Here is a 72,089-nt window from a genome sequence, read left to right as displayed (position 1 = left end):
CTGCAGCCCAGGAATTAATCCCCCTTGACCATGATCAGTAATTATTTTAATGTACTGTTGAATTTGATTTGCTAGTTTCTTGTGGAGAACTTTTACATCTGTGTTCATCAGGGATATTGGCCTATAATTCTGCTTTTTCATGGGGTCTTTGTCTAGTTTTGGAATCAAAGTAATGCTGGATCTGTAGAATGAGTTTGGGAGTTTTCCCTCTATTTCTATTTCTTGGAATTTATTTGAGAAGAATAAGTTTTCTTTAAATATCTTGTATAATTCCGCTGGGAGGCCATCTGGCCCTGGACTTTTGTTTGTTAGGAGATTTTTGATTATGAATTCAATCTCTTTGCTGGTTATGGGTCTGTTCAAATTTTCTGTTTCTTCCTGTTTCAGTTTTGATAGTTTGTATGTTTCTAGGAATTTATCCATTTCCTCCAGATTGTCTAATTTGTTCCCATATGATTATTCATAATATTTTCTTATAATTCTTTGTATTTTTGTTGTGCTGGTTGTGACCTCTCCATTTTTATCCATGGTTTTTATTTGGGGCCTTTGTCTTAAAGATAAGTCTGGCTAGGGGGTTATCAATTCTATTAATTCTTTCAGTAAACCAGCACTCAGTTTCATTGATCTATTCTACTGTTTTTTGTTTATTTCAATATTATTTATTTCTGCTTCAATCTTTATTATACCCCTTCTTCTGCTGGCTTTAGGCTTCATTTGCTATTGCTTTTTAGCTCCTTAAAGTATAAGGTTAGGTATGTATTTGAGACTTTTCTTGCTTTTTGAGGTAGGCCTGTATTATAATATACTTCCCTCTTAGGACTGTCTTTGCTACATCCCAAATGCTTTAGACAAATGTGTTTTCATTTTCATTTGCTCCCATGTAATTTTTTATTTCTTCTTTAATTTCCTCATTAACTATTCATTCATTAGTAGGATGTTCTTTGACCTTGATATATTTATGGTCTTTCCAGACTTTTTCTTGTGGTTGGCTTCAAGTTTCATAACATTGTGGTCTGAAAATATACATGATATGATCTCAGTCTTTTTGTACTTCTTGAGGGCTGATTTGTCACCCAGTTTGTGATTTTTTCTAGAAAATATTCTGTGTGCAGTCAAAAAGAATGTGTATGCTGCTGCTTTAGGAGGAAATGATCTGAATATATTTATTAAGTCCATCTGGTCCAGTGTGTCACTCAAAGCCATTGTTTCTTTGTTAATCTTTGGTTTAGATGATATGTCCATTGCTAGAAGCAGGGTGTTAAAGTCCCCTACTATTACTGTATTGTTATAATTGAGTTTCCATATGTTTGTTATTTATTTAATATTTATGTAATTGATTTATATATATTAATTGATTTATATATTTGAATTGTTCTATATTTGAGATTTTTATATTCATGTTTCTCAATTTAGAGGCATAAATATTTAAATTGTTAGATCTTCTTGTTGGATAGACACTTTTGTTATGATAGAGTGCCCATCTCCATTTCTTAATACAAACTTGTTTTAAAATCTAGTTTGTGTGACAGAAGTATGGCTACTCTGGCTTTCTTTTGATGTCCATTAGCATGATAGAAGTTCTCCACCCCCTCACTTTCCATCTGCAGGTGTCTTTAAGTCTAGAATGAGACTCTTGTAGGCAACATATAGATGGAACTTGTCTTTCTTACCCATTCTGATACCCTATGTATTTTGATTAGAGTATTTAGTCCATTTACATTAGACAATTATTGATAGATACAAATTTAATGCCATTGTGTTACCGATAAAGCTGGTGTATCTGGTGATATTCTCTGTTCCTTTCTAGTCTTTGTTGCTTTGGGTCTTTTATTTTCCCCTATTTAAAGAGTCCCCCTTAATATTTCTTGGAGGGCTGGTTTAGTGGCCATGAACTCCTTTAGTTTTTGTGTGTCTGAGAAACTCTTTATCTCTCCTTCTATTCTAAATGACAGCCTTTCTGGAAAATGTATTTTGGGCTGCATATTTTTCCCTTTCAGCTTGTTGAATATATCCTACCACTCTCTTTGGCCTGCCAAGTTTCTGTGGATAGATCTGTTGCAAACCTGATCTGTCTTCCCTTGTAGGTTAAGGACTTTTTTTTCCTTTCCTGAATTCACAATTCTTCCCCTGTGTATTTTTTAAATTTGACTATAATACACCTTGATGATGGCCAGGTTTTGTTGAATTTAATGGGAGTTCTCTCTGCTTCTTGGATTTTGATGTCTGTGTCCTTCCCTAGATTAGGGAAGTTTTCAGCGATAATATGCTCAAAAAAACCTTATGCTGCTTTTTCTCTGTCTTCATCTTCTGGGACTCCTATGAAATGAATGCTATTCCATTTAGTAAGCCACTGAGTTCCCTAAGTCTACCTTCATGATCCAGTACTTTTACTTTTCTCTTTTTTTTTTTTTAGCTTCATTCTTTTCCAATATTTTATCTTCTGTATAACTCATTTGTTCCTTGGCATCATACATCGTAATTGTCATGACATCCATTCAGGATATCATTTTTCATTTTGGCCTGACCAGATTTCAGCTCTTTTCTCTCTACAGTAAGGGATTCTCTAGTGTCTTCTATGTTTTTTTTTTTTTTTCATCCCCAGAGAGTATCCTTATAATTTTTGTTTTAAATTCTAGTTCAAACATTTTACTTATATGTCTGTATTGATTAAATTCCTGGCCATCATGTCTTTTTGCTCTTTCTTTTAGGGTGAATGGAAGACATCTTGTTATTTTGGAAGAAAAAAGAAAAAAGATAAAGTGAAATAAAAATTTATAAATAAATAAATTTATAAATAAATAAATCAAGAAGGAAGCTAGATCCTAGGTGTGTTTTGGTCTGCTTCTTATGAGAAGTTTGATAGAAAAAAAAGATTAAAAATTTAAAAATAATACTAATAATAAATTTTCAAATAAAATTTTAAAAATTGATCTAAATGTATCCAACCCCCACCCCCAAAAAAACCCCAACAAATGAAAGAAAGCTAGATCCTGTTTCCTCTGGAGCTGAAGCTTTGCAGCACTCTATGATGAGTAGACTTAATGCATGAGAGGGGTTTCTGCTGTCCTTCTTGGGGTGGGGCATTCTCCTCAGGTGGACTTGTCCTGGTGGATATGGGCCTGCAGGGTGCAGTGGGGTGGGGCTTGGAGTAGCAACTTTGTTCTCTACTTGGTGGTGCTCTTTGGCTCATTGGTATTGATCACTGCTAGTGGACAAGGGGTGAAAATGGCTGCACCCCATACCTTTGTCTCCAGAGCTGGAAGTTTGCACCTGCCACAGTTCAGGATACACTCATAGACACATAGTTACCCCTCCTGTGTCCCTAGTTTCTATCAGATCCCTTCCTTTACCTTATCTGTGTCCCAGCTGTCTGCCTGCCAAATGATACAACACTCCAATGTTTTATCTCAAGACTGGCTATGTTTCAAAGCCCCACACTTCAGAGGTCCCTGTGTTGTGGACCTGCACTAATCCTCTGGTGGAGTGTCTTCCTGTGTTTGGCCACTACTGGCTTGTTCCAGAAAACAATTGCATGACCATACAGTGGTTCAGAATGTATGGCAAATCACAAAGCAGAGCAGACACCAGGGTTTGCTGTCTTCAGCCAGTGTCTTTGTTCCTAAGTTGGTGAATGGAGCAGTTAAATGGCACTTGCAGAGTATTTTGCCTGTGGAATGCCTGTATGCACTCTACACAACATACTCCAAGCAGGGGAACCACCTCTCCCCTAGTGATCCAGGGGATACTCAGACCCTACCTGCTGCATGTTTCTGGGACTCCACCTTGCTTCCCCACCTGAGAACCACTCAACTTGCCAGGCTTGACCCTGGTGATGTCATAGACCTCCAAAACTTCAGACTGTGCTCTACTGTTAATTAAAAAAAAAAAAAAAAAAAAAAAAAAAACTGGCAGTATTGAAACCCTCTCCTTGTTTCCAGTCAATGGATTTGGGGGATAGTTTTCTTGTGCAGGCTCACGTGCATGTTTTCACTTTTTTTTCACTTTCTCACTCTTGTTCTCTCTTGCTACTGCCCCTGCTGTCAGAGCTTCTTTCTCCTCCACTGTGCCCTCAGCTCTTTTCTTCCACAAATCAACTCTCTGTAGTTCCTACCTTCCATGAGTCATTTTTTTTTTTTTCTGTTTGTGGACATGCAGCTTTGTTCTCTAAGACTTTCGATTGATTTCTTGGGTGTTCTGAATGATCGACATTTATCTAGCTGTATTTGAGGGAGTAGGCAAGCTTAGGGTTGTCCTACTCCTCTGTCATCTTAAACCCCTCTCTCCTAGAAATCACTTTCTATCCTTTTTCTCACAATACTCTGTAGGTATAAGCAATTTATAAATTGCTCCATAGCTGCAGAGGGAGGGCTGCCTTGTCCACATGCTGCCTTTGGATCTGTCCTGCCCACCTTGTCTGGACATTGAGCGTCCTCTCCCAGTGACTAAAGAGTTGTGGCTGCCTTGCTTGCTTTCTCTAGAGTTAAACTGATTCTGGCTGATAGCAATTGTGTTTTGGGTTTGCCATTTGCCTTTACCGGTCAGGTTGTCGTGACCTGGAATATCTTCCTCCCGATCCCAGGCTCCTTCCAGTCCACTCAGGCCTCTTGCACATCCTGTTCCTTTCACTAGCACACAGAGGAGCACAGAAAGGGATCATCCTCTATCAACACAGGTTGAGAGTATCAGGAGAATCGTGTGAGGACCTCTTAGCAGGTGTGGGACTGCTCTTGTACCATACAGAGGATGGCAGAAGAGAACACCACATTGAATAATTTCATATAACTTCTCATCTTCCTGGGGTTTCCATCTGGGATTTTTATCATCTTATCCCTAAAAATAGCAATGGGAAGGCCCAGGGTAATGGGGTGCTGCAGTTCCTCTCAGGGCTCAGGCATTATAGTAACTTAGTCTCTGCTTGAAGATTAGTCTCCTTTCCTATTTTGGAAAATCTGCTCTGATATAATATCCTGTATCTCCCTATGCTATTTCTTTTTTTTAAATTTTTTTTTAATTTTTATTTATTTATGATAGTCACAGAGAGAGAGAGAGAGAGAGAGGCAGAGACACAGGCAGAGGGAGAAGCAGGCTCCATGCACCGGGAGCCCTACGTGGGATTCAATCCCGGGTCTCCAGGATCGCGCCCTGGGCCAAAGGCAGGCGTCAAACCGCTGCGCCACCCAGGGATCCCCTCCCTATGGTATTTCTTAAAGTAAAATTCATCTTTACTGTTCAAGCTTTGCTGTTAAAATTTTGAATTTAGAAAATTCTTTCCAATTAATCTTGGACTGCAAGACTATTGAATTGCCATAGATCTTAAGCTTAAGAATGGGACAATCATTTCCTTAATTCTAGGCTGGCTCTGTCTGCCTCAAAGGTCAAAAGATGCGAAAACACCTGATTAGATACCTACACAGAACTAAAGATGATCAAGAATGCAAACATTTTAAAATTCTGCTAGTATCACCCTGTTTCAAAGGTGTATGCCTTGTATTGGTATATAAACAACACCATTTGGTTCAATTCATTTAACAAATATTTCTTTTTTTTTAAGATATTTATTTATTTATTTATTTATTTATTTATTTATTTATTTATTCATAGAGACAGAGAGAGAGAGAGGCAGAGACACAGGCAGAGGGAGAAGCAGGCATCATACAGAGAGCCTGACGTGGGACTCGATCCAGGGTCTCCAGGATCACGCCCTGGGCTGCAGGCGGCACTAAACCACTGCGCCACTGGGGCTGCCCTAACAAATATTTCTTACAAGACTATTATGTTCCAGGAAATGGGTCATATATACAATGGCAAATGGCCAGGGTTACTATCCTAAAGGCGCTTACATTCTGGTAGAAGATATTGATAGATAAATAAATAAATAAATAAATAAATAAATAAAGTGAGAGATAAGCCAATTTGTTTGCCACATAGCATCAGGAGTTCATTCCTGATAACGTGACAAGGAATTAACTGAGGAAAGATCCCCCCCCCCCAGAAATGAGAGGGACCACTCTCAATCTCCTCTGATAATCCCCATTGGGCCAGAGACACCCAGGCAGCTGGAGTTTTCCAACATTTTCCTAAAGAACTCACAACTCAGTTCAAACTGCCTGGTGCCCAAGCCAAAGGCTTTACCCCACACTGCTGCCTAGCCAGGAAAAGGGAAAATAGAGGAGGGGAGCTCCCACAGGGGCTGAAACAACAAAGGGCTCATGAATCTGCTGGCTTCCATATCTTTGAATGCCAGCTGGCATCAAGTGATATTGCCTACACCACATGAGCCTTTTACACAATAGCTTTGAAATAAAGAAATAGGGTAATATGATAGAGAGTAACTGGAGGCAGAGCCTACATGCCAAGAAAAGAAAAGTCCATGTGGGTTAACTGATAAGCCACATTTAAATGCAGAACTAAAAGATTAGGAGGAGTAAATCATGCAAATAGTAAGAAGAGAGTATATCAGCCCAAAGAAATAGGTAAGGCAAAGCCCAGAGTGGGAACAAACTTGGCTTCTCATAACCTAGAGCTGATACATGATTAGGAGCAAAGTGATAAGAGGTGAAGTTAGAGCCTCAAGTTAGGAACAGACTAAATCAGGCAGGTTATTTTTTAGTTTGTCCCCCCAACCCCTCAAGTACAACCAGAAGCCATAGAAATGAGGTATACAGATGGGCTAATCTGATAAAGTTATTTTAGAAAGCCCCTCAGCACCTCTATAAAGAACAGTGGAGGGATCCCTGGGTGGCGCAGCGGTTTGGTGCCTGCCTTTGGCCCAGGGCGCGATCCTGGAGACCTGGGATCGAATCCCACATCGGGCTCCCGGTGCATGGAGCCTGCTTCTCCCTCTGCCTGTGTCTCTGTCTCTCTCTCTCTCTCTGTGACTATCATAAGTAAATAAAAAAAAAAAATTAAAAAAAAAAAAAAGAACAGTGGAAATACGAGTAGAAAGTGGAAGATCCGATTGGCAGTTTCAGTGCAGGTTTGAGGTGATGTTGATCTGGACTGGGATGGTAGCACTAGGGATGGAAAATAATAGGCTGATTCTAGATCCATCTGGGAGTTGACAGTGTTGGAAATAAGAGACATCAGGAGCCCTCTTGGATTTTGGCTTGGACAACTAGGTAGATGGTGTTATTGCTTAAGGAGCTGAGAAATACTGGGGGAGAGAAAAATTTGAAAGCAGTTGAGTGGTGTAGGATCAAGATGTTTTGGAATGCCATCTTTGAGATGACCTTTGGATATCTGTGTTCTGGGGAGACATTGGTTGAGGGAGCTCTTCTCAGCTGTGACTCTTACAGCTCCTGCCATAAGCCATAGCCTACCCTATTTGGGCATTGATGGTCCCTTCGTACCCCACTGCTCTCTATTACTCGAGAGCATGTCAGCTGGCAGTTTGCACAGGTGGCATATCTTTCCATGACCTCTCCTGAGCTTGGACACCACTTCCAGATTATCTCCAAAATTTTTCCTGCGTCTGCATAAGAGTGATCCATCATCTGGCTGCCAACCTGGCAGGCAGGAAGACCCTGTGTCTTCAGGCCTGCACCTGAAAGCAAAGGCAAATGGCAGCAATACAAATCGAAAGCCGTTCTTCACCACCTGGAAGCTGGTTTCCTGCTGTCCAGGAGAGAAAGGGCCAGGGGTTGCTCACCAGCTGCCCTGTGTTGCCTGGATGATCTGCCAGCAGAGGACTGGGCTTACATTTTAAATTGCGTTTTTTTTTCCTTGTCTCCTTCCAGGACCTGGGAGAGGGAGCAGTTATGTGATAGAAAGTGATAAGGAAAAATTGCTACACACCTCTTATTTATTAGTTTCCTCCTGCCAGGAATTCTGTCAGAAGACTCTTCCCCTCCCTTTATATGACCCCCTTATACACTTATGATCTCAATGACCCAATAGGGCCATTGAGCTGTCTCAGGAAATGTATTACTAATTACTCTTTGATTATTTCCTTGAGGAACACTTTCCTTTTGAAAAAAAAAAATATTTGCTGAGTGTCAGCAGCTTCAAGGCACAAAAGTCCATGCTGATGACATGGCACTACACCTGACAGGTCAGGCCCTACTATCTTGGAATTCACTGTCTAGTAGGAGTCATGCAATAGAGAAATGAGCAAACAAACAGGCAAATAAAGGTAACTCAGATAGGGATGACTGTTACTAAGAAAATAAGGCAGCAAAAAGCAATGGAGATGTGTGTCAGGCTTTTCTCTGAACTGAGGAGTTAGTGAGCACAACTCTGGACAAAGTGTGTTCCAAGTCATGGATCAGCAAGGACAAAATCCATCGATGAGGTTAGATTCAGAACAATGGAGCCAGTGTGGCTGCACCCTGCTGATGGTAGAGATTGCGGTTTGAGGTCTGGTCAGAGCCTGGAGTAGGCATCACATCTTGACTCCCCACAAGGTGCTCAGGGCACCTTAATTAGCAGGAGATTAGGCCAATAGCATAAAAGACGTGGTTGGAATGAAATCGAACCAGATTTAAATGGAATTGGTGAGGACCTAGTTAGGTTCAAATAGCAAGTTATAAAGTCACTCCTCCTTGCTTCGTGTTACACTTCAGCTTCATCAGTCCGCTTGTGGCCACCTGCATACACCTGCAGTGCTCTTAGTGCCCCTTGTTTGGGAAGTCTTCCTTCTCCACCTCTCTGGCTAACTCCTCCTCACCCTTGAACACCATCTCTAAAAGCATTTCTCCTTGAGTTGTAACAACCAAAAATGTCTCCAGACATTACCAAAAGTCTTGGTGGGTCATGTAGTGATTTCCCCCAGTTGAGAATACCCCTACCCAATATGCCTTTCTCTCTTATTAGGGAGAGAAGAAGGGCAAGGAGAAGCAAAATGTTGGGAAATATAGCAGCCTACATCAAACTTTGTTCCATTGTCACAAAGCAGTCCTGGCTTAAACCCACCCTAAATTAGTGCAGCCTGCAATATTTCAAGTGCACAAAAGGCACAACTAATGAAAAATCAAGGAGAGGGAACAGGAGACACATTGGGAAATTAAGGCTCTATTTTTTGTTCCCATTATTCTAAGGGCTAAAAAAATGTTATTACTTTTTAATTACTATTAATTACTATCTACTATTATTTGCACATTGGTTCAATGACCTCAAAAATAATTGGACTTTGCTGCCTGGACTTAAATTTTTTGGTTTATAACTCTTACCAACCCATGTTCTGGACAGATACTTTTCACCCTCATTCAGAGAAATGGAACATTACCCCAGAAGCAACTGTAACTGTGTATCTAGAGAACACAGAGGCTGAGAGGCAGGAATCAAACTCAAGTATGCATAACAGCTCCAGGGTTCTTCCCATAATGGTTGAGTTGGATAAGGCAAAGGATTTAATTCAAGCCTGGCAGGTATTCATAGGAGTGGGGCTGTGTTTAGACGAAACTGTTCACTTCCTCCTTCAGATTCCCTAGAAAATACATTTGTGTACGGCAAAGGTACCTGGTCTTTGGGGTCTTCAGGGAAATGCCTCCTTTAGGCCTCTGAACAAAATATGACAGGCTTGAAAACATTGGAATGTTGACAGGCTTTTCTCTGGGACCCCAGTCTTTCTTTTTGTGTTCATTCCACATCTAGGCTTTCCTATTCTCCAAGATTTTAAAATTATTTGCCTTTCCCTCACCATTCTGGCCCTCAAAACCCAATTGCAGGAAGAGCTTCCAGGTGCTCATTCTATAAGGAATTTAGGTCTGCTAATGGCTTAATATACTGTCCCTTTCAAATGAACCTACAAATTATTCTCCCATAATAGAATTTATCAACTGGTGTAGGAGGGAAAATTTTATTTCCTTTTCTTTCTTTTCTGTTTGTTTGTTTTTAATCTATATGATATTGGCAATGTTTCATCTCTTTGTAAGGTCCTGCTATATTTTTTTTTAAAAAAAGGACAATTCATAATTATATGGAGCCCTGCTGGTCCCCACTGTAACCACTAATCAATTGTGCCTAATGACTAACTGAAATGTGGCTAGTCTGAATGAAGATGTTCTGTAAGTAAAAATAAAAACTCGGATTTGGGGGCACTTGGGTACTCAGTGGTTGAGCATCTGCCTTTGGCTCAGATCATGATCCCAAGGTCCTGGGATCGAGTCCCACAGCAGGCTCCCTATGGGAGCCTATGTCTCCTGCCTTTCTCCCTATATCTCTCATGAATAGATAAAATCTTAAAGAAAAAAACCCTGAGATTTGAAGAATTAGTGTGAAAAACTGCAAAATAACTCATTAACAATTTTTATATTGATTACATGTTGAAACAATATTTTCATCAGCACATTAATATTATATATTAATAATAATGTATTAAGTTAAATAAAATATATAACAAAATTAATTTTACCTGTTTCCTTTTATTTTTTATGTAGTTACTAGAAAATTTGAAGTTACATATGTGGTTTGCTTCTTATTTCTATTAGACAATGATGATACAGAGATTTGTATCCCACTAAAGTACTCTTTAGTCATTTAATTTAATCCATTAGGGGATTAATAATTATTCCATTTTACAAAAAACAAAAATTAAACTGAGGTTAGTGATTTGTTCTTGATCCCAGCTAGCAGTAGAAATAGATACTGAGTCGGCTAACTACAAAAATTACCCTCTATGTTAAAATCCAAGGATAGCATCATCCTTTTTTAATAAAAGACTGGACTTGGGGGTTCAGACAAACAAACTTCAATACAAAGCTCTCTTTTCTAAAAGTTTATATTTCCCTTTAAGCAGTTTTTCATTTTTTAAGTTGAAACAGCAAAGGCAGATAGAAGGGTCAGGAAATCTCATTGCTCTGAGTGTTCAGACTTCTTCATGCCTGGTAAATGGTACTGTAGGACAATAAAAAACTGTTGGTAAAGAAGACTCCATTGTAATGAACAAAAAAAAAAGGGGGGGGGACTTTAAGTCCCCTTTTCAGGAAAAAAAAAATTAACTGAACTGACCACCTGGTTATTTTGCCTCAAAACTTCTTTCCCAAGCTTTGCAGAGAAATTAATTGCACCTTGTACTTTGCTATTACAGACTCTGAATGGAGACATGCTCTACTTTTCTTCCCCAGGACACCTGCTGCATCCTTCCTACATCAACAGAGATGAAAATAAGATAAGGTTATTGCCATCCCATCTCTAAAATTGTCTGCATGCCATCCTATGTTCTTATTAGAATCCTGTCCCCTTGTAATGAGTGAGTCCAGAGTGTGGGGCAGCAAAAAGACTGCACTTGGCTCAGTAGAGTAAATTCCCTGTTATCAAAGATACTTAGACTTTAGATAGAATTGCTTTCGATTAAATTTTGTGTATCTTCCAAGAGTCACTAATTTTATGGCAAAGAAATTCTGCAGAGGACAGAAACCCTTTAGAAACTCTTTCCAGTTAGTGGCCCAATCCATTCCCCATTCCCTCTGCCTTTAGCCACTGCTGTTGAGATGACCACCTTTACTTCTATTGAGGTGTCTCTTCCCGGTTCAGAATAATTGTGTCTCAAAAGCTGAAGATAAATGCAGCCACTCAGTCTGATAAACAAATAGTGCTGATAATGGAGCTCAATGGAGATAGCTATGCCAGAAAATATTTAGGTGTTGAATGTAATTTCAAGGTCAGTAAGTATGCCAAGTAAATGCAGTCTAGCGCTGAACACACAGTGCGAACAAGGTGAGGGACTAGATTGTTCTCCCACTTCTCTTGCTAAAAGAGTTTAACAATCTACTTCCATATTTTATTTCTGTATTTTTGCTGTGGGTAAGCACCCCTTTTCTCCTTATGTTTCTTTCTTTTCTTTAATAATTGAAGATTTTGTTGTAGCATGGCAGGAACATAAATCACGAGCCTTTGTATTTATTTACAATATTTTATTTGGCACAGACATTTGGGTCTGGAAAATTTCCAGGGATCAAGGAATTAGCTGGATGTCTAGTTCCCCCTGTCTTTAAAATCCTCTGTACCCAGCCCCACACTATGTTCTGTAGCATGTTAACAAGACAGAGACACAATCCCTGCCGTTGAAGAGTCTTGACATAGTTGAGGACACATGAACAGGTGAATTTATGAACAGTCACAGCATAAATGTGGTGAAAGAGAGTTATATGCAATGCTTTACCTGTACTATAGTCTTCTATGCGTTCTCATCGATTTTCAGGCTCTGACATTTCAGTTCCCATTTAATTCTCTCATCAGGCACCCATACCAAGGGATTTGAGGGTCATCTCAAATAAATGAGTCCACTGTGAAACTCTAAATCTGACCTTGTTCTTAATCCTCAGACTTTAATTTTCTCTTGGGATTCCTACAAAATACTTAAAAGTAACATTCAAAATCAAAATCATCTACATTTCCCATAAACAAAATTGTCATCCAGGTGCATATATTACTGTTACCTAGACTCTAACTGGGTTTATATTTCACTAGATATGTGCACTTGGACAAGCCATGTATATTCCCTGAGGCTCAGTTTTGTCACATGTAAAATCGTTTAGTAACATCTGTCTGACTTGTCTCTCCTTTGATCCATATACCAAGGAACCAATGGAAGGATAATAAAATGATGAAATCAGGGGCAAATATCAAGCATCACCAATACTATCACGATAATAGTTTGGGTACACATTCTCTTTTGTTCATATAGCATTTGCACCCTCTAACTGGTCTCCCCATTTCTATCAGCTCTATCACATTTTAACTACTATTCATATTCAGATTATTCCTATGTTGAGGCAAGCACATAAAATTTACCCTGGATTCTTGGTTTCAGCTTTATCTTCCAAGTATCAGACTGAGTCTAACCTGTGTCTAGTTTTTGGGTTCAGATATGTTTCAGCACATATCTGAAACTACTCCAGCCAATCATAATCTTATTTATTTGTAGGAGGCTGGGGAGTATTTTAGGAGAGAATTTACCCAAAAAAGAGGATTGGGGCAGACAAGTTTGACTATAACAAAGCCTGAGTTGAGAGACAAGAGGAGATATTCTGAACACAGCATCATGATTATCACACAAAACCTGCCCCAGCTCCATTGCTCAGATCCATGTCTGCTTTTCAGGAGAGAGAGAGAGAGAGAGAGAGAGAGAGAGAGAGAGAGATTGCTGTCTAGCCAGAAACAAAAACAGCTGAGTCAATAAACATCATTGGAACAGTGGTGCTCAGGCAGGAGGGATCCCAAAATAGTAAGGACCTTGGCACTATGTTGGAAATCCTCCCACAGTATATACCATGAAGTGGGGAGGTCCATCTTCCCCTCCACATCACACACACACTTTTTCATCATCTATGATTGGATGGTATAGGGCTTTCATGTGATCATCAGTGAGACCACCCATTTGAAAACTATACATCAGTGGTAGTGCCTAGTGAGAGATTCAGTGAACACCCTACTGGAAATTGGAGTTGCAATATCAGAAGAACTGCTCACAAGTGCTTGCGAGATAACTCCATGAACCTGCAGAAACTCTTGATGTGACACTGTGCAGTAGCAAAAGTTGACAGAAAAAGTCAGTGAAATTCAAATTTTTATTCTTAAAAGGACTCCACAATTAGAGAAATTTGGGTTATAGTTATGTGTCCCTCAAAATGCCCAGAAATTCCCACATACAAATAAATATAGTTTGAATATGATCACCTCCCCATATTAGCCAAATAAATCTTGAATGAGCTCCAAACTCCTGGTGTCACATCAACATTTCATTTGGCCCATTTTGAAGGTACATGGAAAAAATTCCCCTTCATAAATACCTGAAAACTAAATACACACACACACACACACACACACACACACACACACACTACATACATATACACACAAAGAAAAAAGAAAATTTTCCCAGGTAGCTTGCTATGGTATATAAAAATAAGCATACTTGAGACCTTTCTTGTGTAAAGGATGATGTGTCATAAAGATCTCTTTATTTTTCTAGTCTTATAACATTTCATTAAGCAGTTAATTTGAAAGATTACTTAATTTTTATCTCAGAGAAACAAAGAAGAGGTCTATTATTCTGGTCTTGGAGGCAGATTTCAGAGGGAGAATGTTGGACTAGGGCCCTCTAGAAGGTGGAAAATAACAGTTGGCTATAGGCCTCAATGAAGCAGCACAAGCACCTTATCATTACAGGCAAAAGGGTGTAGGACGGAAGAGTAGACATAGTAAGTGGTCATGATTCAGAAGCTGTTAGGTAGTAGCAAATATCTGCTCATCTTAAAAAGAAGCCTGAGTGTTAGATATCATCATCATTTTATGGAGGAAACAAATTTAAAAACTGAGGTTGAGATGAGATAAACAGCATTCAGACACATAGTCAGTAGGAGAATAAACTGGAATGTGAATTTGGAGATGATTGGATCCAGCAATGGCTGTGCCAGCCTCATTACCCTTGTGCTATACTGGGAAAGTCACTGTTTCTCTTTGATCTCAGAAGTTTCTGAGATATTGTCTCCATTTTGTCACTGATAAAAAAGATGCAGAAAATGTAAGTTATTTAACTTACTTCATGTAGCCAGAAACTGTCAAAGCTTGTATTGATATCAATCCTGACCTAAAAATCTCAGTTCTTTCTCTTCTTCAAAACTTGGCTATAGATAGAACCTGGTGGGGATCATCAGGCTGTTCTCTCAGAAAATAGCACCACATCCATGGCAATCATTTGCTGCGGGGAAAAATTTAGTGAATATGCTGTTAAATAAGAGTTCCATGGCTGCTTTGCTTGCTGCATTATGATTTTATGAGGTCAAGGAACAAAGCTTAACATTTTAAAGAATTTATAAAGTGTATAACCAGAGGGACAAATCTACTTAGCTTGCCACCAACCTTTCCCCTGTGAGAGGATTAAAATCCATTTTAGGGTATCTTGAGACATTGCTTATGGTGGGAAGAGAGGTGGATTAATGGTTATAATCACTGGTTCAAAGATCTCTGCTTTCATCTTGAGCTTAAGCCAAGAACACCAAGGTAAGAATGTTCTGCTAAATAATTCAAGCACTTGGAGCTTTTCCCACTGCCTTCTCCATTTGAAAACAATGTCCCTAACCACCTGTTAGTCCCCATTAGTAGTGCTGAACTGTGAGTCATATCCTCAGCAGGAGAAAAAGTTTTATTGAGTCAGGTGCACCCCCTGAATTTGAGGTCTTGCATTTATGTACTGCTGGTGGGCTACAGAGTCAAATTCTTGAGTTTCCTCAAACCAGATGTACTAAGCTCTAGGAAGTTAAAGAATAAACATCCAAGGATTCAATTCCTACTGGTCTTTCCTCTTAATAAAATAGAGCCAGTAGAGCCCTCCACCTCTTTGCTTAATAGAAAAATATAAATGTTCACCACAATGAGCACCACTAAAATTTTATATAGGAAAAATACCTTGAGGGTATTAGAAGCCAATTACAGTTCTGTTGCTGACTTTGAGTGAGTCATGAGTTGTTTGGACATCAGTTTGTGGGATTTCAGTGCAAACGACCTCATAAGAATCCAAGTTAAAACTAGAGATGTAAAGCACTTTGAAAAGAATAATGTTAATATATCCGTCTGTTTGTCCATGGTTACATGGTAGTTTTATCAAAGTATTTTTACATCATCAGTCTCACTAGATTATCATATTATACCTCTGATTAGAAAGGGTCATGTGAGTACTGTTTCTCAAGAATGAACAATTTACACCAGAGAGGTTAGGTCTAGATTCACTGATTGTCCAAGCAATCCAAATGGTGTATTGGATTTATAACACCAGTCTTCTACTGCAGAATTCTTCTATCCATACTGAAATACCAATGGAGTATAAATCAGGAAACCTGGATTCTGGACTCAGTTCCAACAATTACAGTCATATGGCCTTGGGAAAAGGCCCTTAACTTATGAATCTCAGTTGGCTCAGATTCAAGCCAGGACCAGTGCTAAGGACTGAGGTAGGACAGTAAACAAGAAATTGTAGTCTTTTCCTTTACTGAGCCCATAGTCCAGAGGGGAAAATAAGTAAATAATTATGATAAAGTACAGATAGTCAGTATGTTATGGGTACATATAGCAGAAGAACATAACCTAGACAGGGTTTCAGGAAAGATTTTCCTGAAGAAGTGTGATGTTTAAGCTGGACCTAAATGATAACTAGTAATAAGCTGGGGAAAGTATGAAGGAAGGAGCAAATGAGTGTTTCATAAGGATAGAAGAACCTGTGTCAAGTGCCTGAAGCTGGAGAAACATGGCTTGTTAAAAGTATCATTTTCTCAAAAAAAAAAAAAAAGGTATCTTTTTTCTACATGGGTTTCACCCATATCAGACACAGAGCCAGTCCTAACAAAGATAGCCACTGTTTTCATAGATCTTCCCATTATCTTAGAGAATTTGAATTCACTCTTCCAGATTCCAGCTTAGAAGCTGCTGAACTTAGAGAAAATCCTCCGGTTGCCCTTGAGACAAATTACTATCACTCATATCTTTAGCCTATTCAGTTTTTCTGGGTTTCAGCCTTCATTTCATGATTCGCACCTGACTTCAGCAGGGGTGAATAATTCAGTTTTGAAAAATCTATTCTTTATGACTGACAACACCTTTCCCTAAGACCCTAATATTTCCTTGTATTGCCTCAGATCTTTCAAATTCAATACAAATTCCCGAGGCTTAAAACCACTTCCACTCTCAGGGCTTGACATTTATCCTCAATCCATCACTTTGAATGAAGAAAGCTGCATCTAATGGACTTGTTTGTACCCATTCCTTGGATTTACTGTCCTAGGATTAGAAGGCTGTCCTCTTAAAGAGTTTTCTCTGTGCTCTGTAGGCATTTGATTATCATACCTTCTCAGTCCAGAAGGATTTCCCAGAATGTACTGCAATCAAGCTCTTGTATTACCTAAAGCTAGAACAATTGTTGAAAAAAGTACCACCTGAAAAAAGCCTTGAAACACTTGTCTTAATGTGTTTCACAAAGCAAAACAACCATTCTCAACCTATGGTTGCATACATGTGCTAAATTCACACATGTGAGCACTTATACTTAATAAATCCCAGTGACATTATTAAAGCTCAAAGTGAAACTACAGACAGGAATGACTTAGAGCAATTCCTAGTTGCAATAAAAAATTAATTAAACTAGTATTCCATGCAGTAAATATCTTTGTATAGAATGACATTTAAACTCTACATGAGTCTTAGAAAAGGTAACTATAACCAATCACCTTCCAAAAATTCTATTAGCAGAAAGCAAATAAGATGTTCTAAAATTAATGAATCCATCAACTGAGGTGAAACCTTTCAAAAACCTATCATGTCAGAGAGCAATTAATGGGATCTTTTTCAGAATTTAACTCATTGCTGATGAACGCCTGAAGAATTTTAATTAAAATAAAGTAGGGTCTAGTGTCAAGAAGAGTGAACTCAGGAGTAGGAATTGTTGTCATCCTGAGTTAGTCACTAATGTGCTGTGTCACATAGATTAAGTCATGCTTCCTCCCTGTTCCTGAATTTCTTCATTGTAATGTGGAGTTAATTAATACCTGCCCCGCCTAACATATAGGGTAGTTTTGGGGATAAAAGGAAAAAATGGATGATATTGGCAATTTAGATAATTGTCTACATAAATGGAAGTTGGAATTCTCAGCAATTGGATGATTTACAGAATGAGCAGGAAAAATATCAGTCCTTTTCTAGAAATAAGGACTGGCAGCTTTGTATTTAGAGTGAGTGAAGACAATCTTGATAATTCCACTGAACACATTATTTTTCTTAGTGTCCATTAGGTTAATGTAGCTTAGCAAGTAATCACACATGGCTGGTAGTCACAGAATTTCCCTGGTGTATTCAATCTCCTCCATGTCTGATTTTCTGGTCTTCTAAATGTCAGGTCCATCCCAATGGTAAATTGAACATCTTAGAAAAAATATTTCCTATCTCAATGTACAGAAGTTAATGGCTTTGCAGCAAAGGCCAATGCTCTATTTCTTTTCTATAGAAAACAATGGCTTTTCCTTCTGGAAAAAGGGGGTAACAGTGATTAAAACCACAGCTTCGGTGTTTGGGTTTTAATCCCTATTCTGTTACTTTCATGAAACCATAACCAAATTATTCAGCTTCTCAAAGTTTTGTTTTCTTATGTAAAAAATAAGGGAAAGCATAGCTGTTTCACAATGATGATCTGGATATTATATATGATAATTTATGTAGAGCTCTTAGCACCATGCCAGGCACAAAATTAATGCTGAATAAATGGTAGTTATAATTAGATGAGTTCCTGCACAAATTAGTCTGGCAGTTCTTTGATAACACTGAATTTATGAGTAAAGTGCTTTCCTAAATTAGTAACATCTGAATGCCTTTTAAAAATAAATGTTTTTTCATTGCATTTAAGGGTATATAGAGAATGCAGAAGGCGAGGCAAGCATTGCTCGCTTGATGTCCTCAAGGGAATGCTGTTAACAGTTAAAAAATAGGTCAGAATGTTTGCAACTAATAAATAAGCTATGGAAATGATCAGAAGAGTCACTTCTCTGAAAGAAACCTCCACCTGTAGACCGTAGTTACATGTTTAACCCATTCTACTGAAAATTACTGATCATCTATTATGGCACTGCCAGACACTGAAGATAATATTGTTATCTGCCACTGATTGTGTGTACTAGACACCATGCTTAAGGATATCCATGTATTATTTTAATTCCCACCCACACCCCATGAGATGGGCCTGCCTTATCTGGGAGCCCAAACCCTTAATCACTATGTCTCCTCTGATTTTCCCTTCTACTAGCCCACTATCTGGCCTGAAAATACATGGGAATGAGTATCTGGAGGCCCAGGGAAACATTATGAGTAAGAAAGAGAGCACCTTACTTAAAGCATCCATACTCACTCAGATAATGTCCGCCCCTTGAAGGAATCCTATTCCCCTCATTATCCACATACCCAGGTTTCCTACCCCAGCTGAGTCATTTAATTCCAAGTGCTGCCTAAGGGCACTTCCCACCATGTCCTGAGAGCATTACCCACGTCTTAGGAGTGTCAGTTTCTCTGACATTCTCACTTGTCTTAGATCAATCACAGTTTTGAGATACGCCATTCCTTTTCTGCTTATAACTTAGTTTGGGGTGTCTGGTTAGTCTACCTTCCTTGCCTAGAACTACAGCTCTAATCCTCCAGTTGGTGTCTCCATATTTCTTCTGCCCTAACTCTTGGTACTCCCTTTGATTACAATGGAATCTTATTCATGTTTTCATTCTCCCCTAAGCAACTGAGATTGACCTATGAAACATAAAAAAGAGGGAGGAACTGTGAAAAAAAAAGGAAAGCATTAGATGTCATGCACTGTGCTTTGAGTAGCAGTTTCCATGAAATTCATTTCCTCCTTAGTTGTTCTCATTTCAGACCCTGAAACATGAGGCACAAGGAGCAAAAGTTTTCTTTACTCCAAGTTCTTAACTCAGCTAACCCATAAGATCAGATATATTAAGGAATTTCAGATGATCTGTTTTCCTTCTGTTTTTAATCTTTCTTGTTTCTTTTATTTTAGCAAACTGGCCTCAAAAACATACCTCAGAACACTCTCCTCCATCAAACATATTTCTTCATTGATCTGTGGTCCCTATTCTGCTCTTTGCTGTAGCCCAGATCCCAGTGTCTAATGTATAGAACTGTTCTCATTACTGGACTCAAATTATGCCCAGAACAAAGAGGGATTAGAAACAGCACCATCAAGTTTTACTAATTTTTGAAAGATTTTGTGGAACAACGTGTCCTTCTAAGTGATCAGATTCTCCCACAGTAATTTTTCCAATGTATGCCAGCAGCAGTGTTAAGTACTTTAAGCAAAGTGTTCTTTCTTCTAAAGGATTTTGAGCTCACAGAACTTAACATATTATAATTTGAATAAAATTATTTAATTTAAAATACTATGTGATAATCCTTTAAATATATTCTATTAATGCAAATATGCAAGGACAGTTCAGTGGGCGTACGTTTTCATTTTGGAAATAAGTTGTTTCTAAGAACCAAAATGAAACAATAGAATGAAAATTTTCTGTGATGGCTCCATTTATAGACTGTTTTCATGCCTGTATATTTTTCACAAACCTTTCACACAAATGATCCCTCTGATGGAATAAGATAGGAATATGGCCTTCCCATATGGCCTTCCCAAGGACTATCTGAGATTTTAAGATGTCAGCAATAACTCTATTTTCCAGAGGATCTCTTGATCCACTCTCATAATATTCCAGCCAACAATAGGAGAATTGCAGAATGTCCCTCAGGGACCTCTCTGTCTAACATCTTCATTGGAAAATTGAGAAACACAGATCTAAGAAGAAGAAGATAAAGATATTTACTCAAAATAGCATGGTTTCTTGTTTTGTTTTTAAAGATTTTATTTATTTATTCATGAGAGACACAAAGAGAGGCAGAGACAAAGACAGAGGGAGAAGCAGGATCCTCACAGGGAACCCAATTCAAGACTCGATCCCAGGACCCTGGGATCATGCCTTAATCTGAAGGCATATGCTCAACCACTGAGCCACCCAGGCATCCCTCAAAATATGTGAATGGAAGAAATAAAATAGTCTTCTAAACCTGTAAGGCATTATGAAATTAAATGCAATTCTTATAAGTATCACAATCATTGTGAATTAATATATTGACTTATTCATTAAACATTACTGAAGTTTGATGTTCTAAGTTCTGGGGAATACAAATTCATCCTTGACCAATTGATTATGGTAGAAATAGCATAATTTCATTGCTCAACCTAGTCTAAGAGGCTTAGCAGCTTCTGCTTTGCCCTCTGGGAGTGATAACCAACAATAGAAGAAGACCTACTCTCTTGACACCTCCATGCTGTAAGAAATCCAAGCCACATAGAAAGATCTCGGTTTGACACTCTAGTTAATAGCCCCAACTCAGCTCTCAGCTGTCAACATCTGACTACACCCATGTGTGTGATCACATTTGAAATCCAGTCCATATGATCCTTCATATGACTTCAGCTCCAGTCATTATGTACATGTGAAAGTCCAAGGGAGAGCTGCATAAGTAAATCCAGTCACAGAATCATAGGAAAAAAGAAGTTGTACTTTAAGCCACTAACTTTGGGATGGTGATATGAAGCAGGAGATAATCACCAGAGCAGATGAAGAAGAAATAATGTAAATATTTTAAACAAGAAAATGATGATAAATTCAGTGTATAGCTGAACATGTTGACTAGGTAGGGCCCTAGGGATCAGAATCATTTGACAGTAGGAGACAAACACTCTATCACCTGGTCTCATCACACATCCAAGTTTAGTTGGAGTTTGAGGGCTGCTGGATGGAATTGAGTGAAATTCCTCCTTTTCATGTACAAATTGCAGGTGTTACACAGGTTCAGAAGATTCTCCTAGGGGAAAAAAGTCCCCTTACACATGACTTTCAGCCTATGATTGATAAAGTATCAGATTTCAATTCTGGTAATAGGCTATTAAGGTAGCACTGCTGATCCCTGCTTCCAAGCATTCACAGTCTTGTGTAATTCCATACCTATTTAGAAAGAGGTGACCCTTAGATCCAATAAAATATTGCATAAATGACCATGTGCAGTGTCTGAAGCTGTTTTAATGAAATTGAAGCTTTTGGTTTGCTCTTCCTTGGGTTACTCATGCTGGAGGAAGCCAATTACCATATTGTAAGGATACTCTAAAAGCCCTATGGAAAGACCCATGTGGTGAGGAACTGAACCCTCCTGCCAGTGGCCAACACAAATGTAGCATGATAGTGAGCCATATTGGAAGTGGCTATTTTAACCTTGGTGAAGCCTTCAGATGAAGGTAGCCTGGCCAATATCTTAATGAACATTTATCTGAAGTTCAGCAGTTGTTTTAGGTTCATTTCTGTGAGCTAACTCCAATAATTTATTTTTTAAAAGATTTTATTTATTTATTCATGAGAGACACACAGAGAGAGGCAGAGACATAGGCAGAGGGAGAAGCAGGCTCCATGCAAGGAGCCTGATGTGGGACTCGATCCTGGGAATCCGGGATCACGCCCTCAGCCAAAGCCAGACGCTCAACCGCTGAGCCACTCAGGCATCCCTAACTCCAATAATTTAAAGACCATTTGGGAAAAAAAAAAAAAAAAAAAAAAAAAGACCATTTGGAATTATTTCTATTCTTCCTACATTACATAATTCAATGGAAATTAATTTTTCTTCAATTTCTTGTATCCTATAGAAATGGTATATAGAAGAAATTTTCATATACAGAAGACAATGTGTATAACACTTATGTGATTAAAAGAATATTTTTAAAAGCTCAAGTACATTTAAAATACATATACATATGTATAACTACTAATTTAAAAATATACAACTACTAATATATTTGAATCATCCTTTGTCCATATTCCAATAATTTTCTTCTCCCTTCATTCAGATGGAACAATTTGGAATTCCGAAACTTATCATTCCTCTCCTTTAAGATATTTTTATTATACATATATACATATACCTAAATGATATGTTGTTAACTTATTTTCTTTTTGATCTTTTAAACAATGAAATTGCACATTATATAATCTTCTTTATTTTGATCTTTTCTCTAAACATTATATCTTTGAGATTAACCATACTAATGCTTTTAATTGTGATTCCTTCATTTCCACTGCTGTAAGGTATTATTATCCTTATTCAAACTACAAAATATGTATCCACTTCTCTGTTAATGGACATTTGACTTGTTTTTAGTTCTTTACCATTTTAAATAAGGATGCTATGAACATTCCTGTATATGCCACTTTGCATACATATGCAAGCTGTATATTCCTAGGAGTGGGATAACTGATTGTATCAGAGAATAAGATAATGACAGTTTTTCCAAGAGATTGTATCAATTTACACTAATACCAGCAAAAATACAGAGAACTCATTGCTTCAAATTCTCACCAGAATTTGGGGAAATCAAACTTTCTTTTTCATCAATTTGGAAGGTGATTATATATATTTTCTCCACTTTAATTTTTATTCAAATTCAAATTTCACTTATAGGGTATTATTAACTCCAAGGAAAAAATTTAATGATTCATCAGTTGCATATAATATTCTGTGCTCTTACATCAGGTGCCCTCCTTAACGCTCATCACACAATTACACCATCTCCCCTCAAGCAACCCCCAGTTTGTTCCCTATAGTTAAGAGTCTCTTATGGCTTGCTTCCCTCCCCATTTTTTATCTAATTTATTTCCCTCCCTTCCCCTATGTTCATCTGTTTTTTTTTTTCTTAAATTCCACACATAAGTGAAATCATATGATGTTTGTCTTTCTCTGACTGGCTTATTTTGCTTAGCATAATACCCTCTAGTTTCATCTACATCAGAGCAAATGGCAAGATTTCATTCTTTTTTGATGGCTGAGTAATATTCCATGGGTGTATGTGTATGTGTGTGTGTGTGTGTGTGTGTGTACATATATACATATACCACATCATCTTTATCCACTCATCTGTTGATGGTCATGGACATCTGGGCTCTTTCCATATTTTGGTTACTGTTGATAATGCTGCTAGAAACATTCGGTCAGGGCACTTGCGTGGCTCAGTCTGTTAAGCATCTGCCTTCGGCTCAGGTCATGATCCCAGGGTCCTGGGATTGAACCCTGCATCAGACTTACTGTTCTAAAGGGAGCCTGCTTCTCCCTCTCTCTCTGCTTACTGTTCCCCTTGCTTGTATTCTCTGTGTATGTCAAATAAATAAGTAAAATCTTAAAAAAAAAAAAAAAAAAAGAGGGATGCCTGGATGGCTCAGCAGTTGAGTGTCTGCCTTCAGCTCAGGTCCTGATGCCAGGATTCGGGATCAATCTCGCATCGGGCTCCTTGTGGGGAGTCTACTTCTCCCTCTGCCTATGTCTCTGTGTGTCTCTCATGAATGAATAAATAAAATCTTAAGAAAAGAATTGGAATGCACATGCCCCTTCAAATTACTATTTTTCTACCTTTTGGATACTTATGTTATTAATTGATTAATAGATTTGGGTGCCCAAGTTGGAGGCATAAATATTTGCAATTGTTTGATCTTCTTGTTGGATAGACCCCTTTATTATGATATAGTATCCTTCTTCATCTCTTATATAGTTTTTGGTTTACTCCAGCTTCCTTTTGACATCCAATAGCATGTTGGATGCTCACTTTCAATCTGCAGATATCTTTTGATCTAAAATCAGTCTCCTGTAGGCAGAATATAAATAGGTGTATAAATAGGTGTTTTTTTTTTATCCATTCTGCTATCCTTTGTTTTGATTAGAGACCATTTAGTCCATTTACATTCAGAGTTATTATTAATAGATTTAGCATTATTGTGTTACCTGTAAATTTGGGGTTTCTGGAGATGTTCTCTGTTCTGTTCTAGTTTTTGTTGCTTTTCTTCTTTCTTGCTCACTCAAAGAGTTCTTGCATGGCTGGCTTAGTAGCCAGGAACTCCTTTAGTTTTTGTTTGTTTGGGATACTCTTTATCTCTCCTTCTGTGCTGAATTATAGCCTTGCTGGATAGAGTATTCTTGGCTGCATATTTTGGCCATTCTGCATGTTGAATATATTCAACCCTCTCCTCTTGCCTGCAAGTCTGTGAACAGATCTGTTGCAAACCGGATTTGCCTTCCCTTTTAGGTAAAGGACTTATTTTCCCTTGCTGCTTTCAGGATTCTTTCCTTGTCTGTGCATTTTGTGAATTTGACCTTAATGCCTTGGCAATGGCCAGTTTTTTAAATTGATGCAAGTTCTCTGTGTCTCTTGGATTTCAATGTCTGTTTCTTTCCCCAGATTAAGGAAGTTTTCAGCTATAATTTGCTCAAAAAAGCCTTGCACCCTTTTCCTTCTCTTCTGGGACAATAGGAATGGTATTATGCTTTTCTGGGATGATACAAATGTTATTATATTTCTATGATATGAATGTTACTATGTTTTACAGAGTCATTGATTTCTCTAAGTCTACTTTTGTGATCAAATATTTTTCTTGCCCTCTTTGCGGCTTCAATGTTTTCCATAATTTTATCTTCTGTATCACTCATTAATTCCTCTGATTTGTCTGTCCTGATTGTCACTGCATTCAGTCAGTTTCACATTTAGTTACAGTATTTTTTGTTTCAGCCTTACTAGTTTTTGGGTCTTTTATCTTTGTGGTAAGGGACTCCCTGGTGTCTTCTATGCTTTTTTCCGAGTCCAACTAATATCCTTATGATTATTGTTTAAATTCTGGTTCATGCATATCACTTATGTTTGCCTTGATTAGATCCCTGGCCATGATCTCCTCTTGTTCTTTTTCTAGGGAGTGAGTTCCTCTGTCTTGGCATTTTGTCTAGGTTTTGTCTTCTCTGTGTTAGAAAGCCTGTTGTGTTTCCTTCTCCTGAGAGTAACGGCTATATTAACTGTCCAGGGCCTGATGCTTCAGGAAATGTTTCTGATATGTGTTGTGTGCATTCTGCTGTTGTGTTTTGGTTGCTCTTTCCCTCAGGTCAGTGATCTGCCGAGTTTCTCCTTGCTGCAGTGTTTGGATCTTGTCCACTGTGTGGCAAATTTTAATTATGCGGTTTTGGTGCGTGTTTTTGTCAGCTTGTTAGAAGAGGCTAGATTCTATTTCCCATAGAGCTGAAGCTTTGCAGCACTCTATGGTCAGTAGACTTGGTGCATGGAAGGGATTTGTGCTGGTCATCTGGGAAAGATGCTGCTCTCTCAGGCACACTTGCTCTAACTCAGAAGCACCTGCAGAGGGCAGGGGAGTGGAGCTTGTTGTAAGTGACTCAAATCTCTACCATGGGTCTTGTGCTGCTCACTGAAGTCTGTCAGTAGTAACAGGTCGGTAAAAACGGTGTTAGCCAGCTCTCTCCTCCCGATAGAGAGGGGAGTTCACACCCACTGCTGTTAAGGAAGCCCTCACAGAAGAGAGAGTAATCTCCCCTTATTTTTCCAGGCTTCCTTCTGATCCCTGCCTTCACTCTGTCTGTGGCTGAGCCATCTGCCCACCCAGTAGCACACTGGCTGGGTTTCAAAACTTCAAATTTTAGGAATCTGGCAGGGCATGGCCCTCACTGGTCCTCTGGAGGAGAGTCTCCACACTCTGTGTCTGGGGCCGGATTGTCCAAGGAGGGCAGCTGGACAAACACACAGGGGCTTGGATGTCTCTGCTCATATGCTAATGAATGGGCAGCTTAGTGATGCCCATCAACTCTCTTGTCCCTGGATAGGCGATGCCATCTCTCAAATGCACTCCATGAAGGGGAATGGTCTCTTCCAGTGCAACCCAGGGGATCCTCAGACTATGCTGTCCACTCCTAGGCCTTTGCCCTCCTTTTCAACAGGAGCACCTCTACACCCAGCAGGCTCACTCAGCAATGGTGCAGACTTCTAAAACTTCAGACTTTGCTTGTAAAAACTTGCAATTATCAGCTGCTCTCATTTTCCCTGTCCGTGTTTTTGGAGAAGTGTTTTTCTTGTGCAATGCCTTGCACCCTGCTCTCTCTTTCTCTCCTCTCTCCCTGCTCAGGGCTCCCTCACCTCTATGACACCAGTGACTCTTTTCTCCCCAGAAACCTGGCTCCAAACCTCCTACCTTCTATAATGTGGCCTCTTTTCTCCCTCTAGTTGTGCAGTGTGTTCTGTCAGTCGTCAGATTGATTTCCTGGGTGTTCAGAATGGTTTCATATTTATCTAGCTGTATTCCAGGAACAAGGCAACATAGGATCCCCTACTACTCCACCATCTTAACCCTGTTCCTCTGGCTTGCCTTTTGACTTACACTATCACTACATGCTTCCTTCACACTTTGCCACAGTATTCAGCAGCAATTCTGAATCATTGCCCTTGCTACTCCTTTTAATTGTTTTTCTTCAAATAATACTTTGCATTCACCAGTACTTTAAATTTCTGTGCCCACCGATTTTCACTTATTATCTTTTTTAATTTACTCATACAAAACAAAGTTTAAAGAAATTCATATATGTGGTTATAGGGATGAGTTCTTAAGAGATGGTTCAAAATGCAATTTTGGGGACAGCTGGGTGGCTCAGGGGTTTGGCGCTGGATTTCGGCCCACGGTATGATCCTGGAGACCCGGGATAGAGTCCCATGTCAGGCTCCCTGCATGGAGCCTGCTTCTCTCTCTCTGCCTCTCTCATGAATAAATAAATAAAATCTTTTTAAAAATGCACTTTTGATATTTTCCTTACCTATCCAATGCCACTATATATTTTTTTGATTATGTACATAGATTTCTGGCTTAGACCTGCTTTCTTTGCCTTAAGTTTTTAAGAATACAATATCTAGCAAAAGGTGGGGAAAGAACAAATTTCATCTGTTCCTGGGGAAAGGGCTGACCTGCTAACGGGAAAGAGGCAAAATCTGTGGCAATTCCCAGCCTTTGCTGGGAAGAGACTCCTCCTTACGGTAGCAATCTCCTTGAACCAATGCCAAGCCCTTCCCATGACCCCTGACACCTCCACATTCCTGTTATTGATTTCAGTCCCTGCCCTTCAATTTTTCTTATAAAAGCCCAGCCTGACTGACAGACCATTGCAGATCTCTGCAAGACAGGTGAGTGGAAGCTGAGAGATTAGACCCATGGCAGGAGTTATACTGTACATATTTGGGGGAAGGTACAAGGATCCCTCTGTGAGACAGAGACACAGCATCTGTGATTTCAGCACAGGCTGGCTGGCAGGTCTCATGGGGTGGGAGGGTGTACTGATCATCTGATTCTTTCCAGAGCTATACAAGGGGATAGATGTCACTGAGATCAATTTGTTCCTAGGGGACTAAACAAAGACAAGGAAGAGGAGTCGCCCTCCCTAATTGCCCTCTCTCTAATTACTCTTTCCTTAGTGATCTCTGATTGCTTCCTAGGATCACAGACATGATGCTGCCTCCCATGGCCCTCCCCAGCATGTCCTGGATGCTGCTCTCCTGCCTGATGGTCCTGTCTCAGGTCCGAGGTGAGCTTGCCCTGTCTGTAGCACTGGGTCCTTGTGAATGCTCAGGGCCAAGAGGAAGAAAAAAGGCTCCTGTGGTAATGGTGACATATCTCCCCACACAATGAAACTGCCTATAACTTGCCCATCATCACTCCTTCCTTCAGAGTAACCAGGGGTGACAGGTGTCGCAGTGGTCCACTAGCACCACAAGGAGGTCATTCATTTTGTCAGTGCAGTCTAATTTATGTTGGAAGGTGAAAGAGGAAAAGCATGAAGGGTCAATAATGAGATATAGGGAAGGAAAATGAGAATCCAGTGCAAGAATGGTCAGCCTAGTGTGTGGAAGGGTTGGGCTTTGAAGGTGAAGGAGGAAAAGAGGAGAGAAGTTTCCTCACTTAGTGCAGTTGGTTCAAGACCCAGAAATCCTGAAAGGGTAGGCAATGGTGAGAGACAGTCAGGGCTTTGACATCACTTCCCCACGCACCGGCCTCATAGATATTCCCCTAGATCACCTCCCTACCCTGATGCCCACTCTCCTCTTCACTTCTTCCTTCTCTTTGACTCCCTTCCACCATAGGTGAAGACTCCCAGAAGGACGTGCCTGCCCCACGGATCACGTGTCCCAAAGGCTCCAAGGCCTATGCCTCCCACTGCTATGCCTTGTTTATGACCCCCAAATCCTGGATGGATGCTGATGTGAGTACTTGGGTTTTCAGTTAGGGGTTTTAAGGGGAAAGTACATTAGAGACCTGAGGGGGTGGGTTCCATTCTCCAGAGTTTCTCCAGAAGGGGCGAGATTGAACACCCTCATCTCTTGCATATATACCCCTTCTCTCCTACCTCTGCCCTGCCCTCCCCCGAGTTATGACTCAGGCTCCCCCTGAGTCTCTCCTTTCCCCACCCAGATGGCCTGCCAGAAGAGGCCCTCGGGACACCTTGTGTCTGTGCTCAGTGGGAGTGAGGCATCCTTTGTGGCCTCCCTGGTCAAGAACAGTGTGAACAGCTACTCATATGTCTGGATGGGGCTCCATGACCCCACAGAGGTATGCACTCATTTCTCTTCATAACCTCTCAAGCTGCTATTGCCCCCCAGCCCACTCCCTGTCCCCAGTGCCTGCCCAGCAAATGCCCTAGAGAGCCCTGGAGCTCAGAGATCTAGGAGGACATTAGGGAGAAGGGAAAGGTCTTGCAGCCAGCTGAACAGCTGAGTTCTGTGGAAGTCCCTTGTCTCCAGCTGAAGTGAATCTGCCTCCTGTCATGCTTTTGCACAATTTCCATGTGAGGCCTTGTAATTCAGTTCTCTGAGCTTCACAGAGTCGGCACTTACTGTGCTGAGGGAATCCTAAATGAACATAGGATCCATTTTTGCTCTGTAAATCAGACATTGTCTTTGAGGTTCAGAGGGTAATCACAAATGTACCACTGATTGCTGTTCAGTCAGGAATGTGTTACTCTGAATGGTTCTGTTGGTCTTTGTGATTACTGATTTTGGAATCTGCCAATCAAAGCAAAGAATTAGGAAGAGTTTCCTTCCCAGAGGAGAGCTCTGGCTCCAGGGCAGCATCTGGATGAGCAGAGCAAATTTGGTGATGTTGGGGAGGGGTTCATGCAAGGAGAACTCTAATGGCCATTCAACCTCACCACCCTCCATCCTCTACAGGGCTATGAGCCCAATGCAGATGGTTGGGAGTGGAGTAGTGCTGATATTCTGAATTACTCTGCCTGGGAGAAAAACCCCTCCACCATCGCAAACCCTGGCTATTGTGGGAGCCTGTCAAGAAGCACAGGTAAGTAACAGAGAAGCTACTTTCTGCCCAGGCTTTTTCATCCTCTATTTCCCCATTTCTCAGCATGACCCTCAGAGAATCCCCCTGAGCTAGAAAATGTAGTGTTGATTTGTCTCCTCCCATCCCCTCTCATCTCTCCTTTTTTTGAATCTCGTTTCTCTGGAGTAGGACACTGGTGAGGGTGAGAAGGAGGCTTTGAATCCTAGGCCAGAAACTGGGATGCCTCTCTCTTAGGTTCATAAGCTTTACCAGCCACATTTACCTGAGCTCCTCTGTCTTTCTAGGATATCTGAAATGGAAAGATTATAACTGTGCTACGAAGCTACCCTATATCTGCAAGTTCAAGGACTAGGTCTGGGGAGACCTCAGGAGACTGAGTTTTACATGCAGCTCATCATGGACATGGGACCAAGCATGAAGGCCCAGCCTGGAAGGGAATAATCTCACACCTGACCACTTCATTATGACCTCTCTTCCTCCCTGCTCATTTCACTTCTCGATTTTTTTTTTGTGTGTGTGTGTGTGTGTGTATTAAATGGCCTTAGATCTTGGCGTGTAAAAATAAATAAAATAAATGCTTTACTCCATTTGGTATGCTTTTGTCCTCTATCTTATCACAAGACTCTGAAGAAGAACCAGGTGTGGGAGGAATTCTGAGTCTTGCCACTGTCCTATGTTATCCATTCCGCCAGTAAATTGCTTAAATGTATATCCCTACTAGTGTGTTTGTGATCAGTATGTAGTCCCTGTTCATTTACATTTGTGTTGTATATAGAAAAAGACATTGCTCTTCCACACACTCTTTTTGCTCATTTCTCCTGTTTGTGGAGGAAACAGCCTTGGTGCCTGCTGTTTTTTGAACAGCATTTCTGAATCATTTGCTATGAATTATCAATTTTTTTCTTTAATTTATAATATTACATGGACTGTGACTTTTATAAAATATGGTAGAAAGTGAATTACCTGGGTTCTGATTACAGGGCTAGAACCCTGGAAGATGTCACTCTCTTCCTTAAAAGAGAATTTCCTTAAAATAGGACTTACAAGTTCTATTCTTAAACCAACCACCAGAAAAGTGTTTGAAATTGCCACATTTCCTTTGACCATTTGAGATTCATATCCTGGAGCTGGACTTAATTGCTTTCAATACAAAATCAGGGTTTTTCTTTTCTTTTTAGCAGAATTTAAAAATAATAGCATTTGTCAAGGCAGTCAATATTGTCTACTACACATAGAGCCATGCTTAAATTCCTGAGATATTGATCATAGAGGATATTTTGCTAAATTAATGATCTTTATTCATAACCAGTTTGTATCCTGAACCATTTGGATTTACTTCCTCTGGTGAACCCTTATAAACTCTTCTATCTAAAAGTCTAGAACAGAGGTAGGCAGACAGTTTTTATCTCTTCTCCCTCTATATCTATTCTGTCCTACTGAACCCTCCATAATTTAATGCCAGTCCTGACAGAGTTGATTAAAATGTTCCTATCTCCTAGCAATAATAATAATAATAAGCAGTAATAAATATTATTTTTCTCTCACTGAAAACCAATTTCCCTTAATTTTTTAATTTAAAATCAATTAATTAACATATAGTGGGTTATCAGTTTCAGAGGTGTATAGTGATTCATCAGTTGCACATAAAACCCAGTGCTCATTACATCAAGTGCCCTCCTTATGCCCATCATGCAATTACCCCATTCCCCCCCCCACCTCCTCTCCACCAATCCTCAATTTACTTCCTATAGTTAGAGTCTCTTATGGTTTGTCTCCCTCTCTGATTTCATCTTATTTTATTTTTCCCTCCCTTCCCCTATATTCATCTATTTTGTTTCTTAAATTCCATATGAGTAAAATAATGGTATTTGTCTTTATCCGGTTGACTTATTGTGCTTGGCATAATATCCTCTCTATCCATTTCATTGCAACTGGCAAGATTTCATTCTTTTTGATGGTTGAGTAGTATTCCATTGTGTGTGTGTGAGATATATACATATATTTCACATCTCCTTTATCCATTCTTCCCTCTGTTGATGGACATCTGGACTCTTTCCATATTTTGGCTATTGTTGATAATACTTTTATCAACTTTGGGGTGCATGAATCCATTCAAATTACCATTTTTGTATAGTTTGGATAAATATCTAGTACTGCTATTGCTGGGTTGTAGGGTAGTTCTATTTTTAACTTTTTGAGAAACCTCCATACTCTTTTCCAGAGTAGCTGCACCAATTTGCATTCCCACCAATAGTATAAGATGCTTCACCTTTCTCCATATCCTTGCCAATGTCTGTTATTTCCTGACTTCTTAATTTTAACCATTCTGACTGCTGTGAGGTGGTATCTCTTTGCGGTTTTGATCTGTATTTTGCCTATTGTCAAGTGATGTTAAGGATTTTTTCATGTGTCTTTTAGCCATCTGTATGTCTTCTTTGGAGAAATATCTGTTGATATCTTCTCCCCTTTTCTTGACAGGGTATTTTGGTTTTTGGGTGTTGAGTTTCATAAGTTCTTTATCGATTTTGGATACTAGCCCTTTATGTGATATGTCATTTGTGAATATTTTTTTCCATTCAGTAAGTTGTATTTTAGTTTTATTGATTGTTTCCTTTGCTGTGCCAAAGCTTTTTATCCTGATGAAGTTCCAATAGTTTTGTTTTGGTTTGTTTTGTTTTGCTTTTGTTTCCCTTGCCTTCATAGATGTGTCTTGTAAGAAGTTGATATGGCCAAGGTCAAAGAGGTAGCAACCTGTGCAAGCTTGTGTTCTCCCCTAGGATTTTGATGGATTCCTGTCTCACATTTGGGTCTTTCATGCATTTCAGACTTATTGTTGTATATGGTATAAGGAAGTGCTCTCGTTTCAGTCTTCTGCGTGTGGCTATCTAATTTTCCCAACATCATTTATTGAAGATACTTTTTACCATTGGCTAGTTTTTCCTGCTTTGTCAAATAATAGTTGACCATAGAGTTTAGGGTATATTTCTGGGTTTTCTATTCTGTTCCATTGATCTATGTGTCACTTTTTGTGCAAGTACCATGCTGCCTTGATGATTATAGCTTTGTAATAAAACTTGAAGTCTGGAGTTGTGATGTCACCAGCTTTGGTTTTCTTTTTAAACATTACTTTGGCTATTTAGGGTCTTTAGTGGTTCCATACAAATTTTAGGATTGTTTGTTTCAGCTCTGTGAAAAATGCTAAAGGTATTTTGATAGGGATTACATTTAATGTGTAGGTTGCTTTGGGTAGCATAGACATTTTAACAATTTTTGTTTTTCCAATCCATAAGCATAGAATGTTTTTCCATCTCTTTATCCTCTTCAATTCCTTTCATAAGTGTTTTATAGTTTTCACTTATAGAAATGCAATGGACTTCTGTGCATTGATTTTTTTTTTTTTATCCTGTGACTTTGATGAATTCCTGTATCAGTTCTAGCAATTTTTTGGTGGGATCTTTCAGGTTTTTTGTATCGAGTATCATCTCCTCTGTGAAGAGTAAAAGTTTAACTTCTTTGCTGATTTGGATGCATTTTATTTATTTTTGTTGTCTGATTGCTGAATCTAGGACTTCCATACTATGTTGAACAACAGTGGTGAGACAGTGGATAGCCTTGTCATGTTGCTGACCTTAGGGAAATAGCTCACAGTTTTTCCCTATTGAGGATGATATTTGCTGTGGATTTTCATATATAGTTTTTATGATATTAAGGTGTGTTCCTTCTATCCCTACACTGTGGAGAGTTTTTATCAAGAGAGGATACTAAATTTTGTCAAATGCTTTTTCTGCATCTATTGATAGGATCATATGGTTTTTGTCTTTTCTTTTATTAATGTAGTGTATCACATTGATTGTGGATGTTGAACCCCCCTTTGCAGCCAAGGAATAAATCCTACTTGGTCGTTGTGAATAATCTTTTTAATGTACTGTTGGAACCTGTTGGCTAGTATCTTGGTGAGAATTTTTGCATCCATGTTCATTAGGGATATTGGTCTGTAATTCTCTTTTTTGATGGAATCTTTATCTGGTTTGGGATCAAGGTAATTCTGGTTCATAGAATGAGTTTGGGAGTTTTCCTTCCATTTCTATTTTTTGGAACAGCTTCAGAAGAATAGATATTAAGTCTTATTTAAATGTTTGATAGAATTCTGCTGGGAGGCCATCTGGCCCTGTAGTCCCACTCAATCTTAAAGGAAGAAGGTGGAGGTGTTCCAATGTGTGTATAAGTCCCTGATGCCTCACATTTATGTGAAAAACATCGTGTTATATCCCATATCTGAATTTCCCATAACTTCTTCTAGAGTCCAGCTGCGTTTCTGACAGCTTGTAAGTGCCTTGTCTGAGATAGACACAGGCTTCTTTTAGGCTGGCTCAATTTGGACTATTTGGATATAAGCTGTTGACTTGCATTCTAACTTACTCAAGCAAAAAGGGGTGATTTTGGAAGGATGTGGATTTATTTCCATGCACCCAGATGAGGGCTAGCTGAAGGTCTAGGAACAGGAAAAACAAAATCAGGAAGTAAGGTTAATTTCTTCTTCCTCTTTTCTTTTTATTTCTCTGGGTTTGGTAGCCAATCAATTTCCCTGACCTTGGAATAACTCAAGGGAATACAACAACTCAGGAGAATTCTAACAAACTTTTTACTCCAAGGATTCAAAACTTTAACTACATTGTAATTAAACAAATTTGTTTTCGGGAGAATATCTGATTATTCTAGCTAAGACTGTGTGTTCACCTCAATCCAGTCAACTGAGCCAAATAATTTGAGTCACATGTTATTACTATGGGAGCCACACTCACCTCTTAAGTAGGACATGTGGATGAGACCCAGTTCTTAGATAAGGGGAGCAGGAAGGCACCGCCACAGAAATTTGCCACGGCAAATAAGACTTAATTATCTCATTTTTTTGTTCTGATCTTGGCTTGCTTTCTGACCTAATCTCCTTCCTTGGGTACTAACATGTCATCCCAGATACCATACCTACTTCTGCTCTTGGTCTATCCTCCAGACTTTTAAGAGTTGTCAGCTGGCTATAGAACTCAATATTGTCATTGTCTTTACCCAATTCTTGTCTGTTTTGAGAACTGTGTATTTAATCTACCATGATATGGATTTCTGTCACTCACTGTAAGACAATGAACTGGACAAAATATTCTCCCCAGTTGGATCAACACATCACCACAGGCTCCTGGGCCTCTGGTGGTGTTTCTGCCATTGACTTTACTCTCCATCTAGAGTACAGGAGACAAAACAATTTGATAGCAATACCTGCTACAAAGAACATCTGCATAAGAGTTAGGTGAACTGAAATACCCTATTTCTTAATATCTCTGAATGTAACTTGTTGATTCATCCTTTTAGTTTTAACAAAATTCTTCCCTTTCCATCTCCAAACCTCCTATCACCAAATCACATTTGTCTGTTCTTCCTAAGTAGTTTTTCAAGTGCACTTTTGAGGGAACAATAGCACATCAACTATGCAGATCTCTGGAATTTATATGTATATTTAATATTTGGATTTCTTTATAGATTTCTTCCTCATGTCTAAAACATAATTCTCCAAAATATCATTCCTTGGAATATTCATTTCATGAGCTACTCATAGATTTTTTTTTTTTAACTTTGTTGTATGTATATATTTTGGAAATACTCCTTAGGAAACTCTAAGTTATAAAAGTTAAGTAGTGTTCTTCACTAAAGGACTTTTCCAAGTCTTTGTGTGCAAATGTATGAAATAAAAGAAAGTAATAGGACTTGTAGCTCATTAGGCATTTGGTCACAGGTTTCTGTGTGCCTGTTTGTGTATCTCTATTGGGGAGAAATACCTATTGATAGATCATAAGTTTAATTCAGTTTTAATAGTGGCCTAAAGCACTGTTTTTTCAAAGCATGGGTCTCATCTTCCTGTGATTTGAACTCATTAAGTCAATTTAGCAGGGAATAACTAATATATTTTCTTAAATGAGAGAATATGGAAAAGTCCATAGTATATTGTATGAAGACAGCTAATACTTTTTTGTGAAATGTTTATTTTAGTTATGTGTGTGTGTGTACATATGTGTGTGTATGTATACGTGTGTGAAAAGTGTTGGGACATAAAATATACTTCCTATTATAAATAATAGTCAAAATTTTGATACTACTAATCTGAAGCATAGGCTTTTAGGTAACGTTAGGAGGATTAAAGGAACCACCACAAGGGGGAGAGGTGGCCTAGCAGAGTGAAGTACTGGGAGATAAGAAACATGATCTGGCAGCTTCTAAAAACAGGGAAGATAAGAAAAAGGACCTTAGAGAAAGGGAAAAAAAATAGTTTATATCTACATCTTCTAGGATGAAATGTCTGCTATACATCCCAGAGAACAGAAGGAGCAAATCTTGCAAATGAAAATGCACAGTATGTAAATAAAACAGGGATTAGAATTGTGTAGTTCAGCTATATCCCTAACTAACTAGAGAGCCAGGACTGTGTGTCCAGAAAACTGGACAGAAATAAATCAGAAAGACCTCGGATCCAAGAGCTCCTTATGTCAACAGAAACTGAGCTGTGAATGCCTAGAGAGTCACCTGTGGTTTTTTTGTCTTTTCTCTGCTGCTCAGAATGTGAATGCTTCCTATGTGCTGAAGGATGCCCCCTTGGTATGGTTTCTGGTGAGAGGCAGGGTCACAGCTCCTGTTACAGAAGCAAAGGTGGCAGATATCCGAAGGTGGTAGATAGTTCTCCAAAGGCTAGGGAGTATGGTCAAAACATGACAATGGGATACCTCAGTTAGGTGGTGGTACGAAAACAATTAGAGATCATTCCCAATGGCTATGGAGCTTGGGGTTCTGCAGCGTGGCAGTGAGGGGTCAATGGTTGTGGTTTACATGAAGTTTCATAATGAAATTGCTCTAACTACATGGTCTTGCTTGTAGTTTTCGTTGCCATACTTCTCTGGTTCTTTCTTGTTGCCCAGATCCAGGGCTCCAGCCTCCCAGTGAATCTTTGATCTAATGAAAAATCTTTATATTTTGTTTGTTTTGATCTTACAGCTTCACTGAGGTATATTTGTGGTGTAGTAAACTGTACATATTTAAAGTATAATTGGTGTTTTGACATACATATAGACCCATTAAATCATCAAAATAATGTAATAACAAACATACCTATCACCACTAAAGATGTCCTTCCCCAATCTCATATCTTACTGTCCACTTCTCCAGTCTCTCCAATGCAAGGCACCCACTGATCTGTTTTCTAACACTACGGATAAGTTTAATTTGCATTTCTAGAATTTTATATTCATGGAAAGATACATTATACACTTTTCTCTCAGGTTTCTTATATTCACTATAAACATTTTGAGATTCATTCATATTACTGCATGTATCCATACTTCATTTAATTTCATTAAGTGATATTCTATTGTGTAGATATGAAACAACTTGTCTCTTCTCCCGTTGTTGAACTTTTGAGTGGTTTTCAGTTTTTCCCATTGTAAATAAAACTGCTGTGAATGTTAGTGTACAAGTTTATGTAGAGACAAACCCTTTTCACTTATCTTGAGTAAATATCTAGACATGGGATAGCTACATTGCACACAAGGTATGTATTTAATTTTTCAAAAACTGCCACACATTTTCTAAAGTGATTGTATCATTTACATCAACACCAGTAGTACATAAGATTCCTAGTTGTTTTGCATTCTCTATATGATCAGTCTTTCTGGTTTTAGTTATTTAGATAGGTGCATAGTGACATCTTATTGTGATTTTAATCTATCTTTTTCTAGTAGTGAAGTTGATACATTTTTTATGTGCTACTTTACCAGTCTTATAGTGCAGCTAAGATTGGGGTGATGGTTACAAAAAGAAACACGTGATAAAATTGCATACAACTACATACATGCACACACACTTAAGTGTATATATAAATGGTGAAATTTGAGTAAGTTCTCTGGATTGTACCGTCAGTTTCCTGGTAACAATATTACTGTTATGCAAGATTTAACATTGAGGGAGGCAGGTGCAAACATTCTTTGCACATTCTTATGAATCTGTAATTATTTCAAACTAAAAAAATTTTTTTTGCTTAACCCTTTCTTAAATATTTTATCTCCCCAAGCTCCTTTATACTTAATTCCTCACCCTCTCATCTAATTTTGGGGTGTTGCCTATACTCCCCATGTGCTACTTCATATCTACATTTTACTCCTTATGTATTGCAAATTCACTACTCTTGAACTGTGCTGTGTTCTGGACTCTCATGATACCACTAAGGTAATCAATGAACCACCATTTGTCTAATTATGTTTCTACCTCTCAAACTAGACTTACTCTGTGGTACTGCTAATCACTTTTTCATTCCAGAAGATCTCTAACTTCCTTGACTTTCTTAACACCACACTTTTCTGGATCTCTTCAAATCATTAAGTCTTCAATTCCTACCTAAACACTTATCTTTTGCCTAATCCTTAAATGTATATGTGTCCATTGAGATGCCAAAATATAGATACAAAATATTAAGTGCAACATAAGTTTATTTGCCTTTCATATCAGATTTTGCACCCAAGGCTTTTCACCTTGTTGCTGAGGCATCTCTAATTGAATTGTACTTGTCTGCTTGACTGTAGCAGAGACAGAACCCTCTTTGTATTTCAGCCAGTGGGAGGGAAAAGAGCGGCATCCTGAGCCAATCACTTTATCTATAAGGTAGAAATGACCCAGCAGTTGCACACATCACCTCCTCTCCTATTTGAGGGACTAAACTCAGTCAACCAGCCATGTAGCTACAAGAGATGCTGGAAACGGTGGTCTCTGGTATGATGAGCATGAGAAAGCTAAAATCTCATTTCTTTGGAACAGTGGAAGAATGGATTAGGAGAGACCTCTAGCAATTTTTTATTGGCAGTATTCCTCAGGGTTTGTCCATAGTTAGCTTATTCTTTTATTTTTACATTTTCAAAAGATAATTTCATCTGTTTTCCTGATTTTCACTCACTTTATTTTAGTCCCAATCTCCTTCTCATCACTTTACCTACATTTTGAAATCAACTATCTCCTTGCCTGCCTGACTTCTGTAGGTGCCTTAATCCATTTTTCTATCCCATCTAGAATGGTGATTTTCAAAGGTAGCCAATTTGCAATTCTGGAGACATTTGACAGTCTCAAGAGAGATTTTTCATTGCTACAATTTAAGGGCAGGGGTCATCCTACTGACATCTAGTTGGTCAAATTCCAGGATGTTGCTAAACGTACTGCCATTGCAAAGTATAGCCCTCTACAATAAAGATTTATGTGCCTCAAAATGTCAACAGTGCTATTGTTGAGAAGCCTTAACCTAGAATATTGCTAAATCACCTAGTAGAAGTCAATACATTTTGAAAGAAAGAATGAATTAATAATTCAGTAGAACATGTAGAAAAAATTCAGTGATCTTCATGACATAAACAGTAAACATGAGGATGTCACATGTTCTCACTCATAACCAACTCCTCAATAATGCTTACAATTTATTGAGCTTTGTATATCTCATCCCATTTAAAATGAACAACAAGTCTGTGGGATCTTATAATGTTGCACAGATGAGCAAAACAAGACTTAAAGAGCTTAACTAATTTGCTTAATATCAAAAAGCTGATCTTATATTCATGATTTCCATGGCTATTAAAGCACCCCTTGACCTCCAGGATTCATCATCATTCCTCTACACACTCAGTCCTTTAACCTTGAATGGTTGAACGGTTAGGAGATGCATTGGACCTTTTATTCCTTTCTACTCGTGGCCACTGCAGGCAAGGACAAGCTCCTGCCTCAGAATTTATATTCCTTCCCTTGATATATCTGTAATAACATTTTAACCTAAAATTTTCAGAAGAGGGAAAACTAAGAATACCCTTACTTGTAGCTCTGACCGTAATAATGTTTTGAGCTAGCCAGAAAATTCCTGAAGACCCAGGTCACCGCACCGCAGCTCAGTCTCGTTAGGAAACCCCAACTACTTGCTCTGCTTGCTTCTAGGATTCTCCATTCATCAAGCCAGTGAAAGGGAAGCATCATTAAAGTACTTTTTTGGTACATAAAGACTTGCCATCTATCTTATTCAAATTCATACTCTGCTCCTCAGGAACTATTAAAAAAGTTTTTCCACTTGAAGAAAGATGGGAAGATATTTTCTATGAGATATCTTTAAAGAACAATATGGCATAAATACACAAAAACAATATGGCATAAATTGACATAATAGTCTGACCTGGGATATGCACATCCTGAGCAAAGGAAAGAAATAGAACTGCTTTTTTTTCTTAAGATTTTATTTATTTATCCATGAGACACACACACAGAGAGAGAGAGAGAGAGAGAGAGAGGCAGAGACACAGGCAGAGGGAGAAGCAGGCCATGCAGGGAGCCGGATGCGGGACTGGATCCCAGGTCTCCAGGATCACACCCTGTGTCGAAAGCAGGCACTAAACCACTGAGCCACCCAGGGATCCCCTAGAACTACCTTTCTAAAGTTCTCTTCTTCTGCCTTCCAAATGCCATCACTTATTCACTGAAGAGGCTGAATGGAAGAAAAGGAAAGATTCTATAGGAAGACATGCTGAAGTATTAGATAAGAACACATAGACAGTACATGACAAAGGGATTTTTGTTCATTAGCAATTTTAACTATGTCAAGTGACAATTACCAGAGAAATTATAGGGGAGAAATGCCATTACATTAAAATCGACAAATATTAAATCATTTTATATTCTTTTTTTTCTTTTAAAATGAGTGAATTTTATTTTTAATTTTTAGGCATACAACATGACACACACACACATATATATGTATATACACACACATACATATGTATATCACAAAATGATCAAGTTAATACTGTTTTTACTCTTATCTTGTCAACATGTTGTCTTTAACATTCTCAACTGGGTGGCTCAGTGGTTGAGCATCTGCCTTTGGCTCAGGCATGATCCTGCAGGCCCGGGGTCGGGTACCACACAGGGCCCTGCATGGAGCCTGTTTCTCCCTGTCTCTCTCTGCGTCTGTCATGAATAAATAAATAAAATCTTAAAAAAAAAAAAAAAGAAAAGAAAAGAAAAATACCTTAGAATGCTAATGTTGGAAGGCACCTGTGACTGTTTCTATACTTTTACTTTAACTGTCCCTTAGAGTTCTGCCCTGAAGGGAAGTAGCATGTAAGGGAGCAGTTACAGATAAATATGGCTAATGTTAGGTGTTTTTTGGTAATGATAAGATGAAGAAATCAGTTGAAATTACTGACTTCTGATTTCTATTTTTTATTTGATTAATAGAATCAGAATACAGGGGATCCTTGGGTGGCTCAGTGGTTTGGCGCCTGCCTTTGGCCCAGGATGTGGTCCTGAGTCCCGGGATCGAGTCCTGCGACGGGCTCCCAGCATGGAGCCTGCTTCTCCCTCCTCCTGTGTCTCTGCCTCTCTCTCTCTCTGTGTCTGTCAGAAAGAAGAAAGAAAAGAAAGAAAGAAAGAAAGAAAGAAAGAAAGAAAGAAAGAAAGAAAAGAAAGAAAGAAAGAGAATCAGAAAACATATTTTCAAAGCTTTAGTTAATATGAGTAGTGTCCACTGAGATGTCCTCCAATGATCCCTGCTTCCTGGTATTGACACCTTTTGTGTAACCTCATCTTCTCATGTGGGATGGCCCCTGCTTTTTACCAGCAGAATATGCCAAAAATGGTGGGATAAAGGTCCAATCAAGTAACAAATAACTGTGACTTCTGTCTTACTTGCATTCTTTCTGTCTTGCCCGTTCAGTTAACCACTCTGATGAAGAAAGCTGCCATATTTTGAACTGCCTACATGGAGAGAAAGTTGGAACCTTCATGGTGATAAACTAAGGGAAGCATACAGCTTGCAACTAGCAAGGAACTATGCCCACAGTCCAGAAGCCCATGAGGAAATGAATCCTTCCAATAATCATGTGAGTTTGAAATCTAATCTTTCTCCTGTCAAGTCATTCATGGAGTCTGCAACCCTGAATGACATCTTGATGTTGGCTTGTGAAAAACTCAAACACTTATTATTAATAGTTTCTATAGGCCAGAAATCTGGGCCTGATTTACAGAAAGGATGAAATAATAAATATTTGCTTTTAGGTCACTGTATTTGGGGTAATTATGTTGCAATAGCTAACACAGTTTCCTAGTATGATAAAAGGGCAAACGTGCCTATAGCTTTAAGGTATGTGGTTATTTCTAGAAGAAGTACCAAATTGAGTATATTATTTTTTTAAAAGATTTTATTTATTTATTCATGAAAGACACAGAGAGAGAAAGAGAGACAGGCAGAACACAGGCAGAGGGAGAAGCAGGCATGTAAGGAGCCCAATGTGGGACTCGATCCCAGGACTCCAGGATCACGCCCTGGGCCGAAGGCAGGTGCCAAACCGCTGCGCCACCCAGGGATTCCCCAAATTAAGTATATTCTTTATGCAAATTAAAGCAGCTAGTCATTGTTGAACTCGAATTCAAATATTTTAAACAGGAACTGAGGGGATCCCTGGGTGGCTCAGCGGTTTGGCGCCTGCCTTTGGCCCAGAGCACAACCCTGGAGTCCCAGGATCCAGTCCCGCATCGGGCTCCCGGCATGGAGCCTGCTTCTCCCTCTGCCTGTGTCTCTGCCTCTCTCTTTCTCTCTATGTCTATCATGAATAAATAAATAAATCTTTAAAATAAATAAATAAATAAATAAATAAATAAATAAATAAATAAATAAAATAAACAGGAAGTGAGTTTTCTGTTTGTCCATGCAAACTGAGTATATGTCATAGTGGCTGTACATTTCTGGGTGTTTAAAACATTTTTTTTAGTGGAAATGTATATCTGTTTTGGGTGGTTGGTTTGATTATCCTAAGCCCATTTATTAGTCTTCTCCAAATGTAAAGGTGTGGGGGTGGGAGGGATTTTGTTCAACAAGTTTGTCCAAGAATGTCATGAGCTGATCTTCATTTTAAGTTAGAAGTGAAAAGACTAGCTTGATCTTAGCTAAGCACAGTCCAAATCTAGGAATGGATGTCTCATATCTGGGTAAGTTAATGAATAACGCTGGGATATGTCACAATTTTGTACATTATTCTACTGTAAATCTCCTTAAGGTAGGGATAGAACAGCTATTGTCAACTGTCTCAGGTTAAGGCTGGACCTAATAAAGGAAATAAGTAGTCAGGAACAGACCTTAGCCTTAAGGGAGATTTTCTTCTCCTTCCAAGGTGTCTTACCTTAAATTTAAGCAAGAAGGGTATGCTTCAGGCCTTGCTGTTCTAAATATGGTCTTCAGCATGATCTTGGAGCTCAGGAGAAATGTAGAACTTTAGGCCCCGCCTCCAACCAGTTGAATTATAATGTGCATTTAAACATGGTTCCCAGGTGACTTAAATGCACATTAAAATTTTGGAAGCAGGGAATCCCTGGGTGGCTCAGTGGTTTAACACCTGCCTTCAGCCCAGGACGTGATCCTGGGGTCCCAGAATCCAGTCCTGCATCAGGCTCCTTGCATGGAGCCTGCTTCTCCCTCTGCCTGTGTCTCTGCTTCTCTCTCTCTCTCTCTCACTCTCTCTCTTTCATGAATAAATGGATAAAATCTTTAAAAAAAAATTTTGGAAGCATTGTTCTAAAGTACATTTGGGTGAAATAAACTGGTTTCTAGCTCAGAGCATCAGATTCCAGACCAGGCAAGGAAGCATCCTCTGGGGATGATGATTTGGGCTTGTGGGATACAACCTTCAGTTGCCAATTTTACTCATCTGCTAACACAGTCTTTTAAACATAGCCTGGTCCCAGCTACTACTGAGGGCATTGAAAACAAGTTCTCTGCCTATGATTGCCATAAAGCCACATAGTAGTTTATAGTAACAACCTGAGAGAGTGGGGTCCAGAAATTTGCTAGAGGTGGCCCAAGGTAGAATAAACAGAAAATGTAAGTGATACAGATGAAAATGGTCGGCTGAGGAGGCAAGCAATGCCAGTAGAGTTCTGTGAAACATGCACGTGTCCCCTGAGAATTCCAAGTGACACAGAGAAGGAACATTAGAAAAACTTGGGTTCCACAGAGTCAAGCAGGATGAGAGCTTCAGTATCAGTGAAGTAGGCAGTGTTACCTCATTTGGTAGTCACATTTTGGTGAGATCCTGACAGTCTGGGAACACAGACAAGGAACCCCTATTTCAGAAACTTTTCAATTCAGCCTCAGGTTCCAGTATTGCTAGTTGCACCCTTGATGTGCTGTTCTCTGTCTCTGTGTGGATTCAGCCTCCAGATTTTTCTAAGTCTTTGCTACCCACTCCCTTGTGAGCATCTGGCCTCCACTGCCTTTCTAATTGGAATGTAACAGGACATGTCCCTGATTCTGGATATGCATTTGATTCTTTTGGTTCCAGAGCCTTCTCTGGCTCATTTCCCTACTCCATTTCCATAACAGAGCTCACAGTAGATCTGCATTCTACCCTTACTTTGTGTCTCCTCACAATGCCCGTTTGTAGGATAGTGAGAGGCAGGGTGGTAGAGGGAGGATGGTTAGGGCATGTACAGGAAGGTCTGGGTATGACATATGGTGCTGAGTTTCTGATCATAAGCAAAACTCACTCAGAAGACATAAGATTTCACTAAAGAACATAATAGCTTACCATTAAAACAACAAGAAGTGACAAAGCATATGCTTGTGACTTACAAAAACTGCTAATTAAACAAAATATGCACATGCTGGCAGCTTACTAAATGTGGTATGTCACCACTTAGATTCCTGGCACCCTCAACACCCCTCTACCCCCATCTGCCAACATAATCTGAGTTCTGCAGACCATATATTCCATCTGTTTTTCCATTTCTGTAGTGCCAGATCCCGCTTGAGAAAAACTCAGGAATGCTCACCAAGAAAGACAAGTGGGAGATCTCTTCAGGAGATCCTAGCCACTTGCTGGATCTTGGTATGAAGTGAGAACAGCCGGTATCCAAATCTTGCGAGCTTCAAGCTGACAGCTCTCAACACCATTGGGCTCCAAATAAGCTTCCTCTGACAGGAAAGAAGCAATAATTGGAAATGTTCCAAATATGATGCAGGCTATTTATTCACTCCCAGAATTAAAAGCATTCACATCCAACTGCTAAGTTTCTAAGATGTATGTAAACCTACAGATTCTCTCAGGTAGAAAACTGGTTCCCTACTGAACAAAAGCCAATGGGTTCTTTGCTTCTTCATATTTCTCTAAAGTTTCTAGTGTCTTCATGACATTCTTCTCTTTCCTTTACCTCACTCTGCTCCCCGCCCCAATCAAAACCTTCAGTTTAAACTTCCTCTTGTGATAAAAATCAAAAGATACCATTTCTGGCAAAAAGAATACAGGCATGAGGGAATAAGCCTCATGGAAGGAAGGAGATGGTGAGTGGGTCAGGGTTAGGGAAAGCATCCTAAAGAAAATTCCAGTAAATCCAGAGGATTCAAAGCACTGAGATCCAAAGGTAGCACTGTAACCCATATTTTAGGAAAATAGCAGTATCCAAAGATAAAGTTTTAATCTGAGTGACCCTCTAGCATATCCTTCCCTTCAGACCTTTCAGAAACTATTTTTTTATTGACTCTTAAGGGAAAAGAATCTAGGATCTTAAACTCTCTTCCAGAAGATCCCATAATCCCACATTAACATTGGTCCTCCTCTAAATTCTGCTTTTTAGGACCAGAGTATGTTAAATCATAGGAAGGACAAAGCCTTATAATATTGTAATATTAGTATATTGTCTCTTCCCTCACCCTCCACATCTTCCTTCCTCCCCCTGTGTCACTACAGTTATTAAATTAATATTCTTAAAGGAAGCCACTCAAGCAATTATTCTCTCTCTCTCTCTCTCTCTCTCTCACACACACACACATACACACACATACACAAATATTCTGAAGCCTTCTATTCTATAGACAGAGAACAACTGGCATAATTTTTAAAGTTCTGCCCCAGTAGTCATCCTTATACAAATGATGTGCTTAACCTCAGAACTGATTGTCTCACAGATTGTTTTAGGCTTTGGACACACAAGACTTACCTTATATGAAAAAGGATTCATTTGGATATTCAGAATGGACATTGCTCTTATCCAAGTAATAACCAACATTTATTAATGGTGTCCAAGAACAAGGTATTTTATATAGTTTCTACATATATTAACTTATTTAATCATCAAACCAACCCTATGAAGCAAGTACTGTTACTTTCCCAATATTGTATATAATATGCAGGAAGGTAATCCACTAGAGCATCTGGAGTGATCACAGCCTTGCCAGCATCTTGATTTTTCCTGGTGATATTAGTATCAGATTTCTGGCCTCCAGAACTGTAAGAAAATAAATTTCTGTTGTTTTAGGCCACCAATTTCTGGAAATTTTCACAGCTGACATAAGACACTAATACAATATACAACAAGTGAAGAGGCAGAAGAAATTTTCCTCAGTCCAAAGTTCTAGCTGGACTAAGCATTAAACTGACAAAACACTGATTAACAAAAGAAAGAAGTTTTTATGATGTGTGAACAGAAGCCCAATAATGAAAATGAGACCTAAAGAAATGAAAAAGACAGGCAGTTTTTATACTCTAAATTTAGACAACGAGACAATAAATCTGGAGGAATTGACAGGACAAAGAAAGCTTAAATTTAGGACCTTCAGTAAGTAAGAATTCTAAACAGAATTTGGGCTGGGATAGTAAATTAGTAAAAAGTAACAAGGATTGTTTATGCAGGCTTCTTGGTTTAGAATTTCCCATCTCTGGTGATGAGAATGTCTCTTTACCTCTTTCTGCAGAGAGGGTACCTTTCACAGGAAAGATTTATTTCCTGCTTTCAGGGGACAGAAGAGGTTCTGAATATCCTTCTTTCATGAGTTTTCTCCTAAGTAACTTTTATTTAAAATATTAAATATGCCAAGATGGCACATTTGGGGGAGGCCTGCCCTTGGCACCTACACTGGCTGAATAGAATCATAGAAGACCCTCAGTATATGCCAGTTCTCTCCAAGATGTTGGACAGAATATAGAAGATTAAGAAAACCTGAGGATTTCAGTTATAAAATTCACCATCTCCTTAGTTAGCTACATCAGGCTTTTCTCTGCTTGAACTGCAGATATTTTGTATCCAAAATGCTTGAGGCATGGACACATGGAATTTCTGTACCAATGAACTTATCCATTCTTCTACAAAGATCATTTCAGAGATATCATTCTGAAAGGTAACACATCTTTAGAAAGTGGCTATGAGAAAAAAGATGGCTTTCAAGCTGATGAGTGAATTTTCAAGGGGATCTTTAGAAAACCTTTACCGCTAACAGCATTTTCCAGTATAAGCCATGCCCAGCTGGCTGGCATAGTTTGAAAAAAAAGTGGCTGAATCTTCATAAGGTGAGTCTATTGGAGATTAGTTTCTCATGATTTAGTGCATTGCTAACGACACAGTGCATAGCTCCCTAGACCCAGATGATGCTAATATTTCAAAGATTCAAAGATGTCTTCCTCCTTAATTCATCCTACTTATTCCAAAAACAAATTGGTAGATTTCCTTCTACTCCCTGTAACTGTGGGGTCCTTTGTTAGTGCTAAGCATGGGTAGAAGTGGGAAAGGAGTTGGGTGAATCCAAATGTCTAAGCATAATTTCAGGTGGCTTTAGGTGGTTTCTGCATTCCTTTTCTAGGTCAGAAACCTCTCAAGACCTATTTCAGGAGGCAAGAGTTAGGAGTTCCATACATTTAAAGATGGCCACTAAGTATTTGAGCATAAGTAGCTAGCATGATACAGATGTTCTCAAAGTATCAAGCAGGTGAGGACTCTAGGGAGCTGATGCCTAAGGAAAAGCAGTATAGCTGGATATGAGGCTGGGCTTCTAGGTTCATCAGAGCTGTGGGTGTGAATCACTGCCTCTGAGATGGTGCAGTGAAATGGAATACTTACAGGAATCACCAAGGAATATACATTTGAAATCTAGGCAACCTAAGCCAATACAGAATGAAAGTTTAGGGGGAAAAACTACTAATTATCCATAGAAGAAATGATGAGTATATTGATATAAATGGATAAATAAAATATAATGGAATACTAAGTAAAAGTTAGTCAAATAAGCTAAATCTTGACTTAACATTAAATGAAAAAAAGTTGCAAGAAGTTAAAAATACTTGATAAAATTTATGTATGCTTTTGAAGGACATGGATTTATAGTATATATTATTTATTGATTAGTTCACATGTAGTTTTAAAAAATTAAAAAGTAGAAGAGAATCCAGAAAAATGTATCATGGTATTTACCTGGAGAATTCAAAATAAGGGTTTTTTTCTTCTTATAAAAATTAAAGATTTTAAACAAAGGAGATATTTTTGTTCTGATTGATAGGTTCATAAGTGCTTGTTTAATTAATCTCCGTTTACTAAAAATAGTTATACTTTTTAAAGAGTGTATAAAAAAGAAAAAATAACTTTTTTTTCCTATTACGAATGGAGTTAGTGTAATTTCTTCAGAGTTTTGGAAGAATGCAGGTAAGAAGAGTCCAGTGTGCTTGGTCCCATGATAGGTTTCCCTTGCTAAAAATGAATGATCAATTAATTAAAAAAAAAATAAAACATAGTACTTTGTGGCATATTTCTTTTCATTGTGAGAGTTTTGATTACTTCAAGAAAACTTCAAACAAGCAGTGAATTTCCAGGTATAAAAGACCTAATTCTTTAAAATGCATGATAAAATATATCATAGCTGGCATGACATAAAGAGGGAACAGCTGCAAGATAAAAAAAAAAAAAAGATTTAAAACAAATAACAATTCACAGAGATCTCTCATGAAAATCTTTATTGCCCTCAATAGCTGTTTACTTATTGAGATAGTTATCCTTATTGCTTACATATATGGCTGGCCAAATTCCTCATGCAAAGCAATAAAAATTGAGGACTTTTCATATGTCCTGAGAAATGCCTTTTTCAGGAAACCTTATTTCCCAGACCTTTAGTATTATCAAAAGCCTCAAAGTTCTGCCCTCTGACCTCACTTCACCAAGTTTACAGGAATTCATTGTAGGCCTTCCGCATCAGATATCCTTTGGCAGGGGATCCCTGGATGGCTCAGCGGTTTGGTGCCTGCCTTCAGCCCAGGGTGTGGTCCTGGAGTCCCGGGATAGAGTCCCACATCGGGGTCCCTGCATAGAGTCTGCTTCTTTCTCTGCCTATGTCTCTGCCTCTCTCTCTCTCTGTGTCTCTCATGAATAAATAAATAAAATCTTTTTTTTTTTTAAAGATATCATTTGGCAATCTCTGATAGCTGGAGAGCTATCTAGTATTAATGTGTCCCCAAGTAGAGTGATATCTTAATAAGCCTCCAATAAGGCTTGGAAAGTGTCAAGGCTGTGACTAATATGTGGTGCTGCTGGCCTCTTCCAGTAGCTATATACTACTTTCTACCCTTGTCCCAGGTATTTTTAGAGGCATCATTTCCCTCTTGCTTTAATTCTTGACAGTCATATGAATAAGAGCCTGTCTAGCAAATATGAGAGTGGGGGGAAAAGGGGCTAAGGAAGTATGGGCTAGAGTGAGGCCTTTCTGTGGGCTGCTGTGTTCTGTAGGTATAAGGAAGCCTACTTATAATTTAGTCTTTTCTACCTTAAAGGAAAACTCTAATTGATATAGTACATAATTTGTGGGACTTTTTGAGGGAGGCATTTTTATTTTTCTTCTGCCTAGAACTCTAACTTTTAAAAAATAGTTTATTTAACATATGCTTTTATTGCATGTTCTATGTGCCAGGTACAATCCTAAATTCTTTACAAATAGCAACCTACTTAATTCCCATAACAATCTGCTAATATAGGTGCTATTATTGAATGTACTTAAAAGATGAAGGAACTGAAGATCAGAGGAGAGAAGTCATTTAAGATCAAATAGCTACTAAGTATTGGGTACTTAGGATTTATTTGAACTCAGAAAGTTTTACTTCCAGGTCACTTTTTTTTTATACTAACAAAGCTTGCTGATTTCCCTCACTTTAGTGTCTTTATAATCAACATATCCAGCTCTTTGAGGCTTGACTGATTTCAGTAAATAACCACCCTTCATTGATCACGGCCATAGCCATAGAGACCCCACAAGAAGACCTCAGAAAGTGAATAAATGTAAAAAACGAATGCCTAATACTTTTTTTAAGTTGAAGTGTAACTGATACACTGTGTTACATCAGCTTCAGGTATACAATTTAGTAATTCCACAGTCCGAATGTTATACTCTGCTCACCACAAGTATAGCTACATCTGTCACTATATAATGCTATTACAGTGTCACTGAATATATTCCTAATGCTATATCTTTCATCCCCATGACTTATTCATTCCATAACTGGAAGCCTGTATACCCCACTCCCCTTCATCCATTTTTTTCTGTCCCCCTACCGCCCTCTCCTCTGGCAACCATTGGTTTGTTCTCTGTATTTATGGGTTTGTTTCTGATTTTTGTTTGCTTATTCATTTGTTTTTTTTTAGATTCCACATATAAGTGAAATTGGATGGTTCTGTCTTTCTTTTTCTGACATATTTCACTTAGCATATTATCCTATAGCTTAATCTATGTCATCACAAATGGGAAGATCTCATAAAGGTGGCTTAGAAGGGATGTAAAATATTACATTGCATATATATATATATATATATATATATATATATATATAATTACATCTCCTTTATCCACCCATCTAAGGATGGAAAGTATCCAGTACTTTAACCAACAATGTGTCTTTCATATACAAAAGCATCACCAACCTATGTGTATGTGTGTGTATTTGTGTCTATGTGTGTATGTTTGGGAGGGGCATATTGTTCTTCCCCATCTCAGCATAAGTATGAGCAAGTTCCACTCATGGTCACAAACACATGGGATCAGATAAATTGAAATCAGGATGGAGGCTTAGAAAGACAGAGAATAAGTCAGAACCCCTACCTCTCCTTTTCTCATGCCTCAGCTTGGGTCCAAGGAAATAAAGGACACAAAAGCATTAGGGAAAGAACTAGCTGTTACAGAAAAACATCCATGATCTTTCCCTCCTCTAAAGCTCAGATCCCTGAATAGTCAGAAGTGCATACTCTATCAAGCTTAAGTTATCTTATTTATTAAGTTTGCGTATGGGGTCTCCAGAAAATTTATAAATTCCTCAAATCCAGAAGCAGCAGCTATTTTCCTCTAGATTCCTCTTCTATATAACTTCGAATTTGAATTATGAAGGGATGGCAAGGGTAGAAGCTCAGAGCCCTACAGAGGGATGATATAAGGAAATTGTTGCACCAGGAAGAGCCTCTTTCTGGTACACCCTGGGAATTGTCACAGATGAGGTGCGGTTGCCCTTCCCACAGGTAGGTTGGCAAACTATGCAAGTCAAAGGTGGCTTTGCCCTTCTCCAGAAGTCACCAGATGCTCAGTTCTCATGACCCCGAGCAGTCCAGGAAGGAGCAGAGACCTTCAAGGAATAGTGATGGCTAGGGTTGGCGGGTGGCATGAGGAAGCAGGCAGAGATTTTGTGAGCCTGTAATAGGACAATCTGTGAGACACATGGACAAGGAAGGCAGAGAGAAAAGATGAGCAGTGTCTCTGTTTGGAACAATGGAGAAAGCAGTTTGAAATTCATGTAACTGACTTGTTCAACATCATACTGTGGAAGAAAAAGCGGTTAAAATTCAACTCTTCTTTCTTCCAGTCTGTTTTTTTTCCCCCTCATCTTTTTAAGATCCTGCTGTTCTTTCGTCAAGGTCCCTGCACACTCCCTGCAGAGTCCTGCTGGATCCTTGTTTCCTTGGCCTTCCCTTGCCATCTGTTTCCTGATCTGTCCTCTGCCTGCACCACTCTAGCATATCTGTATTTACCAAATGGCTCCCTTACTTTTACCATCTCACAGGTAGCCTGGAAGCCCATGCTGCTCATCCTCTCCTGAGCACACTTTCAGATCAATCAAGATCACGCACTATCTTGTGCAATAAGACCTCCCAGAACATTCTGAATATCTCCCTGATGGGATCCTGCTGGACTGACCTCAGATTCTGACATCTAGTGGAATTTTCTATTGGTTCTTTCGACATGGGTGTTTTCCTTATTTTCCCAGTTAGAGAATGCAACGGGGTTAGATAGAGAATTCTCTTTCATAATATTTTTCCTTAAGCAAGGCCTGATTTAGGCTCAGGGGATACCAAAAAATAAGTTAAGATCTCTTCATTATGATCTAGGAGGCACAAGGTCCTTGATTCTCAGAGAAGGTGATTATGACTTAAAAGATGGATTCCAGCCTACCCCTACATATTTCATCCCATGGAAACTCTGTGTGTTAATTCACTTTCCTTAGCCCCATTTCCTTACTGGCTGCCAGCTGAGGACCTACTCTAAGTCTAAGCTCCATTTCTTAGCACAAGGCCACCTCCATCTTCTAAGCCAGCAATGACACAATGAATCTTTTTGATGCTTTGAATTTCTTGACTTGCCCTGATGCTGCCAATCAGAGAAATCTGCTTTTAAATGGCTCCTGTAATTAGAAAGGACCCACCTCAATAATCTCCCAGAATTCTCCTTTTTTAATTGATTTACTGTCAACTGATTAGTGACCCTAATTGCCACTTCAAGACTTTTTTTGCCACGTAAGGTAATATGACTCAGGAGTTGAGACTGTATTTACAAGCTCTGCTCACACTGAAGGGGGGATATTATAATAAAATCAAGGGTCGATGGGGGGTCATTAGAATTCTGCCAGAGTTTTCTGCCATTCTTGCTTTCTTGAGATGGACCTCACTCAAACTTGTAATGGGAATAATTCCCCTATTTCTCTTATGAAAGCACCTGAAGGACATGAGACCTGAGAAATTTCCTCTCTGACTTTGCATATACTTAACCCCCTGTGGCCTTTCTTCCAGCCAGCTCCTACTTGTGCAGAACATCAACTCGTAATTGCTTCTCTCCATTCCTTTAGAGAAAATTTAAATTACTCAAGCTATGGCTGCTAATCCTCAAGAACAATTCCTTTATTATTTTTTAAACAATATTCTATTCATTCATTCATGACAGACATACAGAGAGAGGCAGAGATTTAGGCAGAGGGAGAGGCAGGCTCCCTACAGGGAGCCAGATGCAGGACTCAATCCCAGGACCCCAGGATCATGCCCTAGGTAAAGGCAGCCACTCAACCGCTGAGCCACCCAGGTGTTCCCCTTTATTCTTGATAGTAGCTGAACTTCAATTCACCTTCCCATAGTAAAGTTCCATTAAACATTCTACCCCCTTGGGATACCCTGAAGGGAGCCTGCTTCTCCCTCTCCCTCTGCCTGTGTCTGCCTCTCTGTGTCTCTCATGAATAAATAAATAAAATCTTACAAAAAATTCCACCCTCTTGCCCCAAGTGAGAATGTTCCTTAGAGTCTTATCAGGCCAGGCATTCTTTAATAAAAGTGTTTAGTTTGATTTTCTTCCTGTATTTGGTTCATTGTCTTGGAGAGCCATTTCCAAAAACCCCTTCAGGTGTCCCTACCCTTGAGTCTCACAGAAGGGACAGCTGAGGAAGGCCCCTTCTGAGCAGCACTGTACTCTTTACATTGAATGAAACATGATCTTTATCTTTATTCTATTTCTTCTTTGCCCTTAGTATAAACCTCTTTTTTAAAAAAAAAAAAAAGATAGTATTTATTTAGTTATGAGAGACACAGAAAGAGAGGCAGAGACATAGCAGAGGGAGAAGCAGGCTCCCTGCGGGAAGCTGGATGTGGGACTCCATCCCAGGACCCCAGAATCATGACCAGAGCCACCCAGGTGCCACCACTTAGTATAAACCTCTTGATTTGATTTGTTTCACTACTCAGTGTTATCAGGACAAAGCGGATTACAGGGCTGAGATGTTTTTTCTTTGTTTCTTATACATTTTTATCATTTGAATATAAATAGCTATAGTCATATAATGAACATCAGAGTCATAGTCTGCCTTTTAATATGATAAGGATTGTGGTGCCAAGAGCACTAAACATTTGAAATTCTGGTAGGATTTTATGAAAGACAAATTAGAATGTCAGTGGCCATTCAGGGGAATTTGTGGTATGAATAAGACAAATCTATTTGTGTGGTACTTTATAATCAAAAGGTTCAAACATTCCAAACGTTTTATCATTAGTATCTTGAAAACTGTTGTACAAATAGCTTTAGAAACAGAAAACCTCTAAAAGGAGGAAAATTATAAAATTCTTTCCATTAAGTATTCCTGAGAATAGGCTAATAAAAACATAGACAATCTAACTCCCAAACTCCAATGGTGCTCTAGCTGACTTTCTTCCTACTTGTTTTCTTACAAAATTCCCCAGTCTATGACCCATTTGAAGTCCATCATATTTGATATTAGCAGATATTTCAGAAGATTGTTTGACTAAGATTCAGTCTTCCTCTGCAGAGTGGTTATTGAAAAGCTCAGCTGTCCCTAAGGGAAGAATGACAGGACAATCCTTAGTACTATGCAGGACTAGACACTGTGACAGGATGAGGTTGGTAGTACTTTACATCTATGAAGGGAGGCAAAGAGAAAAATTCATGGTAGGTTGTGGAGGGAAGGTGGGAGAGCAGGGTGCGATCCTGGGGTCCTGTGTCGGGCTCCCGGCATGGGGCCTGCTTCTCCCTCTGCCTGTGTCTCTGCCTCTCTCTCTCTCTCTGTCTATCATGAATCAATCAATCAATCTTTAAAAAAAAGAAATTAAGTGAAACTCAAGACCCTTCAGTTAATTTTCTTCCAATATATATAAAAGTTACTTAATTTCATGTCAAGAACTATGAAGTCTCTGAAATATCGCCCTGCTTGCAAGGTAAGTTGGACAATATCAATTTCACTGATAATGGCAGAAGGCAAAAGACTTGATGAGCAGCATGAGCCCTACATACTCACCATACTTTACCTTACCTCCAAGTCCCAAGTCCCATGGGTGGGGGGACATAGATGGGCTGATGCAGATGCCTTCATATGCATTGGGTTATATTATAAGGGAAAATTTTTTGAAAGGTTATATTCATTTATTAATGAGAGACACAGAGAAAGAGGCAGAGACATAGACAGAGGAAGAAGCAGGCTCCTCACAGGAAGCCTGATGTGGGATTCAATCCCTGGACCCAGGATCACTTCCTGAGCCAAAGGTAGATGCTCAAGCTCTGAGCAACTCAGGTGCCCCTAGTTTCAGGTATACAGTATAGTGATTATATATTTATACATATTCCATATATCACCTGGTGCTCATCATGATAAATGTACTACTCTTCATCCCCCTCACCTATTTCACCCATTCCCCCACCTGCCTTCCCTCTGGTAACTACCCGCTCATTATTTGAATCTGTTTTTTTGTTTGTCTCCTTTTTCTTTGTTCATTAGTTTTGTTTCTTAAATTCCACATGAGCGAAATCATATGGTATTTGCCTCTCTGATTGACTTACTTCCCTTAGCATTTTACTCTAGGTCTATACATATTGTTGCATTAAATGGCAAGATGCCATTCTCTTTTTATGGTTGAGTAACATTACATTATAGATATATCTATATCTATATCTATATCTATATCTATATCTATATCTATATCTATCTATATCTATATATCTCCCACCTCTTCTTTATATATTCATCTGTCAGTGAACACTGGGTTGCATCCATATTTTGGCTATTGTAAATAATGCTACATTAAAATTAGCGGTGCATATATCTTTCTGAATTAGAGTTTCTGTATTCTTTAGGTAAATACCCAATAGTGTAATTAGTGTATCATGTGGTAATTCCATTTTTTATTTTTTGAGGAACCTCCATACTGTCTACCATAGTATCTGCACCAGTTTGCATTTCCACAAATAGTGTGCAGGTGTTCATTTTTCTTGACATCATCATCAACACTTGTGGTTTCTTGTGTTTTTGATTTAGCCATTCTGACAGATGTGTGGTATCCATTTTCTATTTTCAAAGGTATTTATTTATTTATTCATTCATTCATTCATTCATTTGGAGAGAGAGAGAGGGAGTATAACAGAGAGGGGAACAACAGAGGGAGAGGGAGAGAGGAAACCTTAAGCAGATAGATACCCAGTACAAAGCCTAATGCAGTGCCCAATGCATGGCTTGATCTTATGACTCTGAGATCATGACCTGAGCTGAAATCAAGAGTCAGCTGCTTAACCAACTGAGTCACGCAGGCACTCCTTTTCTGTTTTTAAAGATTTTTCACTACACAGACATCCTTGACAAGACAGTTCAGAACTAAGTATGGGTGAAAAAAAAGACACAAGTCACAGATGTTGCTGGTGCAGAGAGGCATTGTATGTCATCTCATATAAATAACAAAAAAAGTTTTAAACAAATACATTTATTGTCCACCAATCAGGAAGTCAAGTTTCAAAGACTTTTCTATTTAACATAATAGTTTGCTACTCATATATGGGTGTTTGTTCTTTAGAGAATTGGTTTGGAGGTTAGGGTAGACATTTACTGTATTATTATTATTTTTTAAATTTAAAATACTAAAATGTAATCTTGAAGGTAGAATTTTTACACTGAAGTCAGGTTTGCAGAAAATATTTACAGTTGGACTCAATTGGAAGAATTGTCATCTTTTAAAAAATCATCCTCATTTGCCTATCAGATTCTACATAGGCAAATAGTGGTCACTTTATGGGTGTGGGGGAAAAGACAATGAGGATACGAGATAGGCTGGTAGTAGGAGGAATAGTGTGTCTATTCTTCCCTGCTTCTCTGTCTCTCATGAATCTCTCCCCAGGTATCTCCATTATTCCCAGGCCTGACCTCTTGCATCTGCTTCTGGACCACTTTATTTCTTCCATTTTGTAGTCTTTCCTGGAAGACTTTTTCCTCTTCCCTCTGCCTCTCAGTGACCTGAGAACTATGCATCTGTGAGTCCTCAGAGAACAATAACATTCCACCTTTGCCTAAAGGGAAATCCATCCTGACTGTGGAGAGGATACCTTGGGCACTTCCAGCCTCTCCATTGGAAGAGCCCCTCCCCATGCTGGGAATCTCTCTGAGCCCTTATCACCTATGTCTCTTTGTAGTGTCTTGGGTTTGCTCTGCTCATTTGCTAGGCTTTGATTTTGGTTCTGCTTCTCTCTCAGATCCTGTTATGACAAATCTTTCCCCTCTACTCCAGTAAAACCATTCAAACTGGACAGTGAAGGGGAGACTGTAAAAGGAGAATGTACAAAGGGGGAATATGAAAAGGTTCTTTATTACCTCCACCTCCTCCTACTACTACATGTACATTTTTATAATTTAACAAACATGAAACACTTCAGCGTAGTTTATAGTGGTTAATATCAATTGAATAGTACAACATTTTCTAAAACTTACTTGGTTTGTTGAATGTTATATTATTTTTAATTTTATGTTAGAGAAGATAGACTAAATACTTCATGACTATTTGCAATGATGTTATATATATAAATAATAAAATTATATAAAATTATATAGTTATATATAATATATAATATAATTAATATATAATATAAAATATAATAATCTGTAATATAATTAATACATAATCTATAATTATATATAATTATATAAAATTATATAAAATTATATATATATAATTATATATAATTATATATATATAATTTTAAGAGTCAGAAAGTACTTGAGGGAAAATAGTTGGCAGCAAAGAACTGGTTATGAATTTCCTGCAAGGCTAAGGAATCACTAGGTAGCCACTTGGTTTATAGAGCCAGAATATGGATACCAAGTGGCTTTGTTGGAGTTCCAGATAAATATTATAATATTTAACACATCCTTAGGAGAGTAGCGATGTCCAGTCTAAACCCAGTTTGAGAGAAAAGTTTTCAAAATATTTAATAAGTTCCAATATCACAGATTTTTCCAAGTGTCCTCTTAATTATCTATTTTTACATTGCTCTGAGGAGAGGGCAGTATTTTGATCATATCTTTACCAAATGACTAATTACTTCTCTAAAATATATAGTATCACCAGCCTAGATTTGAAAAATCATGTTATCTAAACTTTAAGTGCCAGTGGGTCAAAGGGAGGCTAAAATTAGACATGACATATTTACATAATTATTTGGGCAAAGGGAAAATACAAAGATATATTCACAATGTAAGCTGACAAGAGAACTAAAAGTACAACCAAAGATATGATAAAAATTGGAAGAGTGATATTTTGTGACAAGATAGAAATGCCCAGAGAAATAACTGCTGTCCCTGAATGAACTGAACTCAGAACCTACCTTACTTTTAGATATTTCAGTTAGGTGATGCAATACATATACTTATTTTTTGAGCCATATTATGCTGGGATCTTTCTTACCTGCAACTACAAATGTCCTGTCTTATACTATGGTATCCTCCAACTGAAAGAACAGAATGTGGTCCTTACAACTCCTTTCTGAAGGAGGAACTCAAATTAAATAGGAATTGGCACAAGCACTGTCATTGTGAATTTTTCTGATTTTTATTACTTCAACCAGGGCAAAAACTCAAGACCCATGGTGTTACACATCATTTAAACTGATGGAAAAGTGTTTCCACCAAAAATGCTTTAATCAAGGCAGTCTATCTTAGAAAGAGCAAAAGAAATTTAACAAATATTCATTTTTAACAAGTGATAAAGTGCATTCATCTCAACTATTTATTCAAAAAGTGATAACCTCACCTAGCAATGTTGTAGTATTCTTTGCTTATATGGAAAATTTTGTCAGTGGTCTCATATGAGATTCTTTTCATAGAAAAGAATTCTTTTTCAGATTAGGAAACTAGCCAAATACACTTTTTTTCTATAATAGAAACATGTGATTAGGGAGAGGTGGTGATAAGATGGAAGGCAGATCAGTGGTCTTGATATATAGATAGTTCCATGAAAAGTCTGGGTCTTGTCTGTAGTCAGTTAAAGGGAATTTATTCAAAAGAGCATCATTCTTTTTTCACTGAAAAAAAATAGTAACAAAAATCCTATCAGATGTTAAAGCCATCCCAAATCCAGTCCTGACTAGATAAGGATGTTTTAGGGCAAAAGAAAGAGGACCTAGTTGAGTCTGTTCTCACAAGTGCCTGCTAGGGACAGGGGAATGCATAGTTCGGTGGAGCAATGCCCTCTGACCATGGCAAGGAAAGTAACAGAATTCGAAAGATATTAGGAAATTGTACAGTAATTTGACATATCACTTATATGCCTGTCAAAGATAATAAAAAATAGGTCCATATATTATTTGTTTTATCCATCTAATTATTTTGATTTATTTATTCATAGTCTGTTTTACAAATATAGAAGAAACCTATTAATTGTCCTTCAGTCTGATACTTTAGGAAGTACTGTTCTAAACATCGTCTGAAACTTTAAACTGGTAGTGTTATACCATCAGACCTAGGGGAATATGCAGCAGAATGTGTGGGGGAGCAATGTGCACACCCCAAACCTACACGAGCTGTATTGAAACACCTCCCATTACAAACAGGCTAGTAACAATGCATATTTAGGAACTTTTCCAGAAACCAGGATGAAATTGGGCAAAAGGAAGACCCCCAAGGACTTCCTACTCAACCACTTCTTCCAACTAAAGTTTTCTCTATGAGACAGAAGTGCACAAGACAGACAATTGAGACAAAACATTTATTTTTAATTTTCTCACTTGAACTCAAGTTATGGAAGACACAGCGGTATTTTAGATAAGGCTGAGAAGTAGGGAAGGTCATAATGATGTGGTCAGTTTGGAGGTATGGGAGGATATTTATTTGAAGACTCTAGGGTGAGTATTCATGCTTGGTCCCATGTCCATGATGAGCTGCATGTAAAACTCAGGTTCCTGAGGTCTCCCCAGACCTAGTCCTTGAACTTGCAGATATAGGGTAGCTTCGTAGCACAGTTATAATCTTTCCATTTCAGGTATCCTAGAGAAACAGAGGAGCTCAGGTAAGTGTGGCTGGTAGAGCTTATGAACCCAAGAGAGAGGCATCCCAGTTTCTGGCCTAGGATTCAAAGCCTCCTTCTCACCCTCACCAGTGTCCTACTCCAGAGAAATGAGACTCAAAAAAAGGAGAGATGAGAGGGGATGGTGGAGACAAATCAACACTACATTTTCTAGCTCAGGGGGATTCTTTGAGGGTCATGCTGAGAAATGGGGAAATAGAGGATGAAAAAGCCTGGGCAGAAAGTAGCTTCTCTGTTACTTACCTGTGCTTCTTGACAGGCTCCCACAATAGCCAGGGTTTGCAATGGTGGAGGGGTTTTTCTCCCAGGCAGAGTAATTCAGAATATCAGCACTACTCCACTCCCAACCATCTGCATTGGGCTCATAGCCCTGTAGAGGATGGAGGGTGGTGAGGTTGAATTCTCACCACCCTCCATCCATTAGAACTCTCCATTAGAGTTCTCCTTGCATGAATCCTTCCCCAACATCACCAAATTTGCTCTGCTCATCCAGATGCTGCCCTGGAGCCAGAGCTCTCCTCTGGAAAGGAAACTTTTCCTAATTCCTTGTTTTGATTGGCAGATTCCAAAATCAGTAATCACAAAGACCAACAGAACCATTCAGAGTAACACATTCCTGACTGAACAGCAATCAGTGGTACATTTGTGATTACCCTCTGAACCTCAAAGACAATGTCTGATTTACAGAGCAAAAATGGATCCTATGTTCATTTAGGATTCCCTCAGCACAGTAAGTGCCGACTCTGTGAAGCTCAGAGAACTGAATTACAAGGCCTCACATGGAAATTGTGCAAAAGCATGACAGGAGGCAGATTCACTTCAGCTGGAGACAAGGGACTTCCACAGAACTCAGCTGTTCAGCTGGCTGCAAGACCTTTCCCTTCTCCCTAATGTCCTCCTAGATCTCTGAGCTCCAGGGCTCTCTAGGGCATTTGGTGGGTAGGCACTGGGGACAGGGAGTGGGCTGGGGGGCAATAGCAGCTTGAGAGGTTATGAAGAGAAATGAGTGCATACCTCTGTGGGGTCATGGAGCCCCATCCAGACATATGAGTAGCTGTTCACACTGTTCTTGACCAGGGAGGCCACAAAGGATGCCTCACTCCCACTGAGCACAGACACAAGGTGTCCCGAGGGCCTCTTCTGGCAGGCCATCTGGGTGGGGAAAGGAGAGACTCAGGGGGAGCCTGAGTCATAACTCGGGGGAGGGCAGGGCAGAGGTAGGAGAGAAGGGGTATATATGCAAGAGATGAGGGTGTTCAATCTCGCCCCTTCTGGAGAAACTCTGGAGAATGGAACCTACCCCCTCAGGTCTCTAATGTACTTTCCCCTTAAAACCCCTAACTGAAAACCCAAGTACTCACATCAGCATCCATCCAGGATTTGGGGGTCATAAACAAGGCATAGCAGTGGGAGGCATAGGCCTTGGAGCCTTTGGGACACGTGATCCGTGGGGCAGGCACGTCCTTCTGGGAGTCTTCACCTATGGTGGAAGGGAGTCAAAGAGAAGGAAGAAGTGAAGAGGAGAGTGGGCATCAGGGTAGGGAGGTGATCTAGGGGAATATCTATGAGGCCGGTGCGTGGGGAAGTGATGTCAAAGCCCTGACTGTCTCTCACCATTGCCTACCCTTTCAGGATTTCTGGGTCTTGAACCAACTGCACTAAGTGAAGAAACTTCTCTCCTCTTTTCCTCCTTCACCTTCAAAGCCCAACCCTTCCACACACTAGGCCGACCATTCTTGCACTGGATCCTCATTTTCCTTCCCTATATCTCATTATTGACCCTTCATGCTTTTCCTCCTTCACCTTCCAACATAAATTAGACTGCACTGACAAAATGAATGACCTCCTTGTGGTGCTAGTGGACCACTGCGACGCCTGTCACCCCTGGTTACTCTGAAGGAAGGAGTGAGTTGGGCAAGTTATAGGCAGTTTCATTGTGTGGGGAGATATGTCACCATTACCACAGGAGCCTTTTTTCTTCCTCTTGGCCCTGAGCATTCACAAGGACCCAGTGCTACAGACAGGGCAAGCTCACCTCGGACCTGAGACAGGACCATCAGGCAGGAGAGCAGCATCCAGGACATGCTGGGGAGGGCCATGGGAGGCAGCATCATGTCTGTGATCCTAGGAAGCAATCAGAGATCACTAAGGAAAGAGTAATTAGAAAGAGGGCAATTAGGGAGGGCGACTCCTCTTCCTTGTCTTTGTTTAGTCCCCTAGGAACAAATTGATCTCAGTGACATCTATCCCCTTGTATAGCTCTGGAAAGAATCAGATGATCAGTACACCCTCCCACCCCATGAGACCTGCCAGCCAGCCTGTGCTGAAATCACAGATGCTGTGTCTCTGTCTCACAGAGGGATCCTCCTGTACCTTCCCCCAAATATGTACAGTATAACTCCTGCCACTCTCAGCTTCCACTCACCTGTCTTGCAGGGATTTGCAATGGTCTGTCAGTCAGGCTGGGCTTTTATAAGAAAAATTGAAGGGCAGGCACTGAAATCAATAACAGGAATGTGGAGGTGTCAGGGGTCATGGGAAGGGCTTGGCATTGGTTCAAGGAGATTGCTACCGTAAGGAGGAGTCTCTTCCCAGCATAGGCTGGGAATTGCCACAGATTTTGCCTCTTTCCCGTTAGCAGGTCAGCCCTTTCCCCAGGAACAGGTGAAATTTGTTCTTTCGCTGGCTCTTCTTCTGTATTAGGGGCTGTTAGCAGGAATTGTAGTATTAAAAAAGGGGAACATCTAATGGAGTAATTCTTTTAGTTGATATTCAAGAACTCCCTTTTGTAAGCATACATGTATATTTCTTTCTATTTTGTGTAGTTAAATTAAATGATCTTGGATGATAAGTGGAGGTGAGTATGGCAATTACAAGTATCACAGTTATCATCAGTGAGAGTACAGAAGGAACTGAAGTCAAAAATGGGGATGATTATTTCATGGCTGCATCTTAAACATGGTGGCTAATTTTAAGGAAAATCCAGAATCTCTCGATGATTCAATAGGTGAGCCAGGATATTAAGGAAAATCAGATGCTAAACTTGCCTTACCAGTCTCTTGAGAGATGGAGCTTACCTGTGGTAAAATAAGAGACAATGTAAATTCATGCATAAGAAGATTAGAGTCAAATGATGCAGAGGCAAAGGAAGTAAAAAGAGGGTTAGAGTCAGAGCAGTGATTGGATGAATTGTAGACATTGTTCTATCTTGCATGTAAGTTGGAGATGTGACATCAAGATGTTCACTACCCTGGGCTGCTAAGAACCTCCTCTGCAAGACTATCATTTGGCTCTAAATGAAAAGATGTTTATATCTGATACATTCTTACTGGGAGAGGAGCCAGTTTCATGTAAAGGTACTGAGAAAAGTTCCTCAGTCAGGTTTACTTCTGAGTTAGCAATTTTGGCAACAGAAGGAAACATGTGGCTCATACCATGTGTTTCAGGTGTGGTTTAGCCAGTCCTGGACATCGTTAAGCTGGGATTTTCTACAGATCTTGTCTCTCACACTATTGTGTGTACATGTTTACAGTAAGGATTTGTGATGAAGTCACGCAGTTATGCTCATTACTGATTCATGTCATCAGATTCCAAAGTCAGTAGAACCTACAAATAATCTAATATGAAATATAGCCAACATATTCTTTTGTTAAAAAGGAAAAAGGAAGTATTATATCAAAATATATACAAAATATGTAAATACAAAGCCATAAATATAGTGAGTGCTCAGTGGAAATTAAAGTTTAAAAGTATAAGAATAATACACCACACAAATATGATAATTAAAATGACTGAGAAAAATCTTGCTACGTTAAAAAAATTACTTGAGAAGTGAATAATAGCAATTAGAAATCTAGAATGGAGTATGTTCTCAAATTCTTGAAAAGCTCAGTGTAATTGACCGAAGTATCTATTTCAGGTTAAAAGAACCTAAAGAGATATAGTAATTTAATCACATAAGCAAATTTTAAATGGATCTTGATTAATAAAGTAAGTCATTTCAGGGACAACCGTGATATATGAATATGATATTTGATAATCCCAGATACTTAAATTTTCTCTCTTGTGATGATGGTATTATAGTTAGTGAATTTCCTTCTACTTCTGATATTTACAGTGAAGTATTTAGAGGTGAAATATCATGCTATCTATGACTTTTTTCAAATTATGTAAGAAAATGTCTGTGTTTGGCATGAGGAGAGGCTGAGGAACGGGAAATAAAGCAAATACATTACAATCTGGTAATAATTACTGAATCTAAGTGTAAGATATAAGAGTATTATACAATTCTTTCAATTTCAGATAACTGAATTGAATTCAATTTTCAAATATTCTTTCAAATTTCAAAATATGTTTCAAATTTTCCAGATAGAAAGTTATACTTTAACTTACATGTTCACTATCAATTATAATACATAGGTATTTTTCCCTTCATTACCATAAACTAGAAATAGCTTAATATAGAGCAATATTCATGTGGAATCATATACAGCATATGCATTAAAAATAACTTTTACAAATTCAAGTGAAATATTAAAGTATTATAAACAAATAATATTTAACATTTAGCTATGTAAACAGTTTACAAATAAAAACAAGAAAAAAACAATGAGGAAATTGATCTTCTGTGTCCAACCAGAAAAAAATTACATCTTCAGAATTAAAAAGAGTAATCATCAGACTCCACCTGTCAAAGCAGAGCTTAAATAGTTTTGAAGATGGAAAACCTCTAAGTCTTGCATTTATCTTAAGAAGTAGAATTACAGGCATTCTCCAAAATTTCTCTTTTCCTTTTTAAAACTGTACGTATTTTTCTTTGCTCCAGAATCTTCCCTATTGCTAGGTTAAACTCAAATCCTCCTATGAAAAGTTATTAAAACTCAGTTTTGTTTCTACTTTAATTGAAACAAAGTTATAATATATCTTAAGGTTATAGTATCTCTAACTGCAATGTAAGACTTGTTTCACATGACAGCTCACCAAACTCAGTAAAATTTAACTGTTATTGTTTTATTTGTAGTTATTCTCCTTAGCAATCCTCATTAACCAGGCACTGAAAAGTTTGATTAAATTCTATCTTTAAAAAGTTAATTTTAGGTTAGTTACACTGTACTTCTTGGTGGTGAGTAAGGAATCCTTACTCTTGGTTTGAGCTTTACAAAGTTTTCTTTGCCAAAAGATATAATGTCCAACTTGTACTTTTTATACATATTAACTTCCAAGTCAAACAATATTTGCAGATAAACCTTAGTATGATCATTCCTAGAATTAATTCAAGGGGGTAAATGATCACATTGCGGGAATCTGGGATATATCTTACAAGAATGGTGAAATATGAAAAGTTCCTGGAAGATGGTTCAGCAGTGCTCATATCAAAAAATAGCCTTGAACATATTTTATTGGAGATTTATCACTAAAACACAGCCCGTTGGGATATATTAACCAAATACTCAGGATGCTACTTTGGTCCTTTCACCTTATCCTAAACCTGTCAGAAGAAATGGGAAAGGAATAAAATGAGGTCCCATATACTTTGTGAACCAAGGCTGACTGGCCAAACCTCAAAGTCCCTGAGGCCAATAAGGGAAGTTATCAGAGCACTGTAGAGTTGATACCATTGGGTTAATCATATGTAAGTAATAAACAGTAACTATTTTATCACTTGTGCAGTTATTGAGGGCAATTAGGTTTTTATCAGGAAACTGTCAATTTTTATTTGGTTTCAATGCCTCGCATTGGTCTTGGAACAGTTCCCTGTTGTATATCATGTTAGTTCTAGTATACTTATTGTGTATTTTATAAAGGCTATTGTTTGTTATTTATTTTCTTTTAGGATGAACTAGTCATAATACAAAGCATTCTTCATTTGGGAGAAAAAATTAAGATTGTGTTTCCAACTGATTACCATCAATTACAATCACTTCGTTAATGGCAACTCATCAGACCTGAAATGCATTTCCAGAGCACATAATTCTTTTGACAACAAATAAAAATCAGAAATGCTTTCATAGCTATGTTGCTTTTATTTTTATTATGAATTACTTTATGATAGAGAACACACTTAGTAAGCATCTATGTATTTACCATCTAGAATGAACAGCAATGATATCTTGCCATCTTCATATCTTTTTTTTTTTTTTTTTTTAAGAAATAAAGCTGGGATCCCTGGGTGGCTCAGTGGTTGAGAGTCTGCCTTTGGCTCAGGTGATCCCAGGGTCCTGGGATTAAGTCCCACATCAGGCTTCCTGTAGGGAGCCTCCTTCTCCCTCTGCCTCTCTCTGTGTCTCTCATGAATAAATAAATAAAATTTTAAAATGAAAGAAAGAAAGAAAGAAAGAAAGAAAGAAAGAAAGAAAGAAAGAAAGAAGTAATAAAGAAATATCATAGCAGTTACTTCTTACTTCTTATGTAATTCTCACTTCTTACTTCTCCATTAGGAATTTTCTAATCCTTCCAACTTACTTTTTGAGCATTTATTGCTTATAGATATATCAACCCTATATAGTATTATTCCATCTTGCTAGATTAACATACCTGTGTCATATTTTATATAACATTTTAGATTTTTTTTAATTTTATTTTTTATTTTTATTTATTTATTTTTTAATAAATTAATTTTTTATTGGTGTTCAATTTCCCAACATACAGAATAACACCCAGTACTCATCCCGTCAAGTGTCCCCCTCAGTGCCCGTCACCCATTCACCCCCACCCCCTGCCCTCCTCCCCTTCCACCACCCCTAGTTCATTTCCCAGAGTTAGGAGTCTATGTTCTGTCTCTCTTTCTGATATTTCTCACACATTTCTTCTCAACATTTTAGATTTTTTTGTTGTTGTTGATTTGGCCTTAGGTTTTAAAATTTACTCTGAGATAAATAGTTCTAATTCTTTGAATTAACTGCAGTGTAGTATTTACTAATCTAAGTATCTTAAAACTATGCAGTGGAAATTTACCACATTAAATTGATTTTAAGATGTGAAATTTGTCATATTTTAAAATCTCTAAAATCTAGGGGTGCCTGGGTGGCTCAGCTGCTTAGGCATCTGCCTTCAGCTCAGGTCACCATCCCAGGGTCCTAGGATGGAGCCCTGAGTTGGGTTTCCTGCTCAGTTGGGAACCTGCTATGCTGCTTCTCTCTCTCTTCCTCTGCCCCCAACAGCACTCATGCTCTCTTGAATAATTTCTTAATGTACTGTTGGATCCTATTGACTAGTATCTTGTTGAGAATTTTTGCATCCATGTTCATCAGGAATATTGGTCTATAATTCTCCTTTTTGGTGGGGTCTTCATCTGGTTTTGGAATTAAGGTGATGCTGGCCTCATAGAATGAGTTTGGAAGTACTCCATATCTTTCTATCATTCAGAACAGCTTTAGTAGAATAGGTATGGTTTCTTCTTTAAACGTTTGAAAGAATTCCCCGGGGAAGCCATCTGGCCCTGGACTTTTGTGTCTTGGGAGGTTTTTGATGACTGCTTCAGTTTCCTCCCCGGTTATTGGCCTGTTCAGGTTTTCTGTTTCTTCCTGTTCCAGTCTTGGTAGTTTACGGTTTTCCAGAAATGCGTCCATTTCTTCTAGATTGCCTAATTTATTGGTGTATAGCTGCTTATAATGTTTTTAAAATCATTTGTATTTCTTTGGTATCAGTGGTGATCTCTCCTTTTTCATGTGTGATTTTATTAATTGGAGTCTTTTCTCTTTTGTTTTCAATAAAGCTGGCTAATGGTTTATCTATCTTATTAATTCTTTCAAAGAACCAACTCCTGGTTTTGTTGATCTGTTCCACATTTCTTCTGGTCTCTATTTTATTGAGTTCTGCTTGAATCTTTATTAACTCTCTTCTTCTGCTGGGTGTAGGTTTTATTTGCTGATCTTTCTCCAGTTCCTTTAGGCGCAAGGTTAGCTTTTGTATTTGAGTTTTTTTTTTTTTCAGTTTTTTGAGAGATGCTTTTATTGCGATGTATTTCCCTCCTTCTTTTCTTTTATTCCCCTCTTCTGACATCTATTAATTCTCCCCCAGTATTTTCCTCCATTCTTTTCCTTCTCCTATCTTGTGATACTTACTGATTCTCCAATATTTTCATAATCTTTATAAGAATAAGAAAGCTAAAAAAAAAAAAAAAGAAAGCTCAAATATACATTCCTCTCAATTTCACTTTCCTCTCATGGGTATTTTTGTCTCTCTATGCTGGCTGCTTAGGATAAGATTAAAAATGGTACCTGGAACAAAATATCTTAAATGACCAAGGTCCCTGCATTCTGACAGGCTCATACATTAAGTGAAGAGAACAGTGTCAGTTACATACCTATAATGTAAACAAATACCATCTTATGTTCAGGACTTTAATACTTAATGAAGCCTCATATGTTGGTCCTATATATAATTAGTGAACATGTTTCCCTTGCTATTCTCATCTGTCCCATTATAGGGTTTATGAATATGCAAATCACAAAATCTTAGTATATTAATGCATGTAGTATATAAAGGCCTTTACTGGAATGTAGCCAGCTTTGGTATGGTGTTTTTGATAAAGTGTTATGCTCAGAATGAGAACTTGGATTCGTCATTCATATATAGGCAATCTCCAGAAGGTAGTTCTTAGTATGATTAAAAATAAATAAACTAAAGAAGGATAAATTAATAGCATTTTACATAAAAGTAAAACACTTCTGTAATGCAAACTATCTAATAAAGTAAGCAGTCAAAAGACAAATCTGAGAACAACCATTTTTAACTTATGTCAAAAATATACTCAATATATAATCATTTTCTATAAATACATTTTAAAATATCAATAATTTAATAGAAAAAAATGTAGGGATATAAACAAATATTTCAGTTTTCTTCATACTACAGTATGATCAATCTGTTAAAAGTATGCTCACATAATAAAATAATTGCATATTAAAACTGCACTGAATCATACAGGAACTTCATATATTCTGCTTAGTTTTCCTGTGAGATTAAAACTTCTCAAAAAGTAAAGCCCATTAATTAAAGTAAAAGTGTACTAAATCTATCTTTGTGGCAAATCTATAAATTTGATTATAAACTCTATGAGCAGGACTGTGAAGAAGCAGAATCTTCATACATGATGTGAAGGAAGATAAATTAATGTGGTGCCTACTTTTCCATAGGGCAATTTGGCCATATATATCAAAATTAAAAATGTATATATCCTTTGATCTTAAAGTTTTACTTATTGATATTTATTATACTAAATATTTATGTACAATGCAAAATTAGCTATGTTCAAGTTTGTTTGCTACAAGACAAGTAGTTAACGGGAGAAGAATAGAAATAACCTAAATATACCTCAGGAGATCAGAACAAACAATGGTGCCTCCATTCAATGAAAGACCAGTTCACAGTCCCTGAATCAGATATGTTACAGAATTCAGAATTTTTGGATGAAAAATATGATAATTGCATGTTACATGACACTCCCAGGAAAGACTAGGACAGCACCTCTTTATTGACCACATTAACATTCTGCAGCAATGTGTTTGAAAAATCACATTTAATGGTATATAAAGACTATAAGTTTTGAAATATCTTCTCTTTAGGTCAGTTCGGACAGAGTGAGATTGCATCACTGGATTGGGCAGATTAATGGTCTGTCACAGAGGTCCATGCCCTAATCCCAGGAATCTATGAGTTCCAGAATTACATGACATTATATTAGGTTACATGCATTTGGTTCCATGACAAAAGGAACTTTACAAGTGTAATTAATATTAAGGACCGTGAGATGGGGAGATTAGCATGTACATTCTGGGTGAAGCCCATGTAATTACATGAGACATTAAAAATAGCTGACCAAACACTCTGGCTGGAAGAAGAGGAAGCCAAACAGAAGAGGAAGAGAGATGTGATAGAAAGGAAAGTCACAGAGAAGGACTGTATGCATCACTGCTGGTTTAAGGTGAAGAGGGCAAAAGGAATACAGATATCAACCTAGAGCCAACAAAGAAATGGAAACTTCAGGCTGACAGATGTAAGGAACTGAATTCTGCTAACAATCTGAGTGAATATGAAAGCAGACTGTCCCCTAGGGCCTCCACAAAGGAAGACACTTAGATTTTATCCTTGTGAGACCTGGAGCAGAGAACCAGAGCCCATACTGTAACTTTGACTTCCAAAGTACAGACTTTCAGATAATAAATTTTTGCTCTTTATTTAGAGAGTCTAAATTTGTGGTAATCTACACAAGCAACAATAGAAAACTAAAATAACCATCAAGTGAATGATAAAAATACTTGTTTTTTTTTTTTAATTTTATTTACTTATGAGAAAGAGAGAGAGGACAGGAGGAAGAGCAGAGGGAGAGAAACAGACTCCATGCTGAACATGGAGCCTGATGTAGGGCTCTATCCCAGGATCCCAAGATCATGACCCAAGCCAAAACCAAGAGTCGGGAACTTAACTGAACCACCCAAGCAACCCCAAAATACTTTAAAAAAATATTTAATTATTTATTCATGAGACACAGAGAGAGGCAGAGACATAGGCAGAGGGAGAAGCAGGCTCCCTGAGGGGACCCTGATGAAGGACTCCATCCCAGACCCCGGGATCATGATCTGAGCCAAAGGCAAGCACTCAACCATTGAGCCACCCAGGTACCCCCCGAAATATTTGTTTTTTAATGCATTTTTTCCTCTTCCTTTTTCTTTAATCAAAGTATAATATATATCAGGAAAAGTCCACAAATGGTAAATGCATAGTTTAATGAGTTTTCAATAACTGAATCCATCAGTGTATCCAGAGCCCAGATTAGAAAATAGTAATTACCAGCATCCCTGGAGATCCACCTCTGCTTTATTCCACATAGCCCTGGCTTCAAATAAATAAATGAGTATGGCACCTTTCTGTTCTTGACATAAATTGAATCATAAAATATGTACTGTCTAGTGTCTGACTTCTTTTAGTCAACTTTCTGTTTGTGAGATACATTCAAATTATTTTGTGTAATTATAGACGTTTATTCTAATTTCTGTGTGGTCATGCATTACATGGTTATATTGTAATTTATTTATCTTTTCTTCTGTTGATGGACATTTGGGTAATTTTCACTGTTTGGCTTTAAGAATAGTGCTGCTAAATGCACAGCCAATGAGTAAGCAATTTCACTTCTAAATACATATGTAACAGATATATGGCCAATAGAAAGTCATGTTTATGAATATGCACATTCCTAAGCAACTGGGAACAATTCAAATATCTATAAACACAAAATGGATAAATAAATTGTGTTTTATTCATTCACTGACATACTCGTCAGCAATGAACAGAAATAAACAATTGCTGCCTGCAACAATATAGGTAAGAGCTCATAAACATAATGTCCAGCAAAAGAAGTCAGACACAAGGAAGTACATATTGTATGATTTCTGTTTATAGAAAGGTCAAAAACAGGCAGAGCAGAACTGATATATAGTGTTAGAGGTCAGGATAGATACTTTTGAGGGGAGGGAGAAGCAACTGGCAGGGGCATAAGGATGATTTCCAGAGTCCTGTAAATGTACTATTTCTTGACCTGGTGATAGTAACCTATGTGTGTTCATTTTATGAAAATGCACTGGAGATGTATATTTGTGTATATGTAGGCTAATGCATATACTTTACTATATGTGTGTTACTTTTACATAAGAAGTAAAAGATATGAAGGAGTAAAATTAAAAAAAAAGAATAGTGCTGCTAGAAACATTACATGTCTTGTAGTATATCCATGTACATTCTATTCTTAGATATATTTCTAGGAATGAAATACTGAGCAATTTAGTTTTATTTTGTTTTTCTAAGATGAGGAATTAAGGACCCATACTATGCAGCCATAAAACAGAATGTAGAAGATCTTCATGTACTGTTCTCAGAAAGATTTCTAAGGTATTACTATAAGTGAAAAAGGCTACAGACCAGAGTGTATTGTGTTTTGTGTAAAAAGGAGATAAAATATATTAATACTTGCTTTTATATGCATGAAAAAATTCTTAGAGGATAAAGAGGACAGTAATATAGATAGCTCCTTTCAAAAACAAGAGGTGAGGCAGCTCTGGTGGTGCAGCAGTTTAGCACTGCCTGCAGCCCAGGGTGTGATCCTGGAGACTCGGGATTGAGTCCCACGTCGGGCTCCCTGCATGGATCCTGCTTCTCCCTCTGCCTGTGCCTCTGCCTCGGTGTGTGTGTGTCTCATGAATAACTAAACAAAATCTTAAAAACAAAAACAAAAACAAAAACAAGGGGTGGTGGTATGAATTCAAAAAGGTGGGGCCAGAAGTAGGAGAAAAACTTCTCATTCACACATGTACACACACGCATGTATGTATACACACATATAAAAAAAGGGTTTTTTTTAAACGATGGCAAAGTACTCCTACTCAAAAATGAAAATAAAATTACTGTCTCACCTTTGTAGATGTGATATTCCCTTTTTTAGACATGGTTGCATTTGGCCATAGG

General features: G+C 38.5%; 2 protein-coding genes and 1 long non-coding RNA gene across 3 annotated transcripts in view; 1 reads left to right on the top strand and 2 right to left on the bottom strand.

The window, feature by feature from the left end:
- The first annotated feature begins 27,469 nt into the window (after window positions 1-27,469).
- On the top strand, window positions 27,470-30,153 carry REG3A (regenerating islet-derived 3 alpha). The gene is made up of 6 exons (NM_001002945.3): window positions 27,470-27,514; window positions 27,824-27,912; window positions 28,469-28,587; window positions 28,797-28,934; window positions 29,552-29,678; window positions 29,963-30,153. Exons 2-6 carry the CDS (start codon window positions 27,834-27,836, stop codon window positions 30,028-30,030), a joined length of 531 nt encoding a protein of 176 aa, NP_001002945.2. The 5' UTR covers window positions 27,470-27,514; window positions 27,824-27,833; the 3' UTR covers window positions 30,031-30,153.
- A 29,140-nt stretch (window positions 30,154-59,293) lies between these two features.
- On the bottom strand, window positions 59,294-61,756 carry LOC100687463 (regenerating islet-derived protein 3-gamma-like). The gene is given in 5 exon segments (NM_001256535.2): window positions 59,294-59,590; window positions 59,874-60,000; window positions 60,645-60,782; window positions 60,992-61,110; window positions 61,666-61,756. Coding segments are annotated over 5 exon segments (531 nt in total). The 5' UTR covers window positions 61,745-61,756; the 3' UTR covers window positions 59,294-59,522.
- A 5,744-nt stretch (window positions 61,757-67,500) lies between these two features.
- The window catches only part of LOC111090643, an 8,738-nt gene continuing 4,149 nt past the window's right edge, over window positions 67,501-72,089 (bottom strand). The window contains exons 3-4 of the long non-coding RNA XR_005371891.1: window positions 72,038-72,089; window positions 67,501-67,735 (exon numbers count right to left, since the gene is read on the bottom strand). The exon at window positions 72,038-72,089 is cut by the window's right edge and continues 160 nt beyond it. This is a non-coding gene — a long non-coding RNA (uncharacterized LOC111090643). The remainder of the gene's footprint in view (window positions 67,736-72,037) is intronic.

Source organism: Canis lupus, chromosome 17, assembly GCF_011100685.1.
Source record: "Canis lupus familiaris isolate Mischka breed German Shepherd chromosome 17, alternate assembly UU_Cfam_GSD_1.0, whole genome shotgun sequence".
NCBI classification, from domain to species: domain Eukaryota; kingdom Metazoa; phylum Chordata; class Mammalia; order Carnivora; family Canidae; genus Canis; species Canis lupus.
Note: the sequence above shows the minus strand (reverse complement) of the source record. Positions and strands in the feature narration are given on the sequence as shown.

Coding starts and splice junctions, on each gene's coding strand:
- REG3A (NM_001002945.3), top strand. CDS start 27,834: ATGATGCTGCCTCCCATGGCCCTCCCCAGCATGTCCTGGATGCTGCTC. Junction 28,588..28,796: donor AATCCTGGATGGATGCTGAT/GTGAGTACTTGG, acceptor TTCCCCACCCAG/ATGGCCTGCCAGAAGAGGCC. Junction 28,935..29,551: donor GGCTCCATGACCCCACAGAG/GTATGCACTCAT, acceptor CATCCTCTACAG/GGCTATGAGCCCAATGCAGA.